Source organism: Cupressus sempervirens, chromosome 9 (assembly GCF_028749045.1).
Source record: "Cupressus sempervirens isolate cs-2001-9-10 chromosome 9, ASM2874904v1, whole genome shotgun sequence".
Classification (NCBI taxonomy): Eukaryota; Viridiplantae; Streptophyta; class Pinopsida; order Cupressales; family Cupressaceae; genus Cupressus; species Cupressus sempervirens.
Window position 1 is genome coordinate 8,724,077 of NC_143126.1, and position 72,089 is coordinate 8,796,165.

The 72,089-nt window shown below is 34.2% G+C and overlaps 1 protein-coding gene and 1 pseudogene across 1 annotated transcript; one reads left to right on the forward strand and one right to left on the reverse strand.

Annotated features, from left to right (window-relative positions):
* Positions 1-25,036: 25,036 nt before the first annotated feature.
* LOC149537363 (phospholipase A1-Igamma2, chloroplastic pseudogene) lies at positions 25,037-26,440 on the forward strand (annotated as a pseudogene).
* A 6,314-nt stretch (positions 26,441-32,754) lies between these two features.
* On the reverse strand, positions 32,755-36,025 carry LOC149537364 (phospholipase A1-Igamma2, chloroplastic-like). Its single transcript, XM_089800417.1, has 3 exons — positions 35,847-36,025; positions 33,524-33,610; positions 32,755-33,424 (listed from the first exon to the last, which is right to left on the reverse strand). Exons 1-3 carry the CDS (start codon positions 36,023-36,025, stop codon positions 32,755-32,757), a joined length of 936 nt encoding a protein of 311 aa, XP_089656543.1.
* Between the last annotated feature and the right edge of the window lie 36,064 nt (positions 36,026-72,089).

Below are 72,089 nucleotides of genomic sequence, written 5' to 3' on the forward strand. Positions count from 1 at the left end.
CATTAACTGCTTCAACTACCACTAACAGTTCCTATACACTTAGATAACATGATGTTTGACAAACAGAAAACATGGGTTAACATACCATTGCGCATTCTCCTACATCATATGCCATAGGTACAAAAAATGTTCCATGGGCATAAAGCTTATGAACATTCATGTAGTGATGGACCCTCAATCTTGAACTTTCCAATTCTGTAGCACTAATGCAAGAAGCCTCATCAGCTGTATGGCTCTTCCAATGAACTAGATATTCTTTTCCCTGAGTTTCCCTTGCTATGCGCAAATCAATAATTTTCTCAATGCCTTCTTTCCTTTTCTCTAGCAATTGATGTATCTATTTTGATGCATTTGACGAATTGGAAAGTGAATCATGTCCTCTATGTGACTCACCTTCATAATAATTTTATAGATCTGTTACGTTGAATATTGCTGAAATGTCTATCCCAATTGGAAGTTCAATTTCATAAGCATTTGTTGAAAATTTTTGAATAACCTTACATGTGCCAATATTCTTAATTTTCCACTTATTATATGACATAGGGTACGCTGGGAGTAACTAAGGCCAATCGTCACACTCAACTACCCAAATCACCATGCATGAGTTAACACAACATAAGAAAACACAAAAAGGAATAGCACCATAAAGAGAGAACAATATTCTCAAATTATTCATAAAAATATCATTATACATGCCCAGCTATAAGGCCTTCTAGGTTACAGCCAGATACAAAATACATTCAAATCCAAGATCAAGCTTCAAATTCACACTTTCCAGTTCTACTCTTCAATCTTCTCTAAAAATTTCTCTAGCTCTAAGCCTAAACACTCTATTTATACTAGCCAAAATGGCTTATAGATCATTCTAGAACATAGAGAAGCCACAAGTTGGCTCTTAGAAAATATTAAATACCCATCATGAAAATAAACCTAACATTAAATACTTGAAGAGCCACAAGTCAGCCTGCATCAGGAATTAAATGTCCAAAAATTGATGTCCAAGAAAAATCATGATATCTCCTAGATAAAATTCAATTAGAACTCATACTTCAACTTGTGGATAGTATTTTAGGTCCTCTACAACTGCTTAAATGCATAAAGGCTGATTCACTAAATATATTTATGCATCCATTCTAAAAAACAAGCATAGAAAACTATCACATAGAACTGCCAGAAATTGATATTCTGGGAGAATATCCATATCTCCCAACTTAGGAGGAATTAAGAAATGTGCCTTTGATAAAAGGAATTAATCTAGTCCCTCTTAAATTTCTAAAGAGTGAATCCTTCATTCATTATGAAAAATTATTTACACAGTGTACAACAGGCACCCAAAAACCAGAAAAACATAGTTTCAACAACAAGGTAAAATTTGAAAACATGTAGGATAGTAGTGGAACCCAGGATGCTCCTACATCAAACAACTAGGGTTAGAATCAATAATTCTCCTAAATCATTGAGATGTCACAACCTGAGCTAAATCCAACTCAGATTGAGAAATCTATGAAGCATCTTCTATAGGTTTGTTCTTCCACTTCACTAGATATTCATAATAATCTTTTCCCCTTTTGCTCTTACCAACTCTCTGATCCAATACATGTTCAACTTCTTCAATCTTCTTCTTAGGATAGTCCTCTGATACAATAACTTTATCATCTAACTCATGATACCATATAAATTAGCAACATTGAATATAAGAGATATATCCATATCATCAGGTAACTCAATTTCATAATCATTTCCATTGTCAAACTTATTCAAGATCTTACAAGGTCCAAACTTCTTCATCTTTAATTTGTTGTATGTTCCAATCAAAAATCTTTGTTTCTTCAAATGAACCATCACCTCATCACCAACTTGAAAATCATGATGTCTCTTAGACTAATCAGCATTCTCCTTATACTTCTAATTACTTTGTTCTATCCTCAACTTCACTTCCTTATGTAAAGATTTTATAAAATTAGCAAATTCTTCTCCTGCATCACTTCTCTTTACTTCACTAGCAATATCTCTCAAATATGATACCCCTCTAGGCTTCATTCTCATAACAATCTCAAAAGGTGTCTTCCCTATACTCCTATTCATAGAATTATTATATGAAAATTCAGCTTGTGCCAATACCATCTCCCAATTACTTGGATTATTCCCAATTAAACATTTTAGCAAACTACCCAAGCTTCTATTCACAACTTATGTCTATCAATCTATCTGTAGATAGAATCTAGAACTAAACTTCAACTCAGTACCCATCTTCTTCCAAAAAGTCTTCCAAAAATAACCAACAAACTTATTGTCTATATCAAAAATAATACTTATTGGTAATCCATGGAATCTCACAATCTCTTTACAAAAAAGTTCAAGAACAAGCTTAGCATCTAATGTCTTCTTATATGGTATGAAATGAGTCATCTTAGAAAATCTATCCACTACAACAAATATGGAATCATACCCCTTCACTATCTTAGATAATCCAAGAATAAAATCCATACTAATGTCAGTCCAAGGTTTCTGAAGAATAGTAATAGGTGTATACAAACTAGTATTTTGACTCACTCCTTTTGCAACTTGACAAACTCCACAACTCTTTAAAAAAAATTTAATATCCTTATACATTTGTTGTGATGTCCCCACTCCAACATATAATTTAAATAATAAATAAGAATTAAAGTAATATTAATAATATTAAAGTAATAATATTTTATAAGTAATAATATCACATTATAATAACAATATGGAAGTATGAAATTAATTAAATGATAATCTAATATAATTATAAATAAATAATAATATTATGATATTATAATAATTAAGATATGAAAACACTATTAATACAAAATATTATAATATATATAGTTAATATATTATTAAAATAATATAAATTATAATATAGCAATTACAATAGTATATATAATGATATAAATTAAATTAGCTAAGTTTATTAATGTAAATATATAATTAATTATATTATCATTAATATGATTAATGTTAATGGAAGGACATGACTATTTGAAATTTACATACATATATATATTTATATAATATCAAATATTGAGATGGGTATCATATCAAATTATTAACAAATTTTATATAGATAGGAGGATTATGAGGTTCATATAGAAGAAACAAAGGGAAAATATATGCGCAATCGGAATTAAAACCCTAATGTCCTGATTGGGGACATTACAAGTGGTATCAAAGCATGGTCCTGCCAGCCTAAAAGAAAAGAGATAGAAGAATCACACTCAATATTTAATTCTCACAATAATGATAGAATATCATGTACTAAAGGATTAAAGAATTGACTCACAAATTCATGATAGACTAAAGTTACAATTGAGGGATTCAAGAAAGAGAAAAAGAAAACACAAGGGTGATCCTCTTATTTATGAAAAGAAAATTCCTTCAAGATGAGATATACTTGCAATGATGGGACGGTGAAATGAAGCTCAACATCTTGCAATATAACCAGTTCTTATGTTGGAATCTTCGACACAATAGATCAAGCAATAAAAAAAACTTATTCTATACTTTAGGCCAGCTTAGAGCATCCAAATCTATACTTGGTTCTGTAATCATTGCATTGTATGGAAAATATCAGAATGAAATAATAATTACAGAAAAATTATATGTTTTTCTTAGATATTCTTAGACGGTTTGCTTATCCATATCGATACCAAGACAACATTCAATAATACCATCCAACTGATATAACTTGTGAGTATATGTATATAATCTATTAAAGGGACTTAAATGCCCATAAATCTTTGTTTTACCTCAGTCAGACAGAAGAAAGTAAAAAACTTGTCATTATGCATAGTAAGTTAAAAATGAAGATTATTACATTTTGGTTCAAATATACAATTAGGAGAAGATTGGTTATTCGGGGCTCACCTCATGCTTGTTTGTGTAAGAATGAGTTGAATATTGAACATGTATATAGGCAGGAGGATTTCTCATTGGCTTGACCCATTATTTTTGTCATCAACTTGGTATTATCTGGTAATAATGTAGAAAAGACAAATTAAAGTCATTTTTGTATAACTACATCCCTAGGCGGACTGTTCCTATGAAGATGCAAAGAACAATTTCCTTATTGGTTGGATCTACTCAATGAACAGAACAGGCTATAGAAGATATGATAAAACAATATGCGTCATCATTGATCCGAACACACTGTGTAAGAACGCCCACCATAGAGGACAAATTGATCGAGCAGGAAAAGTGCAAATTGTGAGAAATACAAATTAAGAAAATTTAAATTTCAACTACAACCCTAACCCTAAAAAGTTTGCTCGGCACTCACAACTGCCGAGTGCCAGTTTTTCTCAGCACGTGAATGTGCCAAGTGGCAGGTTGCTTGGCACAGGAAGGTGCCGAGTGCCAAAAATTACTCGGCACTTGCTCGACACTTGAAGGTGTCGAGTGACAGGCAACAAGTACTGAGTGAACTCGGCACAAAGAGGAGCTCGACACTTGCACAGGAAATGCTTGGCACCAATGGATGCCGAGTGAGCTCGGCTCCAACTGAGAAAGAAGATGCTGAGTTATCTATTTCAAACTCAAGATATATAACTTAGAAAATATTTCAACATGAATGCTTTCACCATTAAAACTGGAAAGCCAAAGCTTTAACCTTTAAACAAAACTTGTCAAATGCAATGAATAGAATATGAAGAACAATAGAAGTATGTTGCTTGCTTTTATTCAATCTTGCATTAAACTATTACAAAATTTGGGAGCATTCGGCTTCAACCAGAAAAAACCCTAAAAAGTTAAAACTTCAAACTTCAAACAGCTTTAAAACTTGCAGCTCTAATGGCTGCATACATGAATGCCTGGAGCAATCACTACTTCAACAGGATGAATCAAACAATAACAAACTTACAAGGTAACCAGCAATCAATCGCTTGCAACTGTAGGCACGAAACAAACAAACTTCCTTCTTCTTCTTCCAACGACTGATCTATTGTTCTTCTCTGCTTTATCTCTGCAACTTCTCTCTGATCTACTTGATCTGCAAACTCTCTACTGAATGAATGAATAACATTCCTTTTTTCACATTCCATTTTCCCTCTCAACGTTAAAATTTCAAAAAAATTACCTACCAAAATTAAATGCCTGTCAACCATGGATGCCTGCGGTGCTAATAGGGTAGATGGGTGTGGGGCTTGAGGACAAATAGCTGGCTCTTGATGTTAATTTCCAACACTTCCCCTTTTTCCTAAGATCCACAAACAAGGATCATTGCTGATCCATATCAACTACACCAAGACTCTGTCTTAGGTGCACAAAAGTTCCAATGCCTAATGACTTGGTGAAAATATCTGCTAGCTACTGCTCTGACTTGCAAAATTCCATCTTGATATCCCCATTCTCCACCAACTCTCTGCTGAAGTGATATCTGATCTCTATATGTTTGCTTCTCCCATGGAAGACTGGATTCTTGGACAATGCAATTGAAGAGATGTTGTCACAAAAAATTGTGGTTCCATCCTCTTGCCTTTCATTCAAATCTGTCAAGATCCTCCTTAGCCAAATTGCTTGACATGCTGCTGCATTTGCTACAATGTATTCAGCCTCTGCTATAGATTGAGCAACAATATGTTGCCTCTTGGATGCCCATGAAATTGCACTCGATCCCATATGAAACATGTATTCGAAAGTGCTCTTCCTATCATCTATACTTCTAGCCCAATCACTATCAGTATAGCCAACCAACCTGAAATCATCATTTGCAGTATATAAAATCCCAAATCTCTTGGTACCTTTCACATACCTTAGAATCCTCTTTCCCACTTGCCAATGGGAATCCTTTGGTGTTTCCATAAATTTGGAAATCGAACTTACTTCATGCATTAGGTCTGGTCGAGTTGCAGTCAAATACATTAGACTTCCAACGATACTCTTGTATAATGTTGGATCCACCCTCTTGCTAGAGTCTTCCTTGCTCAACTTCAGACCTACTGCTATTGGTGTGGGGGTTGCCTTACTATTCTGCATTTTTAATCTTTCCAAGATCTACCTTGCATACTTTTCTTGAGAGATGGAGATGCCATCATGCATTTTTTTTACTTCTATGCCTAGAAAGTATTTCAAGAGATCTAGGGCTGTCATTTCAAATTCACTTTTCATGACCTCTTGGAACTCACCAATTAGAGCCTTATCATTTCTATTAAAACTTAAGTCATCTACATACAAGAAAACAATCAATACATTACCATCTATTGCCTTCATGTAAAGAGTGGGTTCACCATTGCTTTTGCTAAAGCCATTGCTCATCAAATATGAGTCAATCCTACTGTACCATGCCCGTGGAGCTTGCTTGAGCCCATAAAGAGCTCTCTTGAACCTATATACTTTATTCTCTTCACCTGCAACTTCATTACCAGGTGGCTACTCCACATATACTTCTTCTTTCAATACACCATTTAGGAAGGCAAACTTCACATCCATTTGAAATACTTTCCACCTGTGCTGAGCTGCAATTGCTATGACAGCACGCACGATTTCCATTCTTGCAACCGGGGCATAGGTCTCATCATAATCTTTTCCATACTGTTGTTTGTAGCCCTTGACTACCAACCTTGCCTTATGCCTATCAATCTTGCCTTCAGCATTGCATTTGGTCTTATAGACCCATTTCACTCCAATCACTTGCTTCTTGGGAGGCAATTCAATTAGCTCCCATGTCTCATTCCTTTCTATGGCATCTATTTCCTTATCCATGGCATTACACCATTTCTTCTCCTTAAAAGCTTCCTCAAAATATATTGGATCACTATGAGAAAATAATGCAAAATTAACACTCTCATCATAATCTTCATACCTTTCATCTTGGTATAACTCCTTAAGACTCTTGGTCTTTCTTGGTAATAGGGAGGAGAGTGTGGGATTAGAATCTTCATTGTTGCTGCATTACCGACTTGGTCGGTCTTCACTGGTACTTGGCACTGACACTCGGTCATGCCTAGAGGAGCTCAGCAATGTTTGAACCTGCTTTCCTTTTCTTCTATTTGTTCCTTCTTCTTGCTATTCATCAGCATCTTCTTCACTCATAATTGGTACTTTATTGGAAGTGCTCGGTGACTCATCAATTTGTCCATACCAAGATTGATTTTCAAGAAATTCCACATCTCTTGAAAGCTTCATCTTGTTGTTCAATGGATCATATAATCTGTATGCCTTTGATTCTGGGTTGTACCCTATGAAAATGCATTTCACACCTTTGTCATCAAATTTTTGCCTTTGCTCTTTAGGCACATGTGCATATGCTACACATCCAAACACTCTTAGGTGTTCAACTGTCCATCTTATTCGTGACCAAGCTTCCATTGGAATTCTGTCATGGATTTCCTTTGTAGGAAACCTATTGATTAGGTAAATTTTTTTTGCCATAGCCTCTCTCCAAAATTCAGTTGGGAGACCTTTCTCTTTCATCATGCTTCTTGCCATTTCAACAATGGTCTTGTTCTTTCTTTCAGCCACTCCATTCTGCTGTGGTGTATAGCTGGCTGTGAGCTCTTTCCTAATGCCATGTTTCTTGCAAAAATTTACAAAAGAATTGGAGGTATACTCCCCTCCTCTATCTGATCTAAGGACCTTGATATAATGTCCACATTCTCTCTCAGCCTGAGCTTTAAATTATACAAATTTATCAAATTCTTCAGATTTATTCTTTAAGAAATACACCCATGTCCTATGACTGAAATCATCAATGAATGTCATAAAATAAGTACTCCCCCCAATGGAAGTAACTTGCATAGGGCTGACTAAGTCAGTATGCACTAACTCTAATGGATATCTAGCCCTCCTAGAATTTCCAAAATTAAAGGGAAGCCTATGTTGCTTACCCAAAATACAAGCCTCACATTTGTCACAAGAATTTCCTACACGTAGCAAACCTTCTACCATTCTTTTATTTGACAATAAATTTAAACCAGCATAGCCAAGATGACCATACCTGAGGTGCCATAGCCGTGAGGGGTCTTCAATCACACTCCTTAGAGCTAATTGTGTGGGAGGCACAACACTAACTTGAGATGAGAAACATGTCTCAATTCTCGAGGGAAACATTATGTTCTTTGTCATTTGAACTGTTGCAAGTAGGTTCTTGCTCCCATCCTTTTCTTGAATGACACACATGTCATTCTCCATCAGCACTTTGTATCCATTTTGAATGAGCTGACCAATGCTCATCAAATTTTGCTTCATACCAGAGGAAAAATACACATTTTGTATTTCCCTTTTCTCACCTTTCTTGGTGCAGACGATAATAGATCCTTTGCCCACAACTGGTAGGGTTCCATTGTTACCCATCTTAATTTCTAATTTGAAACTCCTGTCAATGAATGAAAACAAGGTTTCATTACCACTCATGTGGTTGCTACATCCACTATCAAGGTACCAAACCTTAGGGCTTCCTTCTTCACCAACATTACACATGATGAAGGCAGTGTTTTCACTTCCCATATTCACATCAGCCACACTTGCTTGTCCTGACTGATCTTTCTACTTCTTCCAGCATTCATTTGCGTAATACCCATATTTATGACAGTAGTAGCATTCTACATTACTCTTATTTGAGTTGTAGTTTTTCTTACCTCCTCTTGAAGTATTGTGTGAGCTACTTGCTCCATCTTCTCTTCCTGAGCTTTCTGTTGTAGCATTCCTTTATCCTCCATTTCCTCGGCCTCTACCTCTAGAGTTCCTGCCTAAGCCATTTCATCCTCTCCCCCTTCCTCTTGGATTTGACTAAGCCTTGAATGCTTGCTCTTGGGTAGAAGAAGATGTGGATCTACTGATCCTATACTCATGGGTTTGAAGAGAACCCATCAACTCATCCATTGTCAAAACAGTGAGGTCTTTTGCCTCTTCTATGTTCATGACCAAATGGTCATATTTATGAGGTAAACTCCTCAATATCTTTTCCACTATCCTCTACTCTTGATAGTCTTCTCCATTTGACTTCATTTGGTTAATCACATTTGGGGTCCTTGAACTGAAGTCTGCAACTGATTCATTTTCCTTCATCTGAAAGTTCTCAAACTCCCTCCTTATGTTCTGTAGCTTAACTATGTAGACTTTATCAATCCCCTTGAAGTTCATCTCAAGGATATCCCATGCTTCCTTTGCATAATTTGCTGCTGCAATCTTTGGAAAAATTGTCTCTTTCATTGCTGCTTCAATCAAGCTTAACGATTTTGCATCCTTCCTCCTTAACTCTTTCAAATGAGTCTTCTATGCATTTGTGAGGGCAACATATTGAGTTGGGTCTATTACATCATTGAACCCATTAACTACAAACTCCCACAAATCATTTGCAACCATAATGGTCTTCATCTTCTTTGCAAATGTATCATAATTCTGTCCATTAAATGATGGTGGGTGTTGCCATATTTTTCCTGCATCTCTTGCCATAATAAATATCCCAAGAAAAAAAATGCCCTAACTCACTGTGGATGTGGGGCCTCAAAGCTATGATACCATGTGAGAAATAAAAATTAAGAAAATTTAAATTTCAACTGCAACCCTAACCCTAAAAAGTTTGCTCGGTACGCACAATTGTCGAGTGCCAGTTTTGCTCGATATGTGAATGTGCCAAGTGGCAGGTTGCTCGGCACAGGAAGGTGCCAAGTGCCAGAAATTACTCGACACTTTCTCGGCACTTGAAGGTGCTGAGTGACAGGCAACAGGTGCCGACTGAACTCGACACAAAGAGGAGCTTGCCACTTGCACAGGAAATGCTCGGCACCAATGGATGCCGAGTGAGCTTGGCTCCAATTGAGAAAGAAGATGCCAAGTGTTTTATTTCAAACTCAAGAAATATAACTTTGGAAATATTTCAACGTGAATGCTTTCACCATTAAAACTAGAAAGCCAAAGCTTTAACCTTTCAACCAAACTTATCAAATGCAATGAATAGAAGATGAAGAACAATAGAAGTATGTTGCTTTCTTTCTATTCAATCTTGCATTAAACTATTACAAAATCTAGGAGCATTCCGCTTCAACCAGAAAAAACCCTAAAAAGTTAAAACTTCAAACTTCAAACAACTTTAAAACTTGCAGCTCTAATGGCGGCATACATGAATGCCTGGAGAAATCACTACTTCAACAGGACGAATCAAACAATAACAAACTTACAAGGTAACCAATAATCAATCATGTGCAACTGCAGGCACGAAACAAACAAACTTCCTTCTTCTTCCAATGACTGATCTATTGATCTTCTTTGCTCTGTCTCTGCAACTTCTCTTTGATTTTCTTGATCTGCAAACTCTCTACTGAATGAATGAATAACATTCCTTTTGTCACATTCCATTTTCCCTCTCAATATTCAAATTTCAAAAAACTTACGTACCAAAATTAAATGCCTGCTGACCATGGATGCCTGCAATGCTGATAGGGTAGATGGGTGTGGGTCTCGAGGACAAACAGCTGGCTCTTGATGTTAATTTCCAACACAAATGGCATATAATCAACATTTACATAATTCAAATTTAGAGATGGTTATATATGAGAAGAGGAAAGTAACTAAAATTAGGATATAAAGGGATCATCATACTTAAGGATCTGTGATGTTTTTATATTCATATATCAAAATCAAACAATAGCTGAAGAATTCAGAATTGAGGCGAAGTCTTCCCCATTTGTGCAGTGGATCGATGTCTTTCATGGGGGGAAATAATGATCAATATGAGCCAATGAGAGAAAAAGCTCGGAGTAGACTTAAATAGACCCCCCTCATTTGATTGCATTGCCTTGCTTTGCATTTATAGTGAGGATGATCATGACGCCCACACACGCTCTCCTGCCATTTTCTACTTGTAAAGGTTTGTCCAAACAAGCAATTGGGATTCACATAATCCTCTCTATGAAACTAAAAATTATGTAGTGGATACCAAGTGGATGATTCAGTTGATATAAGTCATGCCAGTTATATAAAGCTTTGACAATAATGTGAGAAGATTAGAGTCGAATTGAGGAATAAATAGATGAGGTGGAATTGGGAGAAAAAATTAAGTAATGGATACATAAAATGTATAGAAGAAAATATCACATTTTCATTTTAAAACCATGTGACTCAAGAGCTTTGATTAATCAGATTGACTCTGCATGTGCATGGTTCGATACATGATAGAATCTAGGGTTTAAATACATGCACAAAGCAAAAATTAAGTGGTAAATATGTTTGAGGGTATTATTAGGTGGTTTATACCTAGAGATAACTAAGGCCTAACATTTTTTACAAAGTATGGTCATTGTTATTTTAGCACATTTATATTATTAATCATACTACTTTTTTTCAGCATGCCAATTTGAAAGTGAATGGCATCGGTGGTATAAGAGGAATACCAGAGGCAAAATTGTATGTGATATTCACAGCCAAGAGTCCTATACCAGAATAGACAATAGACATAGTCAGAAAGATACAAAGAATATACAACACATTTTTCTAAATGAAGACAAGTTCTATTTCTTAAATTATTTTACATTGAATATAAATATCTTTACTTCAAAGATATTGTAATTCTTATTTTAAGTCAAAATTACTATTAAATTATTTTCAATTTTATTTGACAACATTATATAAACTATCACTAATATAAATTTTGCAAATAATATTGTGCAGATCTTGATTGGAAGGACTCATCTTGCACTTGAATTTGAAGGACGACAAGATCCAATCTTAAGGCATTTGATTCTCTAAGATAGTAAAATATTGAACTAGAGAAGATATAAAGTGGTGAATCAAATTACCTCCTAAGTAGACCACCTTGATGGATGTCATTGGCTTCCATCAAGGCCAAGAGGGCCAAAGTTCTGCTCTTGGACTTAGGTAGGATATTTAAGGAGAATAAGATTACCTCCTAAGCAGACCACCTTGATGGATGTCACTGGTTACCATCAAGGCCAAGAGGGCCAAAGTTCTGCTCTTGGGCTTAGGCATGAAAAATGAGATTACCATCTAAGTAGACCACCTTGATGGATGTCAATGACTGCCATCAAGGCTAGGAGGGCCAAAGTTCCACCTCTGGGCTTAGATTGATTAAAGACTTGACATCATGTCAACTCTATTCAATTGAGAATTTTTCAAGTAGGCCACCTTGATGGATGTCAATGGCTGCCACCAAGGCCAAGAGGGCCAAATTTTTGCTCTTGGGCTTGGTAGGATATTGGTTCAGGACTAATTTATCATGACTTATATTTTCTTTGAAGCTATTATATACATGTACATGCTAATAATTGTTTGTGTTGCAGAATCTATGATCGAAAAGCATATTGGGAAGTATATTTCATAAATTATTCTCTTTGCTCTACTTCATTGTGAAAAATAATATATGATGTGTTTGCATCATGTTTGCTCCGTGTCTTCATTTGTCTGCATCGTGTCTACTTTGTGTCTGCTTTGTGTTTTTATTCATATTTCATAAATATCTGTTGTCTTTTGAATGCAAATATGTTTTGTTGTGTATGAAAGATTTTTCTTGAGGCAAGCGAATTCGAGAGGGGAGGACTGTGATGTCCCCACTCCAACATATAATTTAAATAATAAATAAGAATTAAAGTAATATTAATAATAATATTAAAGTAATAATATTTTATAAGTAATAATATCACATTATAATAACAATATGGAAGTATGAAATTAATTAAATGATAATCTAATATAATTATAAATAAATAATAATATTATGATATTATAATAATTAAGATATGAAAACACTATTAATACAAAGTATTATAATATATATAGTTAATATATTATTAAAATAATATATATTATAATATAGCAATTACAATAGTATATATAATGATATTAATTAAATTAGCTAAGTTTATTAATGTAAATATATCATTAAATATATTATCATTAATATGATTAATGTTAATGGAAGGACATGACTATTTGAAATGTACATACATATATTTATTTATATAATATCAAATATTGAGATGGGTATCATATCAAATTATTATCAAATTTTATACAGATAGGAGGATTATGAGGTTCATATAGAAGAAACAAAGGGAAAATATATGTGCAATCAGAATTAAAACCCTAATGTCTTGATTGGGGACATTACATTTGTGTCCAATGATACTTCTCTTTCAGCAAACTTAATGTCTTATCAATTCCAAAATGTCTAGCCAATCCACCACTATTATTTTCCTTAATCATATTCAACCTCATAGAACTTTTAGAAGTACACAATTGAATACCTTTGAACAACATACTTTTTTGAATGAAATACTCATCATACTTACTTATGTAATTTGTCAAATTTGGTACTCTACACTATCTCTGCACCTTAGAAAAATTAGTATCAGTATCATACAACTCTTTTATTTCATCAAAACCAAGAACTTCAACCTTTATTTCATTCAACAAAGAACATTTTCTACTCAATGCATTGGCAACTCTGTCAGTAACTCCACTCTTGTGTTTAATCACAAATGTAAAATTTTACAAATACTCAACCCACTTCATATGTCTTTGATTCAATTTATGCTGACTTCCCAAGTATTGTAAAGCTTTATGATCAATATACATCAAAAATTCCTTAGGAATCAAATAATGTCTCCACTTCTTCAATGCTTGTACAATAGCATAAAACTCTTGATCATACACATAATAATTCCTTTTAGCATCATTCAAATTCTCACTAAAGAAAAAAATAGGTTTACCTTCTTGACTTAATATAACTCCTATTGCATTACCACTTGCATCACATTCAACTTCAAATACTTTTCTGAAATCAAGCAAAGCCAATATAGGTAATTCAACAACCTTTTTTTGTAAAGTCTCAAAACTCTTATCAGCTCCATGTCTCCACTTGAATTCCTTTTTATATCCCTTCATTGTCTCAGTTATATCATTACAAACAAAACTAAAATTCTTTATAAACTTTCTGTAAAAACTAGCCAAACCATGAAATGATCTTACCTCACCCACATTCTTAGGTGTAGGCCATTTCAAAATTGCTTTAACCTTTTCAGGATCCATCTTCAATCCATCAACTAAAATCACAAATCCCAAATACAAAATCTCCTTTTTCATAAAAGATCACTTTTTAAGATTAATCGGCAACTTTTCCTCCTTCAATCTCTACAATACTTGTATAATATGCTCAAGATGTTCTTCCTTAATCTTACTGAATATCAAAATGCCATCCAAATAATCAATCACAAACTTACCCAAGAATCTTTTTAGAACTTCATTCATCATCCTCATGAAAGTACTAGGTACATTAGTGAAACCAAAATGCATAACCAACTATTCATACAAGCCATCTTTTGTCTTGAAAGCAATTTTGCATTCATCACCTTCTCTAATTCTAATATGATGATAGCCACTCTTCAAATCAATCTTGGTAAAATACTTTGCTTCACTTAAAAAATCCATTATGTCATCCATCCTCAGCATAGAAAACTTATATTTGACTATGATTTTATTAATAGCTCTGGAATTAGTACACATTCTCCATTCTCCATTATTTTTAGGTGCTAATGTAGCAGGTATAGCACATGGACACAAAATTTCTTTGATTAATCCCTTTTGTAGCAATTCATGCACTTGTCTATTAAGTTCTTCATTCTCCATAGGTGTCAATCTATATGATACTTTGTTTGGAAAACTAGCTCCAAGAATAAGATCCATATAATGACTTACGCTTCTTACTAGAGGTAAACCATCAGGAATATCCTCAGCAACAATATCTTTATACTCATTTAGTAATTCTACAATTTTTTCTAGTATGATGCTTCCACTATCTATTGTCACTTTGTCATTACCAAGTTCTAATGCTTGGTCATTACTACCAACACTAGGTCCTCTAGGAACTATAGCGAAACAAACTTGATTCTTCTTTACTTCCTTTTCAAATTTCTTTCCATTAACAATGCCAACTTTTATTGTAGTACAACTGACCTCATCTGGACTTTCAATCAAAGGTAGCAATATTTGTTTCTTCCTATTTACCCAAAGAGTATATTGATTCAATCTTCCATCATGCACAACATACCTATCATATTGCCAAGGTCTACTGAACAAAATATGACAGCAATCCATGGGCATAATATCACAGAAAACTTCATCAAAGTAATGTCCAAATTTGAACTTCACAATACATTGTGCACTTACCAATATCTTATGCTTATCTTTGATCCATGAAACATGATAAGGTTTGGGATGTTCCAGCCTCTATAACTGTAACTTCGTAAATAGCTCTTCTAATGCAAAATTTGTTGAACTTCCACTATCAATGATCACCTTGTAGTATTTTCCATCCATCTTACATTTGGTCTTCAAAAGACTTCTTCTAAGGATAGGTTCCTCATTGCTTCCCTTATTACATAAGGTTCTTCTCACCATTTGATTTTCTCCAGCCTTAGGTCCACTTGGTAAACTCTTAATGTCTCCTTGAATCACAACATTTCTATTATTCTACCCACTTTCAAAAGATCTACATTGAAAAGATCTATGCCCTTCTTTGCCACATCTGAAACAATTACCATGAAAACTACCTCTAGAATAAGAATTATCTCTTCCTTGGTAAGATTTAGTACCTCCTTGGTATAAACTACCACCTTTCCACTCAGTCTTGTCTTTGTCATCATTCTTCCATACAAATTTTCATTTATCATGCATAGAATTGTCAAATCTGCCACCTTCTCTGTAAGATCCATCTTTACCTCTTTTTCTTTTTTCATGCTTCTTTGTCAAGATCTCTTTAGCTTTTAGGGCACATTGATATACTTCTTCCACACTTTCCAACTTCACAAAACTTATTTTATCTTGAATTCTAGATCTTAATCCATTTATGTACCTTGCAATTTTCTCAACATCATCATTCACATGTCTAGATCTGATGTCCCATCTATAGAATTCCTTAGTATACTCTTTCAAATTAATGTCCTCTTGTTTAAAATTTTGTATCTTTCTCAACAAGCTAACTTGGTAATCAGTAGGAAGGAATTTGTTCTTTACCTTTTTCACCATCTTCAGCCAAGTTCTAATCTTCTCCTTTCCTCTCCTTTTTCTATCAGTTTTAAAATGCTCCCACCATAGTGAAACATGACCTTTCAACCTAGTAATTGTAATCTTCACCTTCTTATTATTAGGAGTGTTTTCATACTCAAATAATTTCTCCATATCTAAGATCCAATCTAACACAACATTGGTATCCAATTTTTCATCATAAGGAACAACTTCTACAGAAGGTTTCAAATATGCCCTAGATAACACTCTCAACAATCTTTCCTCATCTTGATCTTCTTTAGGTTCTAGATTATGGTTTGGTGCTACTACTTCATCATCAGTTACATCATCAAGATGTGTTCCTCTCCACTAGGCTGTCTCTACAACATCTAATATGGCTACAATTTGTCTCAATTGATCCCATATAGCATTATTTACATTTCCTCTACCACGAACCTTCTTTAAAAATCAGATTCCTACAAGATCATAACCCTTTGTAGGTTATAGGTCAAAGTTGTAGATATGCAACCCTACAACCAATATCTAAAATAGGGTTCTATATGATTCAATCACCACAAGGATGAACCTCAAGCTCTAGATAAAAATTAAAAAATAGTCTACAACTGGTACCCAAAAATTTAAAAAACAAAATTTCCACAATAAGGTAAAAACTAAAAACATGCAAGATAGTAGTGCAACCCAAGATGCTCCTGCATCATTATAGGTCGCCTCTGGAAAACTTTCTTTATGCAAGCGTGCCATAACAAACTCTAGAACTTCAAATTCTTTTAATTTTCTATGTTTGTTAGCATCTTCCTTGTGTTTCAACTTTGTGGAATCTATCAAACATTTCTAGGGGATCAAATATGCTAGCTCAATTGGATTTTGAAAACTATTTGTTAAGGGTAACTTGCAACTCATTATTGAGGTGGATAAAGGACAAAATAAAGTTAATTGGAAGGTTACCAAATAATCAATGATGCCCACACCTTAATAACAAGATTTATGGAATTGGCCATTCAACATACTTATCATGAAGGCAACTAGATTACTGATGTGCTTGCAATGATTGATCATAAGATGGATGTCACATGTAATGGGGTTAATACTAATGGCCTGCTAGCTAATATCTAGGCCCTAGTTTTGGAAAAATAAATTAACTTTTATGGGACTAAGCATTAATTATTATTTTTGCATCATCATTGGGATAATCAGTACTATGGGTGGTCTTTTAAAAGATAACACGAGCCAAACCAATTCCCATAATTTTAGAAAGACGACAATGGGCCTTGAAAATGATGATCAATGCTTTAAAGAGTTTTTGCATAAAAAGGAGTGTCATCTTAGCTTTGTTTTTGTGGGATCATGTTAGATATGAGAGGATGAGAGTTTTAAATAATAATAGTATGATCACCATTGGTAAGAGAATATGTGGTTGGCATCAAAGGGTGTGTACTTGGAGTCATAATGATTTTTGGCAATTTGAGCCTGCTATTCACAATTTTTCTTAGCAAATTATTATTTTTTTGTCTACCATTTGAGCTTCTTTATTCCCAAGTTTCTCTCTACAATTTCTCTAGCCATTTTCAGACTACTCTATGGAGAAAGGGTGGTTATGTTAGGTTCTACTTACGATTTCATTGATAATTAGAAGAAAATGAATTTATGGGTCAGAATCATGTGGACATTGAATCAAATACCATTGAACAATAAAATAAGATACATTGACCTACCTAAAAGAGGGAAATCTTCTTCCTTATATATCCAATGCATTGAAGGATATGACAAGACCATGTCTATGCACTTTGTCAAGGCATAGAATAATTGAAGGGTGATTATGAATGGGATCTCATTTTAAATCAATGAAGATGTCATTGCGAAAGTAGGAGGTCTTTCCTTACAAGGTTGAAGGTGGAGAAATCAAACTAGGGTCTCAAGTGAAGCCACCCTTAACCAATTCTTGTGCCTTGATGAGAGCCCATATCGTGACCATGGTAGTTTTGTGAGAATGGCCTTACCAAATCCCTAGAAAGAGGTATACCATTTCATTTTACATTAAATCATTCTGGAGGGTAGGTTTTATATTTATTAATATTACCATTTCCCTATCCAAAACCATCTTTGTAATCTTGACTTCATTTCATTCCATTTCCTTCTTTTGCATTCTATGGAAGATAATATCCTTAAATTTAGTAGAAAGATGAAGTTGGGTAAACCCAATAGTATGTCTTTTATTAGGATTTTATGTTTGAACTCTATAGATTCTAAAAATTCCCATCCTCCCCAACCTATTAATATCTAGGTTGTGTTACCTAACTTAGTTATCTCCACCTTGACCCCTCAAGTCTCTATCAAGGTTGTGTCTACTATGGAAACTAAATGCCCTAGGACCTCCTTGCCACAACTTCTCCAAAAAAAAAAAAATGGAGAAGGAAATTTAGATTGTTGATTCTCATGTGGGGGGAGGGGGGGAAGGAGGTCCCTTAGGAATGAGAAGAAGGAGATATAAAAGAATCCCAAGACCAAGAATGACTATGGTGTTAGTTCAGATTCCAGTAGAAGTGGGAATAACAAACCACCTCAGACAAGGTAAGAAATGAATATCAATAGAAAACATATATTGAGGATGATAATGAAGGCACTACTAGTGATGACTCAGGTTGGCTTAGCCCTATACTTAGCCACTTAAGCCTTATATAGTCCCGTGCTTCAAATACTCTCAAGAATTGTACTTTGATAAACCCAAGACATTGGAAAACAAGGGAGATACTATCACCTCCCCTCCCCATCATCCTGGAATTTATAGGAAGAGTCAAGATATTGACCCCCAATTGATTTACATAGGAGAAACCTAGTCCCATAAGGTGGAGCTTATTACTCTAGAGAGGAGTTTAAGAAGCTTGATGAGAGATGCTAGATTATGGAGTAGAGGCTTGATGATGTTAGTATGTTTGCAATTTGGGATGTGCATTGAGAGGCTTCAACTATTCACTTGGTGCATGCTAAAAAGGAAGGTCTAACTACTATGGTGGAGGTGGATACCACTAGCTCCCTTTATTGATTATTAACTAATGATTGGCTTCAACTATTGCTAGAAAAGCTAGAGAGAAAGCAGAAAAGAAAAGAGAGCTAGCTCTCTATTGATAATATTAAGATTTTCTTATGTTTTATATTTCAGCACTTGACCCATCTAGGCTTTGTTGATGGTTCTTTTCAGCACTATTTTCTAATTACTATTTCTGTATATATTATGATTATTATCTTAGTTAGCACTATTAGATTTTGGAATACTCTAGTTTGAGGGTTTCCAAAATTGAGAAGGGGGGTAGGATAACTATTTACTGTTCCTGACTATTAGCCATTTCTCTACATGTATATCTAGTTTAGCCCTCATTTTTGTCTTCTTGTTAATTTCAAAAAATATCTAATTTTGTACCTAAATTGACATAAATAATTATTTTAGCAATTCAAATAATTCAACATGATTATATGGTGGACCTCTATTTGGATTAGTGATTAATAAAAAATATGAATGATTGATAAAAAGTAGTCACCACTTTACTAGAAAGTGATGGAATGTATAGTTTTTTATCATATGTTGACAAGAATGCTTATATTAATGGAAGGTCCTTCTCAAGTGAGATAACTTAGACTAGCAAAGTTTAGCCATACTCTCAAAGACGAATATGATTGATGGACTATCGTAGATAAGGGTAAATATGAACTTCCATAGATAAAGTTAAACACAAAGACCTATTTGATGGATGCATGGTTGGTAAAGATCATAGAGACTCTTTTGAAAGGTCTAGATGTTAGAGGGAAAGATAACTCTTGGATTTTTTCATAGTTATTTAAAAACTTAGTTTTTAATTTCAATTTGTGGGTCAAAGAATCAACTTGAAAAGTTAATTCCTGAATTCTTTTATAGTTATTTAAAAACTTACCATTTTTTTTTCAATTTGTGGGTTGAAGAATCAACTTGAAAAGTTATCATTGAATGAAGATGGGAATGACAAATCTATTAAATATTAAAATGATATTGATTATTAATAGATTTAGGTTGAAGAAAGGTTACAAGAAAGTTCAAAATGTTGTACAAGCATTTATGTTTTTATATTAAAATAAATTGTTGCTAAACAAAGTTTGATTGTTTGAGTCAATTGGACTTATTGTCAATTATGATAGATGCATTGAAAGATGTCATGAGTCCTCTTTATGTTAGAAAAAGAAAGATAAAACTTTGTTATCTCTTAAGAGTGGTAGCTCTTCAACAATATATACTATGGAAGACATTAGACCCAAATAGATTTAGTTGAATTAAAATTATTTTAAAAAAAAATCCTAAGAGTCAGCCATTAGAGTGCACTATTTAAGATATTTTTGATGTATTGAAATAGAAGCCAAAAAAGGGGAGTTGACCCCATTGTACAACAAGCTGGAGACCACCGAGAAGTTACCCCCCACTGTCTTAACTTTTAATCCCCTAGTATTAACTTTCAAAACATTAGTATCCACTTTACTACCCTTAAAATTAATACTATGCCAAAAAATGGTCTAGCAGCCTATATTACAAATGCTACTACTAATGCGATTACCCATAATAACTAAAAATGCCACCAAGTGTAGAGAGTTCATAGTTAAACATAACATTAAATAATATAAAGGAAAATAATGCATAGGGGCTAACTTTGCTCCTCCTCCAGGTCCTCCCCCTTCTTTTCTTCAAGTTCCTCCATGGCTGGTTTCTCAGCCTCATCTTTGATAGGTTTCTCTGGTATGGTCTTGAGCCAATCGTCCACCAAGAAGCTATATAGGGAGTGGACATTATCACTCTCATTTCCCTCATCCTTCTTGTCCTTTCTCACCTACAACAAATAAAGAGTGGTGGTCGCAGAGTGCATGACTTTAGTGGAGATCTCCATTGGGGTTTGAACCTTTCTGCATAGGGCTTCCTAGTTGCTGGATAGGTTATGCATCAAATTCTCCAATTTGTCCAACTAGGTTTTTCTCTAATCCTACCCATGGCTATGATGCCCCTTCTTCCTCTTGCTCTTAGTTGCATCCTTTCTTGGGGAAGTAATATCTTCCCCCAAACTTTTACCCAAGGAAGGGATAGCTTCTAGGGTATTCAAAATGTGAGATGGGCTATGAACCTCATTTCCCCCTGGACCAAGTTACATGATCTTCCTCTTTCTTTTGGTGGACCTCCTTTCACTTTACATCAACTCCGAGCTCATCTCCTACTTGTGGGTGTCTTAAAATTTTCCATTTTAAGCCTTTTATTGGACCTCCTTGTAGTTTTGTTACTTTGCCCAATATTTGTATTAGAGTCAATAATGCTTATGTTTTTCCTATTACCCAAGTGTTTATTGTCCACCTTCTACAAGGTAGAACCAGGGCTAGGGTCTGTAGAGACCTCGAAAGTTACGATGGCAATAGGCTTATCTAGAATAGGTAGGTTGAGGGCAAGCTAGAATTTATAAATTTTGAACATGAAGGCTTGGTATAGGATATAAAAGGGTCTACCTTCTTCTTTCTTTCTCCTAACCTTAAATACACTCTCCCCCATTGAATGAAAAAATGAGGTGCATGAAGGAAATCAGGTCCTAGTTCCTAAAATGGTTTAGAATAGGAAAATGGTAATAATACAACACCTAGTGTTGTTCTTCAAGAGTTATATAGTGCATGATGGTATAGAAGACAATGTCCCAGAGTTTGTGCAAGTCCACCCTACTAAATCCATCCCTCATGCGAATAGGTTCCTCCTTAGAATGGTAATTTTTTCTCATACTCGCTTCATTATAAACCATAGGCTTCTTGCACCAACACTTTCCCTTGAGAGACAACTGACCTACCATTACAACAAGTTCCTCTATTATTTTGAACACCACCCCTTCAATAGTCACCTTCCTATTATTCTAGGTATTGATAATTTGCAAGGATACATGTTCATCATACCCTTCAATGCCCTCCATGAACAAAAAAAATCCACCTTTACAAAGATAAACCTATGCTGCCTCACTCTTCCTGATGTAGTCTTCAATCTAGTCTAGTTTAATGTGGTCACTAGACTAATCTCCTCACCAAGTTCAACACTAAATCCTTGGTATTATCTAACATCCCATTGTTGTAGAATTGAAAGCTAGGGTTGTTTAAAGGTATAATGTTAACAATGAATCTAAAAAAGAAATTGATTCTCATCATAAAATTACAAGGAATCAGATTTTCCAATCCCCATCTGGCTTGAACACATGTGAGTTGTACCTTTCCCATAGAAGTTAACTGTTATGAGCTATGTATTGATCGAAGCGTAAGGGAATTTCCATTATTATTGTATATAACTCCTATCTTTGCTAGATTTTTTGTTCTAACTAAATCAGCAAGGATTGTCCAAATTAACATATATACCAAATCCTTCCAAATCTTGAATTTATGATTTTTCACTCTTGGATTATCCCACTCATTAAAATTCACATCAATATGCCATTTTTTGTACTTCATTGCATTGCACTAGAACATGTTCTCTTTCCACCATCACTTGTGTGGATGCTAGGGTTTGGCAGACATCATCCAATTCATTTATTCTTTGGAAATTAAGACCCACTTTGGCTACGTCATTCACAACATTTTTTCCTTCTTGATATATGTGCTCCACGTGGACTTCAAGTAGCCCATCCAATAGGTTGCAGATTTCCTCAGTTGCAACTTTTATCTTCTAGTTATACCTACCAGCTTTGTCCTTTGTATCATTAATAATCAACATCGAATGTCCCTCAACTACTAGTTTATTAATAATTTTGGCTCGCACTATCCTCATTCCCCATAGTAGGGCCAAGGCTTCCGCTTAATTGTTTGTTTCCCCCCACCCCCAATGTTCCTAGCATATGCAACTACCACCTTTCCTGTATTATCCTGAATAACGCCTCGAGACGCCATCCTCCCAACAATGGCCAATCAATCAAAGTTAAGTTTTAACCAATCTTCGAGGGTATGCTAGGGGGGAAGGGGGAGTGTGCCAAACCATTTTGTATCTAGTATTGTCTTTAAAGTTGTTGAATCTTTTCACCTTCAGACCTAGGTCCCTAGAATTAACCCATCTCATGTCTCTGTCTCTTAGGGGGTTTGGAAGGGGTTTCCACTTCCAAATATCACTACTTTCTTTCAAGATCTTGATCACTTGTTGTGTCACCACCTCGCTAGAAGGAACCTTGTCCTTAAAAATGTGATTTGTCTACTCCTTCCATATTTGCCACACCACATAAGGGGGTGACTCTCTAGAATGATTTGAGGTATGGGTGGTTAGAGGGACCATTTCAACAAACAAACTAATGAATTTTCTCATTGAAGCACCACTCAGTCTCCCACAAGGAGATAACCTCCCTCTAAACCTCCATAGCAAAGAGACAATGTATGAGGAGGTGTTGTATGAATTCTACTGCATTATAACACAACACACAACAATTAGCAAACTGGAATCCTCTTTTTTGCAGATTATCAGTGGTGAGGATGGCCCTGTGTTGAGCCATCCACCAAAAGAAATTTATCTGTGGTAGGATCCAGGGGTGCCAAACTTTCTTCCATTCCTTTGGGGCTTCATCACCATCGAGACAACAAGCATAAATAGATTTAATAGTGAACTCTCCAGAGGGGGTAAGTTTCCATATCAAAGAATCCTCCAATGGGACAGAGGAGATATGATATTTCTGTAACATCTCCTGAAGTTCTTTAAGCAGCCTTGTTCCCAGATTATCCTGATTGTAAAGTTTTTTCCATTTGTGCTCAAGGTCAATATAGTTGCAAACCAGAGTACTATGGACCCTGGTAGAGGACTCTCTTAGAGGTTGGAACTTGGAACTCTATTTAAGATATTCACTTGAGAGCTAAAGATGAGTAAATAGGTACTTTGACTTGTATAAGAAATTCGCTATCTAGATCTATAAGACTTGATGGATGTAAATTTTGTAAAATAAGCTTGGAAGAGTATGATTTGGCCAGATTGGGTTAAGACTTGATGGATGGAAATTTTGCACAATAAGCTGGGAAGAGTATGATTTGGCCAGATTGAGTTACCTTGTAGTAACAGGATCACATTAAGTCGTCATGGTTCAGTTTACAAAGCTTTAAAATTATAATGTGTGTCTTAGCATAAAGAAAGAATGTTGTAAAATGCTGCCTGAGCCTCGCTGGTATGCACTGTTTTTGGTGACATCAATTAGTAGTTCTATTAGAAGACCGTCTTTTCAATTATAATTTTCACGTTTATCTACCAATTCGAAGAATACATGATAAATACGTGGTCAAAACAAGTGAAAATTCAGAGTATCAATTTGAATAATGCATGATAAATGTATGGGCAAAATCGTTCTCTACATAAAGAGGCCGTGCTGCCGAGTTGTTATGTTTGTCATGTAGAGGAGGGGCACTGTGAACTAGATGTTGATTGAATAAAATGATAAATTATTATGTCGGTTAGAACATTCTGTTTGTGTTTATTCTCTTTGCCCTAGCTGAGTCCAAAATCTGCTACAGTATTTTGCTTTTATATAATCCTGATACAAAATGTGTACCCATCTCGTATAGATTTTACATTGAACTTAGAATGAATCTGAAATGTTATTTCTTTATTCACCAAAAGAAGGTTACAGTCCATTAGCTTCGTGCTGTAGCTTGCAGATTTTCACCCTATATTGCTTTGAATAGAATAGTAAACTAATAATTCTACAATACTCTTGGTAGATAAGCAGCGTGTTTGACTCTGGTCATTGGCAATGGCGGCTGTGAAGTCTAGAGGAGCTTCAGTTTGAAGACTACCTTAAAGAATGGTCGTTTTGAATGGCAGGCTGTGTTGACATATTGTTACATATACTCATCACTCTATAGTGTATTTCCATCATTTGGTTATTCATGATTACAATCTATAAATATCCAAATGACAAGATACCAACATAAACGAGATTTCTTTTTCGTTTCATAAGGTTTATGGTTCAAGGACCTACTCCATTTCCCTTCAAGAAACTTGAATTGTTTGGTATATTGTACGTTGTGTAAAACATCAATGGCGATATCTGATTTAGCTATTGGCCACGACCCTCTAATTGCTGATCAGCGAGTGCAAGGAGATAGAAGGCACACAAATCAAGCTCAGATTGGAGATATTTGGAGATCTATTCAGGGTGTTAATGATTGGAATGGCATGCTTGACCCCATTAATGCACTTCTGAAAGAAGAGATACTCAGGTATGGTGATTTTGCACAAGAGTGCTATGATTCATTTGACAACAATTATTCTTCCAAATACTATGGGAACTCTAAACGCAGCAGAAGTTCGCTGGGGCGTAGATTGGAATATCTTGGATGTGGGCGTGGGTATGAAGTGACCAGATATATTTACGCCAACACCGCAGTCTTAAATTCCTTTTTCAAGCCTAAATCTGCGGATACCGGTGCTTGGATGGGATATATTGCTGTTTGCACAGATCCAATGGAGATAAAGAGATTAGGAAGACGAGATATAGTGGTTGCATGGAGAGGAACTGAAACATGTCAAGAATGGATGCAAAATCTGAGAGATATATTAGTTCCTGTCACCTTATCTCAGCGAACTGAATGTTCCTGCTTACAAACAACTTTAAAACCAGGTGTTCGGATAGAGAAGGGATTTTTAAGCTGTTATACCTCCGTCTATGTAGATTCTATTGGAGGGAAGCAGAGTGCAAAAGATATTGTAGTGGAGGAAATCAGAAGGTTGTTGAATGAGTACAAAGATGAAGAAGATGTCAGCATAACATTCACTGGACACAGTTTGGGAGCTGCACTGGCCACTACAAGTGCATATGCTATAAAACAAATTGTAATGGAAGAAAACCCTAGAAAATCAGTACATGTCACAGTCTTTGCCTTTGCTTCACCACGTGTAGGGAACCTTGCATTTTCCCAACATGTAGAAGAAATTGGGGTTAAAGTGTTAAGGTTGGTGAATAAATGGGACCTTGTTCCCAAAGTTCCAGGAGTTTTTATCAATGAGAACATGGGCCAGCTGACTCGATTTCTACAATGGCTACCATGGACATATGTTCATGTTGGAGTCTCCATTACTTTGGATAGTTGCAGATCTCCATTGCTGAAGAAATCATGCAATCCAGCAAGCTACCACAATTTAGAGGTTTATCTTCATTTGATTGATGGGTTTCAAGGGAATAACAAGCTGCCTTACAAAGCATCCGGAAGAGATCCAGCTCTTGTGAATAAGTACTCTGACTTGCTCATCGAACAGCTTAAAATCCCTCCGAACTGGTGGAAAAGAAGGAAATTAAATGAGGTGGTAAAGCGCATAGATGGATTGCTGGTATGCTCTCCTACAACTCCTACTCCTCCCCTCCTCATGTGCACCAGCGATTCCAATCCACTTTCAGGTAATGTGGATTCAAATTATAATAGTGAGATTCTCGTTCTTGCGTGAAATATTTATAGAATGTTCCATAGTAAGACATGCTATCGCTGCGTTATGTTTTCTGGAGTATAAAGGTCCACTATATAAATGTTAGCGTCTATAATTTTTAATACTGTGAGTCTGTATCTGAACCTCACATATATTACTACTATTGGTAGATTACTTATAAATCTGAATCTCAGAGTAGTGAAAATAGTCATTACAAAAGTTGATGTCTTTAAAACTACGTTCTCTATTTGTATGTCTATGTCTATGTATGTACATATTATCGAAGTGATAATTAATAACTCTTGTCTACTATTGAAATGTCTCTTAATTGTAATAATATTGCCATCCCTGCCCAAAGAATGTTTAATGTCTATCGATGTGATTAGAAACCTACTGGTCTTCACCATATTTCCAAAGAATGTACTGCTACTTCAATAATACTTTTTAAAATTCTCGTTGAAAGAATCTGCTTACTACAAGCCAGTGTTATGATCGCCATATCTTCTTTTGACTCATGATGGCATAAATGAACAAAAACATGATGCAAGTGAATAGTTTTCCCTATTGAATATTTTTTATTAGAATCTCGTGTTTTTATTTATTTTTATGGAACAAAGCTTAGATATAGATAAGAATCTAAAAACTTTTTCGGAATTTGTTTATTATTATATGAAAAAGGATTATTCCAAGACAAAACATAAGATTAACATAGATGTATGAAATTGGGTGAAAGAATGTAAGAATTTGTAAAATTTAATAATTTATTAATAGAATATTAATAATTTATTATTGTTGTTATTATTATTATGATTTTTTTTTGATAGGTAATGGGTTGAAACTTACAAATTATTTATTGTTTATTATTATTTGTTAAAATTAATTTTTATTATGTGTTAAGTTCGAGTAGATTTGAATAGACCTCTCTTTTGAGAAGCTCAGAATTTATCCGTGTGCTATAGGCTCTTGCCTATTATTATTATTATTATTATTTCTTGGATTCTAAGTTATAGTTTATTTTCAATGTCTTTTTGTATGAAAAGATGTTTGACTTAAAATAGGGCATCCATTTACTATAGAGCATACCATAATTTCAATAAAATTTTAAAGGTTTAATAAGGAATGAAATAAACTCATTAACTTTATTTTACTTCATATAAGACATGTTAAATAAAATTAAATTCTAAATAATATTTAATTCATAAAAACTCTTTATTTTCTTTTGTCCTTGGAGATTTTTTTTACCTATATGACCAATATGTTGGTATTACAAAATATTTTATATGTATGAGAATATGTTTCCAAAATATGAGCATGCTTACCTACCAAGAAATTTGAATATAAAATGTTGATTCATGACTCCTCTTTTGACTACTTTCAATGTTAAATGGGAAGGTTGTCTAGTTCTTAATATGAGAAAAGAGAAAATAGTCATGTGTACATATCCATTTAAACAGAGCATAGATGACTACACTTACAAAATGATAGGTCCTTTAACCATAGTGCACCATCATGTGATTAAAATAACTTACAATCCTTAATTGATTAAGATAACAATAAAAAGCATGTTCAATGTCAAAATAAGGATATAGAATACACCTAATTATTCCTCATCTAATAAATAATTGAGTAATTAAATGAGAATATTTCACAAGATACATCTCTCCATCATAATATTTCTATATTTTTAATACCAATATTTTTGTGAGGTTATGTAAATTTTTTTTTCCTAATATAATAAGTCATGCAACATTTTAATTTTTTCATATTAATCTAATAGCCATAAAAAGATAATAAAATTGATTTGAAATAGTGAAAAGATGTATAATAGTTTTAGTTCTATATCCTAGAGACAATGTATTACATCATGCTTTTCTAAATTTCTTTTGGTAGGAAATATTTCTAATGATTAAAAAAACTTCAGCTAGAGATAAGGCCTTCATTGTTTTTGTTTTTATCATAGGAGAAATTTTGTGACTACATCTAACATATAATTTATACAAAGTTAAGGCCACAATCAATGATTTTAATTCTCTTTTGAGTAGATAAAGGATTTTGTCTTTTGAGTAGATCAAGGATTCCCTAGTGTTAATTAAGGTGTTCCATACTTCATAAAAAATACCTTGCACAAATCGATGGGTCGCTATTTTTAGTGCTTTCAAGAAAAAAATTAATCCAATTTGAGTCTATCTTTTAAAAGTCCATTTGGTATTTTGGGGATGATTGTATTGTTTAGAGTGTAATTGACACTATTTTTTATCCATTTGATTGGATAATGATAATAAATCTATATGTGACTTTATTTATACTAGATTTTATGTCTTGACATAATTTTCTACTACTTACCAAATAGTATGAAATTATATTCAATGTTTAACATGTAATTGGAAAGTTCCACTAGGATTCCTTTTAATTTTACAACCTTCATAGAAGGAGAATTTTCTTTTCTCAAGGAATATGCAATAAAATATGAACTCAAATGAGGGTATTACACATTGTAAAGAGACCTCAATTTCACAAGAAACTTTGATTTTTGATAAAGATAAGAATCCACTAAGAATAATTTATGATGGAAAATAGTCATATTTTAAGGTAAAGAGAAAAAAAAAAAGATGTTATAGGTGTGGTTTTGATTCCACTAAAAGATCAATCTCTCCATGTTGGATAGAACCACAAGACTTATAGAATCCATAGAAGGAAGTTATTCCCTTTGCATGAATCCCAATGGGAGAATTGACCACTTTGCCAATAATCCCCCCTTAACATTACCTAAAGTGACTCAAACTTTTCACATAGATCTAATATCACTTGTTGCAAGTGTGTTTAGCATTGTATCAAATTATCAACCTTTCGATGATTGATGCAACCACTATAATTAGAATCCACAAGAGTTGGTTAGTCCCTTGTTATGAATCACAACAGGATAGCTAACCATTTTGGCAACAAATGTCTTTGATACTCTTTTTGAGTTTCTTCCTAAAATTGAAAAGGACTTTCTTTCATGTCTCCTTACTATTTGTAGGCCTAAGTGCTTCTTGCGATAAGCTTCATATTTCTTAAAATTCTTCATTTTTTTGTTGTTTTCTATTTATTCAAATATTTCCTATATTGTGTACACTAATCAAACTATGTTCTGTATTTACATATTTTTATCTACACCAAGTTTTTAATCCTTTTTTTTGTTTGTTTGTGATAATAATATCCTATAGTTTTAGATTTTTTAAAAAAGTAATTGACAAAAGTTATATCTACTAGTCTTCCATGACTACCTATTAAAGTCATTTTTTATTTTAAATAAGCACTTCATTCTAATCTAATTTGAAATGTATCTTTCATATGGTATCTAAGTGTCTATGACTCTAAGTTTTTCATATGGAGGTAATATATTGAAGTGAATTCAATGAATATTGTAGTGAAGAAAACTATTGTCCCATTTTTTTCTCTCATAAGTGATCTCTCATAGTCAGTGTAGTGGATGGACTATTTTTTCCATATAGTTTTTTGTGATGTGAAGCACATCAAAATATTCTTATTGTGCTAAATTAATGCATTGGAATATAGATATGCGAAATGCAATGACTTCCAAACATGCAAAATCACATAAAAATCAATATTTGATGGTACAGAAGAAATCAATAGCAAGAAAGAGTGTTGGATTTTGTGTGTTGAAACTATCTTATAATGCTGAATGAACTATATTTATTATTACTACTAGCCTTAGTTTTTTTGTATTTTAATCACTTTCATTGATTGGAGATCGTTCAAACACTATTGTCTTCTTTTCTGAGCCATGTGTGTGCATAACATGTCATCATAGATTACAGTCTATTTTTATTTGTACTTCATGTTGTATTCTTGTAATTTTTCCTCCTTGTGTTGAGAAATTTGGAAGATGAGAACATTGAAGGAGAGGAAAGATAGAGGTTTGATAAGTTTTTTTATTCAACATTTATTCACTTTTTTAAGTTTGTTGCTACAATACATTGGAGATATAATAATTTGGTTCTATAAATTTTATTTTGTCAATGACAATCATTCATTTGGAGTAATAAGTCATTATGCATAAATTTATTAATACTTTCAATTTTGAAGGAAATGAGTTTTCTACATGGAAGATTAAATTACACTTGTTTTAAATTGAGAAAGACTTATGGGAGATTGTGAATAGAATTGTTCGAAAACCACAACATACAACTTAAACATGATAAGGGATAAATAAACATTGTAGGGACAAGATATTGATTAGATTTTGTTAATCGGATCAAATCTACATTATATTGATTTTTCAAAGATATGAAAATAAATATGGGATTGCCCAAATACCTTATTTGATTCATAGGAATCTAGTGCAAATATATACATATATATATATATATATATATATATATATATATATATATATGTATGTATGTATGTATATAAAGAATAAATTTTTTGGGTTGAATATATAAGTAATTTCATGTTTGCTTCTTAACCGACCTCCAAGTGTGAACTCTAAAATTGATGATGATGATGATGATGCCAACACAATTTTACTAAAATAGTATGACTTCCAACTTTGATCATAATTTTTCACTTGGAGAAAAATTAATCCTATGTTAGAAACTATAATTTGATCTCTAATTGAGGAGGAATTAGAGCTAATAAGAGTAATCAAATTTATGAGGAATTTATTTTTATTTATGAAAAGGAATTTAACATTTCCACTAGAAGAGAATTTAAATTATATTATTATAAGAAAAATTGGCATATGAAGATGAATTGCATTAAATAGACTAAATACATCATTGATGGTAAGTTGAAAAAAATTATATCTTTTACTATAACTAAAGGTGAAGCATAAATTTTTGGATTCTTGATATATGTAAATGACTCATTTGATGATGAAACTCCACCACACAATGCAAGAGTTGATGAAATATTTGTGCCTTATAAGATTTAATATTTTCTAGAAGTTGAGGCATGAGAGAACTTGTCATCTTCAGCTAGCTTATTTCTCAAAGTTCACTTATTACATGAGAAAAAATCTATTTGTCTCGATGAAATCTATTTGTCTGTATGAAATGTTAGGGCATGATAGATTAATTTTTGAAGACAAGATGAAGCTTGACTTATTTGTCTGTTTGAACAGAAGAGGAATCAAGATGCTTGGCATCATGACTTTCACTTCAAGGAGGAAGGGGGGTAGGATTATTTTGGTGATATTTCAACTACTTTAGGAGAGATTAGATACACTTGAAGGAGATGTGGATGTTCAAAGGAAAGACATCTCATGTGCAAGCATATTAGTGGTCATTGCTTCCATAACAATTGTGAAGGTGTTAGACATGCTTAAAAGATGTGAAATTCTAGAGGAAAGGTGTCTAATGTAAAGCATTGGAGGAGGCATTAGAGACATTCAAAGGGAAAACGGAATTTTAGAGGAAATGTATCTCATTATGCACAGGAGGTGAGAGCACTCATGTTGTAAAGACGACTTAAGTTTTTCTACCAAGAGAGCCACCAATGTGGTCAATTCAATCTTTCTTGAGCATGTGAGGAGGATTGGTAAGTATAGTTTATAAAACTATCTACAAGGTTGAGTTTAAAACCCTTCCAACTGTAACTCTTGGTCTAATTATTATAATGATGGCAGACATATTTGTGTATTATAATAATATCTTATAGTTTTAGGTTAGCCTTTTATCTATTTTAATAATTAACAACAATTATTTCCGTACTGCCTATTAAAGAAATCTTTCTATTTCAAATAAAATTGCATTATGATCCAATATAAATCTAGTTTGAGCTCTCTCTTTCAGTTATACTATCATTCAGGTCAGTATTTCCTAGACTTATAGTTTGGTTTTCGTTTGTGATGATAAGAAGACCACCTCATTCTTATAAAATAAAATCTACATACGGAATAATTGAAGGAAAATTATAATAGCTACAAAGGTATATAATAAACGAGAGGAGGAGGTCGTCAATACACAAAGAAAGTGAAAAAACATCTGATGAGTCAACAAGATATCTTCAACCAAAAGCATTGTTACATGCATATGTGTCCTATTACAAATGGATTGTAATGGTAAGGAACCAGAGTGAGTCCCACTAAACCACATTAATGAAATATAGTGCAGTATATTAATAGAAACGAACATGTCAACCTTTTCTAATGTAGCACAAAACAAACGCATTTTAGATCATCTAACGTTATTGCGTCAAAAACCAGTAGATCAAAGAAAGTTGCATTTGAACAATAAATTCTCGTGCCATTTCAATAACAGTCTGTGGGCATTTACTTATTCATATTATTTTCAAAAGAATTACACTTATATAAGGTAGCCATAGAAATTTTAGGACATTCCAAGAATTCTACAATTACAATTTGATGATGAATAAACTGGTTGTGAATTGCAATTACTATTGCGCATAAAGAGGAGACGAGGAGTTGGGGGAACACGAGTTGTAGGAGAGTATACCAACAACCCATCTATCCTCCTCACGATCTCGTTATTCCTGCTTCCCCACCAGTTACAATGGATCTTAAGCCTTTCAATCAACAAGTCCGAGTACTTATTCACCAGAGCTGGATCTCTTCCACATGGTTTGAATGGCAGCTTGTTGTTCCCTTCAAACCCATCAAGCAAGTGGAGATAGACCTCTAAATTGTGGGAACTTGCTGGATTATACAATTTCTTCAGCAACGGAGAGCTGTTACTGTCCAAAGTGATGGGGACTCCAATATGAACATATGCCCATGGAAGCCAATGAAGGAATCTGGTAAGCCATCCCATGTTCTCGTTGATGAACATTCCTGAAACTTTGGGAACAAAGTCCCATTTATTCACCACACGCAACACTTTAATGTCAATCTCCTCCAAATGTTGGGAAAATGCCAGGTTTACTACACGCGGAGAGGCAAAGGCTAAAACTGTGACATGTACTGATTTCCTATAATAATTTTCTTTCATAAGAGTCTGTTCGATATCATATGCATTTAGAGTTGCTAAGGCAGCTCCCAAACTATGCTTAGTCAATGTTTTTGAAGCATTAGATAGTAATAAAAAAGACGGGGGGCTAGTTCCTAAGTGCAATAAAGAATGAAGGTCAGCCGGAGCTTACCTCCCAGTCAACGAACTGATACCAACTTTAAACTTCAAAAAACACATAATGTCCATAACCAAATTAATAGTACTATCAGTCCTTAAACTAATATGCAGAAAAGACTAAGAAATAAACCAGCAAAACTTAAACACATCGCTGCTATTAGTCCCAATAAATGATAAAAGGATAAAACGTAAAACCCTATAGGGTACCGAGTTCGTAGTCATGAGTAGCATAACAAAAGAAATAAACACCAGACCTAGGGCTAGCCACCCTCCTTCTGTCTATGGTCATCTTTCTTCTTTTCCTTAGGTGCACCCTTATTCATGTCCTCCCCCTCCACCTTGACCAGCTTGTCCAAGATAGTCTTTAGCTAGTCCTCAACCAGAAACCTATAAATGGATTGGGTTGTCTCACTTTCCTTGCCTAGCTCCTTCTCCTCTTTATCAACTTGCAAAAAGTAAAGGGTGGTGGTTGCAGAATGCATGACTTTGGTGAAAAAATCCACCAAAGTATCCAATTTCTAGCAAATACTAGTTTGATTGTCTACTAGGTCCCTCATAGACTACTCAAGCATACCCACTCTAGCCTTACTGTGGCTCTGTCCATGGCTATACCTATCTTTCTTCCCCCCACCTTTAGGAGTTTCTCTCCTGGAGGATGTGATGTCCTTTCCCTCGCCTCTAGCTAGGGTAGCTTCAAGGGTGTTAGAGATATGAGAAGGGCTAAGAGGGCTAGGGAGAGGCTTGGAGTCTTGGGACGGTTTCTTCTTTTTTGTATGTTTAATATCACTTTCGGTAGGTTTAGAGTTGGAATCATGCTTTAGGGGACTTAATTTTTTTCCAACTGGAGGCATTTATTGGATCGCCTAGCACTCTTGGTACTCTTCCTAGTGTCTAAATTTGACTCAATGAGGCTAATTTTAACCTTAGGACCTAAGGTTTACTTGATATTCTTGTGGCTAGGGCTAGGCCCAAGGTCCAAAGAGACTTTGGGGGTGATAGAGGCCAGAGGGTTAACTAAGAGTGGTGGGTTTTGTGTGAGATGTTGGGTATACAGTTTGTTCATGAGCCCTTGATGGATGAGGTAGAAGGTTTTACCCTCCTCATGTTTCCTCTTAGCCTTATGTATACAATCTTCCAACAAATGCAACAAAAGAAAGAGGAAGAAAATGTGGTCCAAGTTTTTGAATTGAATAAGAATGGGGAAGTGGTAATAATAGAGTACCTAGAAGTGATCCTTAGGGGTGATATACTGCATAATCACATAGCAGATAATGTCCAAAGGTTTAGGAAGGGCTTTCCTTGAAAACCCACCATGCATTCATGCTAACTCCTCCTTGAATTTGAAGAATTTTGATAGACTGGTTTCCCCATGAACCTTCGCCTACCTCTGCCAGTTCTTTCCTTCCATGGTAAACTTTTCAACCCTCACAATGGTTTCCTCCAAGATTTCAAATCTCATCCCATTGACAGTCACCTTTCCATCCTTCTAAGAATGGAAAACGTGCATAAAGACATTCTCATTGTGCTTTGTCATCCCTTCCATTAATGGTACGAGGCCACCCTCCTACAAGTAAACCATCGCCACTTCGCTGTTATGGATGCAATCCTCCACACCCATTGGTTCAATTTGATCACTACTACCCATGCCATCACCTAGATCAACCATCAAGTCTTCAGAGTTTTCCAACATAGCCTTGTTGCAAGTTTGGCAATTACAAAATATAAAATAAAAAGCCTCAAATATTAAAATGAAAAGGCAGTGCATAGCCATCATAATTCACAATATTTCCCATCCTTAGTGACACATGTTAGCACTCTTTCTCCATTCATAAATGGCCTTCGCTAGTTGTAGTTAGTGTAGGAATTTAACAACTTGTCTTTTTTATCATTAACTGACAGTTTTTTACATCTTGACAAATCCACCCTCTGCGTCTTTTTTGGAAATACTTAAATCTCACAGCAATCGAATCATTAATGTTTATCATCGTATAATCTTTCCAAATGATCCCTTTTTGAAAAGCCATGTCATCACACCCATGTGGACAAATGAAGGCCTACCACCTATTGCAATGATTCATATGGTATTATTGTAAGTATGCTCCCTTTCTATCATAACTTGTGTTAATGATGGTCACAATTCGATGTCCTTCCATTCAACTAATTGCATGACACTATGGCCAAATTTGGCTAGCTCATTCACCACACCATTCCCTTCACTATATATGCGATCCACATGCATCTTATGGTATTCTTTCATCAACCTTTGGATTTCATCTATTATAAATTTAATTGACTAGTTGCTCTAGATCTTTCCCTTCATAGTTTTAGTAATTAACATCGAGTTCCCCTCAATGGAAAGCTTATTAAAATCACGAGCTCTTGCAATTCTCAGTCCGCATAGAAGCACCAAGGCTTTTTCTTTATTGTTTGAGTCTCCTCTACAGTTTCCAGTATAGGAGACCACCATATTTCCCATATTGTTGTGAAGGATACCTCCTACCGCAATGCTACCCATCATGGCCAAGCCATCAAAATTTAGCTTGTTCTAGGACTTAGGGGGAGGGTACCACACCATCTTCTTTCTAGCCATGACTTTGAAATTGTCAAATTTTGACACTATTGAGACAACATTCCAAGTCGATGTCCATTTCATATCAAAGTTTTCATGGGGGTTTTGGGGGAGGGGGTGGTGGGGTGGAGTGGGGGGGGGGGGGGAGTTGGGGGCTTTCAATGCCAAATCCTACTGTATTCTTTTAGTAGCTTGATAAGCTGTTGGGCCACCCCCAAGCTAGTAGTGCCTTGTTCCCTAAAAATATTATTCTTCCTCTCCTTCCATATTTTCCATGAAACATATAGGGGGGTAATCAACCATAAATTTTTGAGGTATGAATAAGCAAATGACATGTCCCAATGAATAAATTACTTCAAACCACTATCCATACACCACTAGACTTCCCATAAGGCAAGGAATTCACTCCAAACATTTGTGGAAAAAGGGTAGTGGATAAGCAAGTGTGGAATAGATTTAGCATCATGGAGACATAAAATACAATAGTTAGCAAGTCAAAACCCTCTTCTCTGGAGGTTAGCAACATCGAGGATGGACCCATGCAAAACTATCCACCAAAAGAAGTTTATCTTTGGTAGAATTCAAGGGTGCCAAGCATTTTTCCAATTAGCCTAGGCCACCTCCCCCTAATACAACTGAGATAAGCTGACTTAAATATGAGCTCACTCGAGGGTGTGAGCTTCCACACTATGGCATCCTCCATTAGGGTGAGGGGAATCCAATAATTCTAAAGAAGGTCATGTAGCTCCTGAGCAAGGCCCAACTCCATAGGCTCCAAGGTTTTGAATTTGATACATTGTCTATTAGGGGTGATAAGGCTTCAAGTATGAGAGCCATACAATCTTTTGCACATATCACATAGACGTAAGAACTTAGTATGCATGAGGGGGTTGTCTTGAATCCATTGATCTTCCAAGAAGTCAATAGAGTTACCATTCCCTATGATCCAATGACACCACATTTTCAAGATCTTTCGAGTGTTAACCACATTGTTCTAGATCTTGGAACCCTAGGGGTGAGCATGTACCCAAAGGAATTGATGGAAATAAGATCCTCCAAGGTATTTAGCCATCACAATGTTACATGAAGTACCTTAAGAGTTCATGAATTTCCAGCCAATTTTCGTTAGGAGGGCCATATTTAATTGTCCTATTCTTCTAATATTCAATCCTCTTAGAGCTTTTAGATGACAAAACTTCTCCCAGCTAACCAAACTCATTCTAGACTTCTCTTTAGTACTAGACCATAAAAAATCATGCTAGATTTTCTCAAGAATGTCTCTAAATCTTCCTAGAATTTTAAAAATGGAGAGGAAATACACTATGATGCCATGTAAGGAGGCAAAGAGAAGCTAGGGTTTCCCCGCATTACACAAGATTTTACCTTTCTGGCCCGCCATCTTTCTATGAAAGCATTCAACTAGGCCATTCCAAAATTCATTGGGGACTTCCTTTATTGTAGGCGAGAGACCTAGATAAGTGTCCAAGAGAGATGTGTCCTTGCAAACTAGAATATCAGTCACATTTTCCCTCAAACTAGCAATAGTATTAAAGAAATACACTTTTCTTTTCGGGTAATTTATGTATTGACCAGAGACCAATGCATACTGGTTCAGAGTGTCTTTCCATTCTTTGGCTCCATGGATGGAAGAGATACATAATAAGAAAGTATCATCTACAAACTATTGGATAACTTGTGGGGGGCACTATGAAGTAGGTTTAATACCCTTAATTCTACTAGAGTTAGTCAAAGAAACTAAATTTCTGCTTAAAACTTCCACCATAATAATAGAGAGGTAAGGAGATAAAGGGTCACCTTGATGAAGACCTTGGGAGGAAGAGAAGAATTTACTAGGAGCTCCATTAATAAACACTGATAATGTAATAGAGATAACTATAAATTTTTTATAATTTTGTTAACATTCTTATTAAAGAAAAGTTTGGTAAGAATAACACAGAGGAATTGTCTTCTAAATTTATCATAGGCTTTGGAAATATCTTGTTTAAGGGCCATAACTAGGTTCTTGGACCTTTCCATTGAGTGAATCACCTCATGGGTAGTAATAACTGCATCAAGAATTTTCCTCCCTAACACAAAACCATTCTGATAGGGGTCAATGAACTTGTCCAAAAGGGGCTTGATACAATTCACCATAACCTTAGCAAGAATCTTATAAATAATATTACTCAGGCTAATGGGTCTAAAATCCTCTATCCTCCTAGGGTCCTCATTCTTAGGGATGAGAACAATGAAGGTCTAATTGAGTTCCTTTAGCAGTTTACCTATTCTGATAAAGTCACAAGCAATATGGATCATGTCATACTTTACAATGTCCCAGAATTCCTGGAAGAAAGTATGAGGATAACCCATTGGGATTGCTATCTTTATATTGATTCACTCAAAAAATAGCCATTCTAACTTTCTCCTCTTTGACCTTGCTCATCATGTCCTCATTCATCTAGTCAATGATCACCAGTTGAAATGACATCACGATATCACTTTGTAAGTTACTCTTAACCTGGGCAGCTGGGGGTTTGTACATTTCCTAGAAAAAAGGAATTGGTTTTATCCTCTATTTTTTACACTTAGTAACTTCTTGGTCATTATCATCTAGCAACAAGTTAATAGTGTTTCTCTTTTTTCTTCTCAAGGTCAATCTATGGAAGAACCCTATTTTTTCGTCTCCCTCTTCCAACCATAGAACACTAGATCTCTTTTTCCAAAAGACTTCCTCCCGATTTAGGATGGTTTTCCATTTTTCTCTACACTTCCTCTCCTCGTATTGCTGCTCAACCCATGCATTGGTTATTGCAAGTTGATTTTGGAGAGCTTCCAACTTATTTTCAGTAGCCTTCTTTTCTTTGGATATGTTCCCAAGTTAGGACATTCTCTATTCTTTGACCTCCTTTCAAATTCTGTAAAGTTTTCTAGCAATACAGAAGCTAGTCATGCCTTCCACCAGGTCCTTCCACCACCATGCAATACAATCTCTAAAATCTGTATGCGAGTGCCACATGATCTCATACCTTAAAGTCCTTTGTTTGGTTGTGCTTGGTATTCAAGAAAGAACCAATATAGAATGATCTGAAATGGTCCTTAGATTCACCTTTAAGAAGGTGTGCTAGAGAATGTCTCATCTAAAAGAGATGAGGGTCCTGTCAAGCCTAACCTGAACCAAGTTTTTCCCCAATCTCTTGTTAGACCAAATGAAGGTAGAACCCTAGAGATCAACACCAATCAGATTGTTTCTTCACAAGAAATCCTCAACCTGCATACTATCCAAAAAACCCTCCAATCCCCTCATTTTCTCTGAAGGGTAAAGTGGGGTGTTAAATTCTCCCATGCACAAAATATTTTCTTGTCTCATGGAATTAGCCACATTGGCAGCCTCATCTAAGAGAACAATCCTACCATTTCAAGTGTTGGGGGCATAGAAATTAAATACAGTCTAGCTACCAGTTGGGGTGGTGCAACTTGTGACAACAAAATGGGTGTTGATGGAGATAACCACACCCATCGCCCGTCAAGATTCCACATTGTAGAAATGCCACTAGAAGCTCTATTAGCATTACTATAAGTATAATTAGTACCTGGCCAAATGTGATTAGCCACTCTAGACTTAGAGAAAAATTGCTCAGTCATTTTCACTTCCTGCAAAATAATCATTTCAGTATTAAGTTCAATGATCTTTTGTTTGATTTCATACTATTTCCTAGGGATATTCAACCCTCTAACATTCTAGGATATAATATTCATCTTGTATGATTTTGGATTTCCTTCAGGGTTTTTTGTTTCCCCTATGCTATATCCTTTTCTATTTTCTTTTGGCAGATGTTCTTGATCAGAGGTCTCCCAATCCTTGTGGTTGATCCAATATCAGCCCTATTCCTTTCCTTGGGATTTCTCTTCAAGACCATCCATTTAGTGTGATTGCTAAGAAAATCTAGGCTTGGGCCCTCAGAGGTGGGAGAAACAACTTCAAAAATACCTAGTAGGGATATCACAAGGGTTTCATTTTTGAGTGGTGAGCCAACCCCCAAGTCAAGGGGTAGGCTACAAGAGTTCACAACTCCATCAACTACCATTTCTTTGTCCAACACACCTCCACCTAGATGCTACATTTATAGGATCTGCATGTCAACAATCTCCCTCATTCCTAAATAACAACTTCCATTCCAATCACTCACGCTCCCCTCACCCTATACATCATCCATAGGGGTTATGATTTTCTCTTTAATTCTTAGGGTTCCTTTTAGATTTTGAGGATTCTCCATGTGAGTTCTAGTCAAACAAACTAGTTCTGTGTTTTCATGGGTTTTGGATATGGTAGTGATTACAACTGTTTTTGAACTTTCAACCACCTCCATGCCTAGAGAGGAGACTTTACTCTTAAGTTTTTCATTCTTTGAGCCATCTACAAATAGATGGCCAAAGCTATTACATTTCTAACAAAAGGGAGCAACATTCTCATAAACTAACAGTTGTGACCAAGTATTCCATTTAGACTTTAGGTCCACTATGTTTGGCAGGGGTTTTTCATACCCACATTCACACAAATCCTAGTGAAGCCCAATTTAATCATTGAACTAGTCATCAAGTCCATCTTTATGAATGGTACAAAGGATCTACTGATCCATCTAAAAACACATTCATCAAAGAATTTCAAAGGGAGCATAGGAAAATGTATCCAGACTGGGGTGGATCTATAAAGATCACACTCAAGGTTAAATCTTGGTTTCCAACTTACCAACAATAAGTGGTGTTTGCCAAATTACCATGATCCTGCCATGATCAAATCTTGATCTTTTTCAGCCATGAAACTAAAGAAGAAGAGGGCTCCAGCCATCATAGAAATGAAAATTGGACACTCTAATTTCCACTTCAATGAGCATCATTTTCTAGACATATCCACCATAGGTTAGAAGGAGACAAACTTTCTAACAAGGCTCAGGGTAAAACCCAAGGAAATTGAGTCCACAACAAAGTTGAGTAGTGAAATTAGAGGTCTAGTGGGTCCTGACAAGAACATGGGTTTTGCACCAAAATCCATAGGAGTCTTGGATCGAACAACAGCCCCCAGCTAGTTTTACTTTGGAGATGTCGTTAAAGTGGCTGCCATTATGGGACCACCCAGGGGTTTTGGGACTAAAATATACACAGACATTAGGAACAACATCAGGTTCCATCAGAACAGGGGTGTCATCCTAAAAAATAATACAACCATTCTAGGATTTCGCAACCAGTTCCAAATCCAGACAAATGGGGGCCAATTTTGGGGGGGGGGGGGTAAAAGTGGAGGGGGAATCCATATATTCCAAGAATGAGAGGGCATGGAAGTGGGAAGAAGGCTGAGGGTGACAAAGTTGTAGGGAAAAAAAGTTGCAGAGCGACCAAAAAATAGTTAAGTTGCTAAGTTCATTGGTCAATGAATGTTATGCTCACATTTTCTTCATCTTTGTATTCATTCAACAACCTTGTTAATTCCCTCATGACAATATCTCTTGCACTAAGTCTACCTCTCACAGAGTCTACATGTATAGAGTTATAACAACCCAAAAATCCCTTTTGTATTTGAAACACGTTTGTAATTTAGGACACTGGGTACTTTGAGATAGGGTGCCAGGAACCAATGCAACCAATCTCTTTATTGTTAGATTTATTACATTAATTAGGTTAGTTTGTGTTTAGATTAGATAAATAGAATTAGTTCAATATATAGTTTCTAGGAAGTTATTCCCATAAGCAATTGTTGTAAGGGAAAAGAAGACTATATAAAGATGCTCAGACATCAATGTAAATAATAACTCAATATCATTTTCAGTGTGAATTTAGTTTGTATTTGAATTTCTCTAGAAAATCTAAAACAATAATATCAGCATTTTATATTTTAGCTGTTTCATTTGGTAGCAGAGCCATCTCATATCATGAAAGGTGTGTGATCCTCTAAAGTTATGGATGTGTGCAAGGGTGAAGATATTAGTTGATGAGAAGCACATAGCATAGCTTTTTGCATCGTAACCAAATTCCTTTGCTGTAGGTGAAATATATAATCATCTACATTACCTTGCTAACTTTTTGGTCTGTAATTGGGCTAGGTTTGTAGAAGATTGATATAAATATTTCCCTTCTAGTCAATGATGTGAATGAATGTCGTGTGCATTTTCTTAGCATGGTGTAAACAAGTAACTATAAGAGACATTCACACAGCATGCTATGCAAATCAAAACAAATATTAAAGCATGCGTGATGAGTTCTATGATATGAAGGTGTGTAACAATAGTTAAATGGAAGAGAGACGATGGTTATAGAGGAGATAGTCCCATGTAAACTTGATCTTGTTTTTCTTATTCATTGGGTATTTTCACAAGCTATATTTAATGATTGTGTTCTTGCACTGAGTATTGAAGGCCCATTATTGAAGAAAGGATGATGGAAGAAAATACCTAAAGTTTTCCTCTATGTGCATAGTTATCTTGTTCAGTGGCTCCAAATGTTTTTTTCTTCAAAGTGGAGATGTACAAATGAATTGATTTTAGCAGGCCCAAGATCTTATAGATGGGAAGTTGAAGAAAAATGCAACCTTTGTTGTAGTTGAATAATAACAAATAAGTAAATAGGAGGCTGGAGGTCATGGAGGTTGGAGGATTTTTAACATCTCAAGCTAGCTTCTCGCTCAAAGATGATTATTGCATGGGAATTAAATATTTGTGTCCCTATAAAGTCGGGGCTTGGAAAACTCATCCCTAATGATAAGAGGGGACATGATAGACTGGTGTCCCTAGAGAAAAGAGGGGGCTTGGCTGCATGATTGTCCTTCTATGGAGTGAAAGAGGGCAGGATTTGAAGAATGGCATTAGAGACACTAGGAGGAGATGTTGACTTTCGGAGGAAAGATGCCCATATGAAGAAATGTTAGTGATAATTGTTTCTACGACACTTGAGAAGGTGTTAGATACACTTGGAGGAGATGTGGACTTTCGGAGGAAAGGCATCTCATGTGTAGTACCAAATAAGGCATCAGGGACACTCCATAGAGATGTGAAATTTTAGAGGTTCTATGTCTCGTTGTGTAAGGGAGGTGGAAACAATGTTATTATGAGGTCAACTTTAGAATATGTAGTCTAAAGTTGGGATATGAAGGCAACTTCAGGATTAGGATTTGCAATCTGAAGTTGCAGACTACTTTCAAAGATTGGTGAAGGAGCTTCATCAAAGTTTCCAAAGGAATAATATTGGTAAAGGCTTTTTATTTTTATTGGATTAATGTAATAAGGGGGAATGTTGGACTTATTACATTAATTAGGTTAGTTTCTAATAAGTGAGAATGTTAGATTTTTGAATTACTGTAATAAGGGGGGAATGTTATATTTATTATATTAATTAGGTTAGTTTGTGTTTAGATTAGATAAATAAAATTAGTTCAATATATAGTTGCTGGGAAGTTATTCCTGTAAGCATCTTGTAAGCCAATTGTTGGAAGGGAAAATAAGACTATATAAAGTTGCTCAGACATCAATGTAAATAATAATTCAATATAATTTTCAGTATGAATTTAGTTTGTATATGAATTTATCCACAAAATATGAAACAATAATATTAGCATTTTATATTTTAGCTCTTTCATTTATTTCCTTTGCATCTATGCAAACAACAATATATCCCATCCAAGGACCCAATTCATCATATTTTGGCTTGCAAAAGGAATTCAAGATGGCAGTGTTGCATAAATATATCTGGTACCTTCATACCCACGCCCAATTCTGAGCAATTCCTATCTACACCCGAGAGAACTTCTATTGTGTTTGGAGTACCCGTAGTACTTGGAATCTAATAAGTGTTGTCAAATGAATCATAGTACTACTATGCAACTCTGCTTTGAGATTTGTAATTTTCACCTGATCCTTTTGCTTTCTTTGTTGTTAGATGCCCACTGACGATAGTTAATAACTAAGATATTGCCATTGAATTTGTTGGAATATTAAATGCAGATGGTCATTTCTCCCTGGAGCCAAATGCCCACCTACCACTTGACAACCTATAGAATAGATAGAAAACATTAATATAGGTAGGTGATATTTTCAAATTTAGAAATGGGGGGAAATTTTTTTTGCAAGTATAACAAAAGGAATGATTAGTTTTATTCGACCTAGTAGAAAGAGAAGAAGAGTAGATCAGAAGTTGCAAAGAAGGAAAAAGAGAGAAGTGATCAGCAGATCCAGTCATCAGAGTGCAGAGAAAAGGAAGTTCGTTTCATGCTTGCAGTTGCACGTGTTTCTTCTCTAGTCATTCTGTAAGTTTATTATTTGTTTGATTTGTCCTATTGAAGCAGTGATTGCTCCAGGAATTATTGTATGTAGCCATTAGAGCTGCAAGTTTGAAGTTTAAAGTTTGAAGTTTTATCAGTTTAAAGTTTAAGGTTATTTTAGGGTTTTCTGGTTGAAGTTGAATTCTCCCAAATCTTGTATTAGTTTGAATCAAAGTTAAATAGAAGCAAGCATGCACACTTGAATATATTGCTCTTTCCTTGTTCATTACATTTGTGAAGTTTATTGTTGAGCATTTGAAGTTTTGAGTCTCTGGTTTTAATGGTGAACATATTCAAATCATAAGCCTACACTCTGTATTTTTTTTGGTAGAAGTCATTCTCTACAGTGGCTATCGAGTACACTCAGTACCTTCTTCTACTAAGCTCCATTCTCTTGTGGCTACCAAGTACACTCAGTGCCTTCTTCTATCGAGCTCCATTCTCCTGTGGCTACTGAGTACACTCGGTGCCTTCTTCTACCAAGTTCACTTGTTAATCACTTTTCCTATCGAGTTCACTCGATAATCACTCTTCTACTGAGTTCACTCGGTAATCACTTTGGTTACCGAGTTGTGTGTTCTTCATTTACCAAGCTCACTCGGTAAACTCTCCTGCCACTCAGTTTATTAATTGCCAAGCAATTTTTGGGTACTCAGTAATAGTTTGTGCTGAGTAAATTTTAGAGTTGTGAGTTTCAATTTTATTTTGATTTATATTTCTCACATGGTATCAGAGCTTTGAGGCCCCACATCCAAAGTGAGTTAGAGCATTTGTTTTCTTGGGATATTTATCATGGTAGGAGATGCAGGAAAGATATGGCAGAAACCACCATCATTTAATGGACAGAATTATGATACATGGGCAAAGAAGATAAAAACCATTATGGTTGCAAATGATTTGTGGGATTTTGTAGTTAATGAGTTCAATGATGTGACAAACCTAGTTCAGTATGCTACCCTCACAAATGCATAGAAGACTCATTTGAAAGGTTCAAGGAGAAAGAATGTAAAGGCATTAAGTCTTATTGAAGCAGAAATGACACAAATTGTTTTCCCAAAGATTGCAGTAGTAAATTATGCAAAGGAAGCATGGGATATCCTTGAGACAAACTTCAAGGGGACTGATAAAGTTCGTACTGTAAAGCTATAGAGTATAAGGAGGGAGTTTGAGAACGGTGAAATGAGGGGAAATGAATCAGTTGCAGATTTTAGTTCAAGGACCTCCAATGTGATTAACTAGTTGAAGTCAAATGGAGAAGACTATCAAGAGCAGAGGATAATGGAGAAGATATTGAGGAGTTTATCTCATAAATATGACAATTTGGTCATGACCATAGAAGAGGCAAAAGAACTCACTTTTTTGACTATGGATGAGTTAATGGGTACACTTCAAACCCATGAGCATAGGATCAACAGATCTACATCTTCTTCTACCCAAGAGCAAGCATTCAAGGCTCAGTCAAATCTAAGAAGAAGGGGGAGAGGAAGAAATGGCTCAAGCAAAAACTCCAGAGGTAGAGGCCGAGGTAATGGAGGACAAAGAAATGCTGCAGCAGAAAGCTCAGGAAGAGCAGATGGAGCAAGTAGCTCACAAAATACTTCAAGAGGAGGTAAGAAAAATTACAACTCAAATAGGAGTAATGTAGAATGCTACTACTGTCATAAATATGGGCATTATGCAAATGAATGTTGGAAGAAGTAGAATGATCAGTCTGGACAAGCAAATGTGGCTGATGTGAATATGAGAAGTGGACCTAATGCTGCTGCCTTCATCATGTGTAATGTTGGTGAAGAAGGAAGCCCTGAGGATTAGTACCTTTATAGTGGATGTAGCAACCACATGAGTGGTAATGAAACCTTGTTTTCATTCATTGACAAGAGTTTCAAATCAGAAATTAAGATGGGTAACAATGGAACCCTACCAGTTGTGGGCAAAGGATCTATTATGGTTCGAACCAAGAAAGGTGAGAAAAGGGAAAAAAAAAATGTGTATTTTTCCCCTGGTATGAAGCACAATTTGATGAGCATTGGTCAGCTCCTTCAAAATGGATACAAAGTGCTGATGGAGAATGACATGTGTGTCATTCAAGAAAAAGATGGGAGAAAGAACTTACTTGCAGTAGTTCAAATGACAAAGAACAAAATGTTTCCCTTGAGGATAGAGACATGTTTCTCATCTCAAGTTTTTGCTGCACCTCCCACACAATTAGCTCTAAGGAGTGTGATTGAAGACCCCTCATAGCTATGGCACCTTAGGTATGGTCATCTTGGCTATGCTGGTTTAAATTTATTGTCAAATAAAAGAATGGTAGAAGGTTTGCCACGAATAGGAAAATCATGTGACAAGTGTGAGGCTTGAATTTTGGGTAAGCAACATGGGCTTCCCTTTAATTTTGGAAATTCTAGGAGGGCTCGATATCCATTAGAGTTAGTGCATACCGACCTAGTCGATCCTATGCAAGTTATTTCTATTAGGGGGAGTACTTATTTTATGACATTCATTGATGGTTTCAGTCATAGGACATGGGTGTATTTCTTAAAGAATAAATTTGAAGCATTTGATAAATTTGTAGAATTTAAAGCCCAGGTTGAAAGAGAATGTGGACACTATATGAAGGTCCTCAGATCAGATAGAGAAGGGGAGTATACCTCCAATTCTTTTGTAAATATTTGCAGGAAACATGGCATTAGGAAAGAGCTCACAGCCAGCTATACACCACAACATAATGGAGTGGTTGAAAGAAAGAACAGGACCATTGTTGAAATGGCAAGGAGAATGATGAAAGAGAAAGGTCTCCCAACTGAATTTTGGAGAGAGGTTGTGGCAACAATAGTTTACCTAATTAATAGGTGTCCTACAAAGGCAATCTGTGATAGAATTCCAATGGAAGCTTGGTCACGAATAAGATGGACAGTTGAACACTTAAGGGTGTTTAGATGTGTAGCATATGCACATGTGCCTAAAGAGCAAAGCCAAAAATTTGATGACAAAGGTGTGAAATGCATTTTCACAGGGTATAGCCAAGAATCAAAGGCATACAGATTGTATGACCCATTGAATAACAAGATGATGCTTTCAAGAGATGTGGAATTTCTTTAAAATTAGTCTTGGTACGGTTCAATTGATGATTCATCGCGCACTTCAGGTAAAGTGCCAATTATAAGTGAAGAGGATGCTGATGAACGACAACAAGAAGGAGCAAATAGAAGAAAAGGCAAGTAACCTCAATCATTATCGAGCTCCTCTAGGCATGACCGAGTGTCAGGGCCAAGTAGCAGCAGTGAGGATTCCAATCCCACAATCTCCTCCCTCTTACCAAGAAAGACAAATAGTCTTAGGGAGATATACCAAGATGAAATATATGAAGATTATGATGAGAGTGTTAATTTTGCATTATTTTCTCATAGTGATCCAATATATTTTGAAGAATCTATTAAGGAGAAGAAATGGTGTAAGGCCATGGATGGGGAAATATATGCTATACAAAGAAATGAGACATGGGAGCTAATTCATTTGCCTCCCAAGAAGCAAGTGATTGGAGTGAAATGGGTCTACAAGACCAAATGAAATGCTGGAGGTAAGATTGATAGACATAAGGCAAGGCTGGTAGTTAAGGGCTACAATTAGCAGTATGGTAGAGATTATGATGAGACCTATGCCCTAGTTGCTAGAATGGAAACCGTGCGTGCTGTCATAGCAATTGCAGCTCAACACAAGTGGAAGGTATTTCAAATGGATGTGAAGTCCACCTTCCTAAATGGTGTATTGAAAGAAGAAGTATATGTGGAGCAGCCACTTGGTTATGAAGTTATAGGTGAAGAGAATAAAGTATATAGATTGAAGAGAGCTCTTTATCGGCTCAAGCAAGCTCCACGGGCATGGTATAGTAGGATTGACTCATATTTGATGAGCAATGGCTTTAGCAAAAGCAATGGTGAGCCCACTCTCTACATGAAGGTAGAAAATGGTAATGTGTTGATTGTTTTTTTGTATGTAGATGATTTGATTTTTACTGGTAATGACAAGGATCTAATTGGTGAGTTAGAGACCATGAAAAATGAATTTGAAATGACATACCTAGGTCTCTTGAAGTACTTTCTAGGCATAGAAGTAAAACAAATGCATGATGGCATCTTCATCTCTCAAGAAAAGTATGCAGGGCAGATCTTAGAGAGATTCAAAATGTAGAATAGTAAGGCAGCCCCCACACCAACAACAGTAGGTTTGAAGTTGAGCAAGGAAGACTCTAGCAAGAGAGTGGATCCAACACTATACAAGAGTATGGTTGAAAGTTTGATGTATTTGACTGCAACTCAGCCAGACCTAATGCATACAGTAAGTCTAATTTCTCAATTTATGGAAACACCAAAGGATTCCCATTGGCAAGTGGGAAAAAGGATCCTAAGGTATCTGAAAGGTACCAAGGGATTTGGAATTTTGTATACTACAAATGATGATTTTAAGTTGGTGGGTTGTACTGATAGTGATTGGGCTGGAAGTATAGATGATAGGAAGAGCACTTCCAGATATATGTTCCATATGGGATCGGGTGCAATTTTATGGACATCCAAGAAGCAACCTATTGTTGCTCAATCTACAACAGAGGTTGAGTATATTGCAGAAAATGCAGCAGCATGTCAAGCAATTTGGCTAAGGAGGATCTTGATAGATTTGAATGAAAGGCAAGAGGATGGAACCACAATTTTTTGTGACAACATCTCTTCAGCTGCATTGTCCAAGAATCCAGTCTTCCATGGGAGAAGCAAGCATATTGAAATCAGATATCACTTCATCAGAGAGTTGGTGGAGAATGAGGATATCAAAATAGAATTTTGTAAGTCTGAGCAGCAACTAGCAGACATTTTTACTAAGCCATTAGGCATTGGAACTTTTGTACACCTAAGAGGGAGTCTTGGTGTAGTTGATTTTGATCAGCAGTGATCCTTGTTTATTTGGCTCAGGTCAAAGGGGGAGTGTTGGAATATTAAATGCAGATGGTCATTTCTCCCTGGAGTCAAATGACCACCTACCACCTGACAACCTATAGAACATATAGAAAACATTAATATAGATAGGTGATATTTTCAAATTCAAAAATGGGGGGAAATTTGTTTTGCAAGTATAACAAAAGGAATGATCAGTCTCATTCAACCCAGTAGAAAGAGAAGAAGAGCAGATCAAAAGTTGCAGAGAAGGAAAAAGAGAGAAGTGATCAGCAGATCCAGTCATCAGAGTGCAGAGAAAAGAAAGTTCATTTTGTGCCTGCAATTGCACGTGTTTCTTCTCTGGTCATTCTATAAGTTTATTATTTGTTTGATTCATCCTGTTGAAGTAGTGATTGCTCTAGGCATTATTGTATGAAGCCATTAGAGCTGCAAGTTTGAAGTTTAAAGTTTGAAGTTTTATTAGTTTAAAGTTTAGGGTTATTTTAGGGTTTTTTGGTTGAAGCCGAATGCTCCTAGATCTTGTATTAGTTTGAATCAAAGTTAAATAGAAGCAAGCAGGCACACTTGAATCTATTTCTCTTTCCTTGTTCATTGCATTCATGAAGTTTATTGTTGAGCATTTCAAGTTTTGAGTCTCTGGTTTTAATGGTGAACATATTCACATCATAAGCCTGCACTCTATATTGTTTTTGGTAGACGTCATTCTCTGTAGTGGCTACCGAGTACACTAGGTGCCTTCTTCTACTGAGCTCCATTCTCCTCTGGCTACCGAGTACACTTGGTGCCTTCTTCTACCGAGCTCCATTCTTCTGTGGCTACCTAGTACACTCAGTGCCTTCTTCTACCGAGTTCACTCGGTAATCACTTTGCCTATCGAGTTCACTTGTTAATCACTCTTCTACCAAGTTCACTTAGTAGTCACTTTTGTTACTGAGTTGTGTGTTCTTCATTTACTGAGCTCACTCGATAAACTCTCCTACCACTCGGTTTATTAAGTGCTGAGTAATTTTTGGGTACTCGGTAATAGTTTGTGCCGAGTAAATTTTAGAGTTGTGAGTTTGAATTTGATTTTGATTTATATTTCTCACAATTCTATGATGAGGGCTAATAATTTACAATTAAATTTTTGTGTTGGGACCTTTGCAATATGTGAGAAGAATGAAGCTTATGATCAGACCTTTGCGATATCAAACAAAAAGGAAACTTATGGATAGAAAAATGACCCTCTATTATTTATAGTTTCTAGTAATTTTTGAATTATAGAAATATGAGAGAGTGAGGAATATATAGTAACAATATGTGAGTCCACTCTACCATTCCAAATGACCATTCTTGACGATAGTCTTCAAAGTGCAGCTCCCAAGTCTTTAGCAGCTAGGGCAAAAAAGCTGATATTCATGTCAAACTAGCTGTATATGTTTTGTTCTATAGTAGGAGACAAAAATTAGTAAACTAGAACACAGAGCCGATGGATCAAAAGATTTCTGGTGTGAAAACATGAAAGAATTGGGGATATATTCTCTCTCATATCAATGAACAATCTAGTTGGATTTATTATTTTAGGAGATGACTAGTATACATTTTGTATTGATTGTTTGTTTTCTGAATTCAACTATGTGATCAATTTGTAGTTTTAATATTCTGGACCACATTCTATGATCTATCATCAGAATGCAAGAAAATACAAGAGAAGAAAGGAGAAAAAGATGGATCATGAAGCGTGATCCAAAATTTTGATGATAAAAATTAGTTGTACAATTGAATCCAGAAAAGAAGAAATAATACTAATTAATTGAAGAAATATTATAACACTAATTTTGCACTAAATTGATATGAGAAATTAAATATTTTAATAGTCAATTACATATTTTTGGTTTGATGTAAAGCCTTAAAAATAAATGAAAATTGAAATATTGCTATATAGCTCATGTAATGCTACCAAGGGCATGAAAACAACCATAGCGTGATTGCTCCATCAGCCATTGAACTATTGTAAATTTTTTCTTTTTTTGAATTAAATAATGACAAGTTTCAATTTGGAGGTAAATAACATGTTAATCAATGATACCATGATCTTGTTGAAAAATTGGCAACATGGTAAGGGAGAGTGACTAGGATGTATGTCTTAAGGATAATTGTGTGAGTTGTAGCTTGAATGTACACTATAGGTACCTCTCTAAAAGACTTGCATAAATAGGAGACATCTATACTAAGAGGAGAAGTAGGAGCAATCATATAAGAAAATCTTCAACTAATGCTCATTAAATTTTAGCACTTGGAATGCTTCTAGAACAAAATTATAAACTTCAACATAAATGCAAAACATAACATTAGAGCATATTTTTATGGTGTCAAACTTGTAGTCTGGTGTTAGTGAATAGATTGTCCTTCCAGGAAATGTGTGCAAATCTAACCTTGAATGCCCAAATGAAAGGACAAACTAACACCAACAGTTGGGGAGGTTATCATGGGGTTGATAACCTTCCTCTGAATTTTTATCGGCTACAGCTCCCCATAAAAGATGTTCAATGAATTAAATGTGGGTTCTTTTACCAAAAAGCATGAAAGGATATCAAACATCTACTCGTAAATACAATGTAGATGTGCAAACCTAAATGACTACAAGAAAATGTATAACAAATGACACAAAGTCCATTTGCATGCAGCATTACAAAGAGAATAAAGCCTGAGAAAGTAAAGAATCAGAGCTTTAAAGACACTTTGAAATCAAATATATTCAGAAATTCATGACATAAATGCATTTAGAGAAAATTGAAAGTCATACAAAGATAACGTTCAGTGGAAAGAAAATTGCCCAAATTCAAAGTTCTGGTATGCAACTATCTCTCGAGTCTCCCTCCTCTAAAAATGAAGAAACAACAAAGTTCTCATTAAATTATGCATCTAAATCACCAATTGAAAGAGAAATTTGAATCCTCTTCCCTTGCATACATTCAAAATCAAAATATTCCTTATTTTTCCAACACACAGTTTAGAAATTTAAACAAAACATTGCTCTTTCTTTGTCAGCAAATACAAAAAATAAAACTTCCAATAAGCTCTTATGTTCTGCAGCCCAAAGTCTTCAGTCTAGAAAAGAAAGTGAAACCCTCTACACCTATTTTGTTGGCTTATTTATTGTTTGATTTCCTTTGTGACCTTTTAGTTACATAGCTGAATCTTGAAAAGACTTTTGAATTCTCCCTTCCTCTTTTTTAATATTTCACTCTTCTATCGACACCATCTTTTAGATAACAAGGTATGATGTGTTTTTATCATTCTTGATTCTCAAATAAAGGCATTTCTTTAAAGTCTATAACTACTTTCTATATGGTATCCCTTAAAGTAGACCTTTATTATTTTTTGCACTTATGTTTTAAAAATATGTGTTGTATGAAAAATATAAATTAAAGCTCCACATGTATATACGTCTTTGATCTGTTTCACTCCATTTTCTTATTTAAACTTGATGAATCTCACATCTTTATTTCTCAGCCAGTCACCACGTGGCCTCTATGATATACTCATGCTGACAGGTGGCCTTTGCTGGTGATGATGTTCTGTCATGATTTTGTAACTGCCATTGACAGTTTTGATAGCATCCTACTCAATTGGTTGTAACTCATTAACCAGGAATAATTTTGAAGATCACTTCAGTTAGGTCATGTGTAACTTGCCTCTAAAAAACATATCTAAGATTGAGCTTGATCCAACAGTTTAGTTGGAAGTTATGGTCCCCACACTGAGACCCAATTTGGTTGTTTGCATTCTGTAATTACTATGGCTGAGCCGATAGAGTTGCAAACAGTGATGTATATCTCATAATTTTGGACACATTTTGGAAATCGCTCTACTCAAAAGATAGAAAACTAGGATTGAAAACACATATCCAAGATTGAGCTCAATCCAACATTTGAATTGTGAGATATGACCTTTGAAATATGACTATTTGTTTTGTCATCAGAGAATCTGTGTTTGCAGGTTATATCTTGCATGGTGTTTCGGGTTTGTTGTCATGGGAGCACTAATGCTTGTCTTTATTAATGCTTGCAGACATAGGCTCTGATGCACATTCCATCTAATAGTTTTTTTTCATTTCCATTGATTATAGAAGCCAGTGCATTGAGAAGAATTGGCTATCGGGTTCTTTACATAGTTAAGGATGTGCTGAATAGCAGTGCTGAGGATCTAAAACTCTACAAAACTTTGTCACCTTTCTTGCAACCACAATACGCACTTTTGCTTCATCATCCATGAATTATTCACAAGTAGCAAGCCTCTTCATTGGTGGAATAAACCAATCGAGAAAATCACCCTCCTTCATCTGAGAACTAATTCAGCACAGTGGTTCAACAGGTTTGTTTCTCACATATGCTTCCTTTACTATACAAAGACTTTCCAAAGGAGGTAGCCAAACATGAGCATGCTGGACTCCACCAATATATGGTATAAAAACTCTCGATTCTTCAACCATTATAAGAAAAACATCATCATCAACGTCATTGTTTTCACTCAAAAATGATATTAATTCCTTCCTTGTCCTCTCTTCACCAAGAGCACGAGAAATTGTTGAAAGCCTTCATGTGGAGTTCAATCATAACTGAAAGTCTTCATTTTTTATCAATGTCCCTTGCTGACATTTCATGTACTAACTGTAGTGGAGCTTCTCAAAACAGGTTATTGAACCTCTAAATTTCTATACTGGATCATTGAACTTGACAACTTTGAGCCTAGACTTGAATCTGCATGTTGAACCAACAAACCACCTTGGACCTCTGAACCATCAAACCACTTTGAACTACTTCGAACTTCAGTTCGAAGTGGTTCAAAGACTTTGAATTTGAAGTTTTACTTCGATTGTATTGAACCTATAGAATGGGTTATTTGAACTATTGAACCATTTCGAACTACTTTGAACTAAGGTTCAAAGTGGTTCAAAAACAAAAACTCCAAGTTTTAAAACCATGCTCATACTGGTTACTAACATTTGGGAAGCTCTAAATGAAAAGTCTCATTTAACCCTTGAGGAATGAATACTAAGATAGAATTCCTCCTTAGCTATAGCCTATTAGTGATGTAACATTGGACAGTTTTAACTTAATAGGTACTTCATTTTTACTTTGTGCTAGGAAAAGAGTTATGGTCCATATATTTTTTCAATGTGGATCATTAAAGATAAACAAATAACTCTTGAACAAAGCTATAATATTCTTAATCTAACTTTCAAGCACCATAAGACATGCCCTATGCTCATAATAACATTTTCTATAAGTACACTTCCAAACCCTTGATTAAGAAAATATTTTTTTCTAATATACATTAGTATAAGTGTCTATCTATCAGATTTCAATATAGAAATAAAAATTTTCTTAGAACACAAATATTTATATTGCAAGAACCATATTCTAATATGTATCAAGAATATTCACTCATGATAACTATTAAAAAAAAAAAGGTTTTGGGGCCAAAGTTATCCATATAAGAAGCCATGACATGATAATATATTATTTATATACATAAGATTATGTGTAAACATATCTATTATAGGTTTAGTGTACATAGGAAAATTAATATTCTTATGATTACCTTAAAATACATCCATATTCTTGTATGTTTGTATGTTGATTTTGATTTCCACTCAATACCATGACTCACCCTAGTAACTCCTAATTAAAACTTATAACTCATGACTCTCCCTAGTAATTCTTAATTAAAATTTAAGGCTCTTTCCTAAAATATTCATTTATTACATTACCAACTCTATCTAAAAGTGACTAAATATATATATAGATGAAATGCAATTAGTTTTAACAGTCAAGTGAAATGAGATCAACTGCAAGAGGATATCTAGATTTTTTAGAAGTGAAGAAGGACCAAAAAATCTATTTGATGAGGCTAGATTTAATGGGAATAAATTCATAAAGTAGACATCAAGAAAAGTGAGTCAATTGGTGACTTATAATTTCATAAATTATTTACTATAGTAGTTCCATTCTCTATGTGACCTAATCACTTTATTTTTATCATTATGTTGGTTCAATTTAGAACTATTTATGTTGTTAGTTATCCATTAAATCAATGTTTTTCATCTACCTAAATTCTTATCAAATGGAAAGTCAAGACTAGGTCTTAAGTTAAGGACATTAATACTTGTTTCTCTCTTTCAAAGGTACAGTATAGGTGGACCCTTGTTGATAATACCCTTGTCTCAATAAAATAGTTTCAAACCTAAGGTGTTGTAGATATCAACCTTTATCATTTGTGTTGTGGTCTCAATATTGTCACATTAACTCCATTTTTTCACCTATACTTATAATAAGATCCTATATAATAACATCTTTATCCCTCATACTTTGTGTATTAGGAAAGTATAGGGGATGACTCATACTCAAGAAAAGATCTATATGGCAAGGGTAAAGCAATAGCTACATAGAAGAAAGTTGATTTTGGATCAAGGGATGTTTATAAAAATTGACTTATTCATTCTACAAGTAGATAATATCACTCTTCCATAAAATTGAAGCTCTACAACCTATATCGTGCAACCTTTTCTCTTCCCTTTACTACTCATCCCCTCCACATTTGAAAGGGTGCTACGTAGATCTTTGGCTTGTCATTACCTCTAATGGGGACTCTCATGCTTTTGGACCTTCCCTAGATACTAACAAATAATTGACTTTGGGGGTTGATACAGGGCTTTTAGATGATTTGGTATTTCTACAAAGTACTAGTTCCAAAGGTATCTAGGAGAAGAATGAGAATGTTGCAATCCTAAAACTAAACTAGAAAAGTGTGTTGGTGGGACAATCTAGTCCTAGTGTCCCACCTTGGGATCTTACAATGGTATCCCATGGAGATAATGGTCTCAAGAACCTCCTTTCCGATTGTGCTATGGATAATATTTCTCATGGTCTTTCTCTGAGTTTAGTTGCTACATTTTTGTCCTCTAGGCCAATTATTGAGATGGTCAAGATATGCATCTCAACAAAATAGAAACTCAAAGGATCATTCAAGATAGCCACTATGGTGAGTGATCTCTTTTTATTCAATTTTTTTGTTGAGGAGGACCAAATCCATGTTTTAGTGGGAACATGGAATTATGGTAAGTTTCTTCATTAGTAATGTAACAAGATTTCATACATTTGTCTCTATAGTCTGTGTTTCTCCTATTGTCTCAGTCATCTTGTTTTCCCTTATACTTTCTCTCCTTTCTTTCATCCTTATCTTCTGGTTGGAATTCTTTAGAATAACTGAGAGGGGGTGAATCAATTATCCAAGGTCTAGATGTAGAAATAAAACTTTTCATAGCTTAGTGAATCCATATCCATAAAACAATTTCATCATGCATGCATCCATAAGCTATGGAATTACACAAATTTATAGGTTACTATCAAATCATTTTGTTTTAATGTAAAAATTAAACAAAATATATATAATAACACATTTGACACAATGATTTAACATGGAAACCCAATTTCGGAAAAACCACAAGTAACATGCTACTCATTCTCACTCTTCTAAAGATGAAAGACCACCACTATCAAAGGTTACAATGCACACTATTAAATGTGACCTAGTTAAAGGATTTTAGTCACCCTATTAGGAGTGATCCTTGTTAGAGGACTTTAGATCATTCGCTTGCAATGTCACTTGGTTAAAAGATTTACAAATGATTGTTAGGTTAACCTTAATCCAAAGGATTTACCCTAGACTGATATAAGGATTAGAAGGTAACATTAAGGCTTGATCTGATAACAACTTACAACTCCATTTGCAAATTATAGATCTTTGTTTTAGTCCTTCTATCTTCTTGGCTTTCATACACTTTAGGTTTGATAGCTTCACCCTTCAAGCATCCATACACTTAAGCCTTCTTACTTTTCCTTCCAATACAATCTCTTCTCTTAGGTCATTGAATGAAGAAATACCCTAGACTCCTTGCCTTCTTTAGATTCTCACACATGAAAAACCTTACTTCTAACCAGCCATCTCTATAAATAGAGAATTAAGGTATTTTTTCATTCATCCTCCATCATCCATTTTAGGGCTAGGTTAAATTAGATAGTATTCTTGAATGAATCTACCCCTTATTTCATTTCATTCCCTTCTAGAAAATTCTCCTTCAATTCTCTTTCAATTCACCTCAAAATAGTTCATCTTGAATTCTATGCCACTAGTTCATCAATCTTATCTTCCAAATGGTTCACACAATCCAAGAAATCAAACTTTTTAGCTTAGATTCATCAAATTCTCTATCTTTCTCATAATGTAAACACTCAACATTAACAAGCTTTTGATGCTTGGCACATATTGCATTTCTTGGAATTCACTATAAAATTATTGGGCACAAACTAAAGTTTACTAGTACTCTGCATCAACTAAAATTTACTTAGCATTAACTATTTCACTCGACCTACACTGAAATTGACTTTTCTCAGCTTCAACTAATTTTCTACTTGGCTTGCACTAACTTTTCCCTGCTCCTACTGTCCACTCATTCAAGCTTAGTAGACAAACTCTATTTAACTTTTTCTTCTAAACTTAATCAGTCTATCCAACTTTTGCATCCTTAGGTAGATTATCAATGCACTATAATATCTCTATCATAACTAAGTGTTGTACTCCTTTTCTTATCATAACTCAACCTTTCCTCTAGATGTTATTGTTACCTCATTTGATCAAATCCTCTTCATTAATCAAATAAATGATAGTACTTAACTCATATAACCAATTTTCTTACCAGCAGATAACAGGTTTGACATTAGTGACAAAATAATGATTGGAACACATTTATCATAATTATATCAATATGTTTCCAACAATATCCCTCTTTGGCATTGATGCCAAACCAAACTGACCAAACTTAATCTGTAAGACCAAAAAATTACCAAAAAGAAAATAATTCCTTATATTTAAATCTCTCTCTCTCTCTCTCTCTCTCTCTCTCTCTCTCTCTCTCTCTCTCTCTCTCTCTCTCTCTCTCTCTCTCTCACACACACACACACACACACACACACACACAGCAACTCTCATCTTCTGAATAGGTTACAAAATTATGTTCTGATCAATAGACAATCAACTCATCCTTATGACTCCCTCTTGATCACTTCTTATATCTCCCTCAAAATTATCTCCTTCTTACTAGGTAGATGTAATCAGTAGGTTCACTTTCTCTTTCAGTAGTTAGAATTTCTCCCTCATACTGTGTGTTAGGATTTCTCCCTCTCTTTTTTCAGTTCCTTTATGTGCTTTCAACAATGTATCCTTCTTTGATAAAATATCTATCTCCCTCATAGAATTTCTCCCTTCAATATTGCTCAAGTTCCTATCTAGTTTCCTTGTATATCTCCCTCTTTGGCAATAATGCCAAAGACGTGTCATCTTTATATGCAGATATGAATATTTTTCAGTTTCTTCCTCTACCACCTTTCTTATGACTAATTTATAGTTCTAGCTCTTTGATTACTTTAGGTAGCTCCTAAAGTAATATCCACTACATCAATGTGTAACATATGTCAATCAACTTGTTTAATGCAAGGCACTCGTCGTACTTCTTAGATAGCCTTTGATAGGGGTATCACCCCTAGTTTATCTCTTAGATACTCATAAGAATCCTTAGAAAATTATTTTGTGAACATATCAGCAATTTGTTTTTTAGTGTTGACATATTCCATCTTCACCTCTATATCTTGAACTAATTATCTTAAGTAATGATACTTGATTGAAATGTGCTTAGTCTTTGTATGCATCACAAGTTTAGTGATTTCCTCCTTCATACCTTTGACTAGTTGTTTGATTCATACAATGTTTGTACAATTGACTATAGTAGCAACATATTTAGCTTCAATAGTAGATTGAGAAATGTAGTTTTGTTTCTTGCTAGCCCATGTAACTAGTCTCCTTCCTAAGAAAAAGGCTCCTTGACTGGTGCTCTTTCTGTCATCAATATTTCTAACCTAATCAACATCAGTATAGGCTTTCAATTCAAAATTCACATTCTTCTTATAGTATAGACCATAGTCCTTTGTTTCTTTTAGATATCTCATTATTCTCTTTAGTGTCATCAAGTGAATCTCCCTAGGATTAGAAAAAAAATTTCAACTATGCCTATAAATAATGCAATATTAGGTCTATTATGTACTACATATTGTACTTTACAAATCATAGACTGGCATAATGTTTAATTCACCTCAGTTGAATCATCATTCTTTGATAATTTATGTCTTGTCACCATAGGTGTACTTACTGGCTTGAAAACTTCCAATCCAAAAGTTGTTAGTATCTACTTAACATACTTTGACTAAGTGATGTATATACCATATTTCATCTGATGTACTTGCAAACCCACAAAGAATATGATCTCTCCAAAAATAGACATCTCAAATTCTTTCTTCATTTCATTTGCAAAAGCATTACATAAAGTATCTTGACCTCCAAATATGATATTATCAACAAAAATTTCAGATAACAAAATACCTTTTCCTTTTTTGTCTTCAAGTATAGATTTTTGTTATCATTAGTCCTTTCAAATCCAATATTCACAAGACAATTGTGTAGTATGTCATACCATGCTCTTGGTGCTTACTTCAAACTGTATAAAGTTTTGTGTAGTCTACATACCATATTTTTGTTGTGAGCATCAACAAATCCTTCTAGCTATTCTATATAAATGTCTTCCTCCAATATACCATTTAGAAATGTAGACTTAACATTCATTTGATAAACTTTGAAACCTTTTTATGTAGAGTAAGCAAGTGGAGTTTTTACTCCTTCCAATCTTGCAATAGGACTGAATGTCTCTCCATAATCTATCCCTTCTTCTTGTGCATATCCTTTACAAACTAATCTTTCCTTGTTCCTTGTAACGTCACTATTTTCATCTAACTTGTTTTTGTATACTCACTTGGTACCAATTACATTTTTGTCTTCTAGTCTACGAACTAGAGTCCATGTCTTATTTTTCTCAATTTGTTCAATCTCTTCTTCCATGACTTTACTCTAGTCCACATCTTCTAAGGAATCTTTTACTATTTTGGGTTCTTTCACGCTCAAAAAACATATATCATTTCTGAACTTGTTCCTTTTCATCAGTCTAGCATCTTTATCTCCACTGATTTGTTTAGTAGGGTGATGTCTCTTGACATAATTAGACAATCTTGGTTCAACTTTGGCTTCTACATTTGGTCTATCAACATCTGAATCACTATGTACCTCTCTATCAGGTAGTTCAACATCTCTTTCATGTACACTAATCTTAGAATCAGAATGTGCCTCAACTTCATTCTATAACTTGGCACTTGAATGTAGCTCAATTCCTAAATGTAACTTGACATTCATAGTATGTGACTCGACACTCACTGAAACTTGTTGTTAGTTTGCAACTTGATTTACAACATCTTCATCAGTAGGCATACCTTCATAAAAGTATACAAATGATCTATATTCTTCTGGTTCCTTCATAGGTTTAACCTCATATACTTCTATATACTCATCAAATTTGACATTTACACTTTCCATAACTTTTTCAATGTTAGTATTTAAACACTTATAAGATTTACTTCTTGTGGAATAAACAAGAAATATACCTTCTTCACTTATTGCATCTAGTTTACCATTCCTGATATCTTTGAGAATATAGCATTTTCTTTCAAATACCTTAAAATATTTTACATTGGGTGAGTATCCATACCATAGTTCAAAAGGTGTTGAATGAGTACCTTTTTTGACTTGAACACGATTCAAGGCATAGACAGATGTACTAATAACTACTCTCCACTATTTCAAAGCAGCATTTTCCTCCATCATGAGTGTCCTAGCACAGTCCATTATAGACCTATTCCTCTTTTCAACAATTCCATTTTGTAGAGGGGTTCTAGGAGCATATATCTATCTTTTGACTCCTTTGTCATTACAAAACATCTCAAACTCATTCAATGTAAATTCTCCTCCTCTATCAGATCTCAAACATTTTAGAATTTTACCTATTTCTTTCTCAACTCTTGTTAAGTACCACTTAAAAATTTTTAAGGCATTAGATTTCTATTTTAGAAACATAACAGTCATCATTCTAGAATAATCATCAAAAAGCAATGTAATGTACTTATGTCCTTTGTAGCTTTGCACTCCAATTGGTCCACACAAGTCAGTATGAAAAATCTCTAATATTCCTTTAGAGGTATAAGTCTTGCTCTAAAAACTTGACTTTGTCATTTTGTCCAACTAACATTGTTTGCACATTATATTGTTAGAGTTCTTCAACTTTGGCAAACCTTTGACTCTTCTCATGTTACTAATACTAACTAGGTTATCAAAACTAACATGGCATAACCTCTTGTGCCATAGCCACACATCATCAAATTCTACAACTAAACAAGTAGCATCCTCTACATTAAGGTAGAATATATTACCTCTAGTTTGATCACCTTTTCAAATTATTTTTCCACAGTATAATATATCTTAGCAATTTTCTTCTCAAAATCAACCTTATATCTCAAATTATTTAGTTGTGACACACTCAATAGATTATAGTTAAGTCATTCAACATAGTAAGCATTACCACATAAAATATTTTCTGTGAGTTTGATTGAACCTTTTCTTTTTATCAGACATGGTGCATCATTACCAAACCTAACACTATTTCCATCATAATAATTCAAGTTAATGAACTTACTTTTATCTCTAGTCATGTGATGTGAACACCCACTATCAATGGTCCATCTATCATTCTTGTTCATATAAGACACTAGTGTAGTTGCCTCATCCTCATCGCATTCATCCTTCATTACAACATACACCACTTGATCATCATGATCTTTAGATCCATCTTTTTTTTCCTTTTCAGCAATGTAGCAAGACTTATTTCCTTTGTCTTTGTATTTTTTTCACTCTTCATCTCTTTTATTTTTGTATTTGTGACCACCTCTATAATTCTTTTTCTCTAGACATATAGAAAGAATATGACCAACCTCTTTACAATTGAAACGCATGATAGGTAACTTACCTTTAAACTTGTCTTTACCTCTATGAAATCTCCTTGCTAATAGTGCTTCAAGTTGATATACATCTTCCTCATCTGTATCACTGTCACTGGACACATATTTTTCCCTTTTCTTCTTCTTCTCATTAGGTTCCTTTAATGACATCTTAGCTTTGAAAGAAGATTCAATATTTTTAGGTTTTTAATTATCAAAGTTAGATAGCTCAAAAGTAGTGAGCCTACCTACCAAACCTTAAAGACTTAGAGTATTCCCTAGTATACATCTCAATTCTTGTATTGTAGAAACTCTAATAACATATATAGGCAATAACATTCTCAAGAATTTTCTTAGTAAATTATCATCATATATTGTGCTAGTGGCTCCTCTTATTGCATTAACAACATCTTTTATCTTGAGAAATACTGAGCAATATTTTCACCTTCTTGCATTCTCATATCATCGAACTTACCTCTAAGACTCTCAGCTTGAGCTCATAGAACATTCTTGTTAGCTCCATAGATAGTGTGTAGACCATCTCACATTTTCTTTGCACTATCAAGAATTTTGACATCATCAAAGTCATTATAGCTTAGGGTAGAGGCAATCTCCAACATTGCCTAGTTGTGTTCTTTCTTCTTTTTCAAATCTTCAACATTTAGGGCTTCAACAAGATCAATATGCTCAATAGTAATGGTAGATTATGCATAATATCCATGTCCTCCAATGTGTAGCTTCATCAAACTTTTCCATGCAAGAAAATTATCTCTATTAAGCTTGGGTACTTCTTTTTTTGACATCTTGATCTTTGTGCTTCTAGTACCTTCAAACTACTCCTCCAAAGTTGATGGATCTGATACTAGTTATTAGAATTCTATAGAACCGAGAGAGGGGTGGGTGAATAAGTTATCCAAGGTCTAGATGTAGAAATAAAACTTTTCATAGCTTGGTGAACCCATATCCATAAAAAAAATTCATCATGCATGCATCCATAAGATTAGGCGATCACACAAACTTGTAGGTTACTATCAAATCAATTTGCATAAATATAAACATGAAATATAATAGATTCAATAACACATTTTACACAATGATTTATAGTGGAAAGCCAATATGGGAAAAACCACCAGTAACATGGTACTCATTCTCACTCTTCTGAACTAATGCCCTATGAAAGGCCAACACTATTAAAAGTTACAATGCACACTGTTAAATGTGACCTAGTTAAAAGATTTCAATCACCTTATTAGAAGTGAGCCTTGTTAGAGGACCTTAGATCATTAATTTGGAATGTCACCTGATTAAAGGATTTAAAAATGACTGTTACATCAATGCTAATCCAAAGGATTTACCCTAGACATCAATACAATGATTAGAAGGTAATAGTAAGGATCGATCTGATAAAAAGTTACAATTCCATTTGTAGATTATAGATCTCTATTTTAGTCCTCCATTCTACTTGGTTTTCATACACTTTAGCTCTGATGGCTAGTTCACCCTTAAAGAATCCATACCCTTAAGCTTTCTTGCTTTTATTTTCAATGCAATCTCTTCTCGTAGGTCACTGAATGAAGCAATACCCTAGACTCCTTGTCTTCTTTAGGTTCTCACACATGTCAACCCTTTCTTCTAACCAACCATCTCTATAAATAGAGAATTAAGATATTTTTTCATTCATCCTCCATCATCCATTTTAGGGTTAGGTTAAATTAGGTAGGATTCTTGAATGAATCTATTTCATTGCATTCCCTTCTAGAAACTTCTCCTTCAATTCTCTTTGAATTCACATCAAAATGGTTCATCTTGAATTTTGTGCCACCAGCTCATCAATCTTATCTTCCATATCGTTCACACAATCCAAGAAATCAAACTTGTCAACTCAGATTCATCAAATTGATCTTCCTCATAATGATAATGCTAACACTTGGCATTAATTGGCTTCTAATGCTCAACACATACTGCATTGTCTCCACTATAAAATCACTTAGCACAAACTAAAGTTTATTGGTGCTTGACATCAACTATAGTTTTCTTGGCATCAACTATTTCATGTAGCTTACATTGAAATTAACTTTTCTCAGTGCCAACTAATTCTTTGCTCAGCTTGCACTAACTTTTCTCAACTCACATTGTCCACTCAGTCAAGCTTGGAAGACAAACTCTGCTTAATTGGTTCTTCTAAACTTAATCAGTGTATCCAACCTTTACAACCTTAAGTAGATTATCAATGCACTATAATATCATTGTCTTAACTGAGTCTTGTACTCCTTTTCATATCATAACTCAACCTTTCCTTTAGGTTCTATTGTTACCTCATTTGATCAAATCCTCTTCATCAATCACATAAATGATATTACTTAAGTCATATAAGAACTTGTCTTACTAGCACATAGTAGATTTGACATTAGTGACAAAATAATGATTGAAACACATTTTTCAAAATTATATCAATCTATTTTCAACACTTCTCTATCAAGGCATCGTACAAAAATATGACCAACTTTGTTACATGAAAGATATATTATAGGAAGTTTATCTTTGTATTTTCCTCTTGCTCTTGGATGTTTTCTAGCCATCAGTGTTGAAAGATCAACAAGTTCATCATCAGAAACATCACTATCACTTTTCACACATTTTTCTATTTCTTTCTTACTCAGAAGTAATTGTGATTTGAAATTAGATTCAATAGTGGTAGGAATGAAATTATTAAAATTTGACATCTCAAAAGTAGTAAGATTACTAATCAAACCTTCTAGAGTTAAGTTATTACAAGGAGTACATCTCATTCGTTTACTACAAAAACTCTAATAACGTAAATAGGAAGTAGAGTTATCAATACCTTGCTAATTATGGTCTCACCATAAATCTTTTCATTTTCTCCTCTTATAGCATTTACAACCTCTTTGTTCCACAATTTTGAACAATATTTTCACCTTCCATTATTCTCATTTCATCAAACTTGAATCTCAAGATCTTTGATTTTTCCCTTAATACATTCTTGTCTCCTCCATAGATGGTCTACATTGTGTCATAGATTTCTTTGGTAGTCTTGCAATATTTTATGTCATCAAACACAATATAGATTAGGGATAATGCAATCTCCAAGATAACATGGTTTGGTTTTTGCTTCGCCTTTAGTTGCCGAGCTGTCAGAGGAAGGATTTTATCTCCACATATGCATAATCCACAAAATGTATTGCAGCATCACCAATACCTACTAGATGTAGCCTCATCAAACTTTTTGATGTAGGGAAGTTATCTTTGTTCAACCTTGGAACTTCCTTCTTTTACATCTTGATATTTAGCTTCAAGTACCTTCAAAATTTTCTTTGCTTGTACCACCAACACTCTAATACCAATTTTTATAATATTTAGAATAATTGAGGAGGCGGGGAGGGGGGGGGAATGAATCAATTATCCAAGGTCCAAATTTACCTATTCAACAAAAAGAATACTTCAAATACTTTAGATCTTAACATCCATAAGCTTGGTCTCTATTGCAAACTTTCAGTAACATAAACCAGTAGCCCACTATCCTAGACGTGACAGAGTTGCAATATGTAAAACATTAACATTAAATAATTAGAAATAACATCCACAAAAGTTTGACACAAATTTAATGTGGATACCCAATTTGGATGAAACCATTAGTAACATGCCACCAATTTGTTTCATTCTTCTAAAGTGAGCTCTATTAGGATCCAACCTTGTTAAAGGTTACAAAACACACTACTAAATGTGACCTTTTTAAAGGATTTAATCACCCCATTAGGAGTGGTTCTATTAGAGGAATTTAGAACATTCCATTAGAATGCCACTGTGATTAAAGGATTTAGATATGACTATTAGGTCAACCTTGATTAAAGGATTTCAATACTAATACAATGGTTAGAAAGTAACAAGAGGTTTTGATCTGGAAAAACATAACTTAATTTGCAAATAAAAATTATAGTTTGGCTGAAATTTTTATCCACTAACTAGCCTTCATTGTCATCTTTGTCTCTGATCTGCTTGGCAACCCTTCAAACAATCACACTTCACCTCTTCACAACTCTTGTCTACCTCTTGCTTAATTTTTCCAATCAGTAGCATAAATAATTGCTCCAACCTCCTTACATTATCCCTTGTACATCCTTAAATAGACAATTCTAATCTTTTTCCACTTAAAAACCACCATAGATCTTAGGGTTTTAATCAGATTCAACACCTTCAATGAATGTGTCCACCTTGTTGATCCTTTCCTTTTTTAGAAACTTCTCATTGAAATTAATTTATTGATCACTTATCTTACCCTTTCCTTACATTAAATATTTAAATTAATTCATTCTTATCTTCAACATGCTTTAGATATTCCAATAAATCAACTTCTTTAGCTGTAAATCAAGATTTTCTCATAAACTGTCAAAATGTTGTCCCTTGGCCAACACTATGTTTTAATGCTCAATCATCACTGGGTTGCTTGATCACTACAAATGTTCTTTCCTAGCACATATACTAACACTCCATCAATAATGATGCTAGGTCAACCCTACTTATTCTCAGCTTATACTAGCACTCGGTCAACACTAACATCACTCGACAAGCATTTGCAAGTTCCTTAATCTTTTTCTCTTTTTCTTGTTCAAGACTATGCATTTGGTCAATTTTTGATCACTTCTTCAAGGCTTAAGTAAAACTTTCATATTCTCTTGTAGCATAATTTAAAAAATCACTTTATCTTGTTGAAGTCTAACTAATCAAGTGTTCATTGTAGTTTGTTCTCCATAACTCAACCTTTCCTCTAGGTGCTATTATTGTGACCATCTTCTCAGATCCTTTTCAATATTCATTTATATATGACACTTAAATCAAACAGAAAATTATTTTACCAATAAAGTTTGATATCAATGACAATATAACAATTATTCCAATTGTAGTTCCCAACACTATGGTCTTAATTAAAGTGTTCCATACTTCCTCTATAAAAATTTCCTTTCCACAAATAAATGGGTTGCTAGTTTGAATGCTTCCAAGAAAAAATATTATCCAAATGAGTCTATCTTCTAAGGTCCATTTAGTATTTTGGGGATCATTGTATTGTTTAGGGTGTAGTTGATGCTACTTTTTATCAATTTCATTGGATAATGCTAATACATCTATATGTGACTTTATTTATACTAGATTTTATGTGTTCACATAATTTTTATTACTTATAAAATAGTATGAAATTGTATTCAAAGTTTTTGGTGTAGTTTCTAGCTCCACCATGATCCCTTTCAATTTTATAGCATCCAAAGAGGGATAATTTTCTCCTCTAAATGAATATATGCAATAAAATAAGAACTCAAATGAGGGAATTACACATTGTAAAGAGATTTCAATGTCAAAAGAAAGTTCATTGTTTGATGAAGATAAGAATCCATTGAGAATAATTTCTTAGGGAAATGGATCATATTTAAGGTAAAGAGAAAAAATGTAAGCTGCTATAAGTGTGGTTTTCATTGCACCAAAAGATCAATCTCTCCATGTTGGATAGAACAAGAAGAGTTATTCTATAACTCTAGTTAAAAAATTATAGAAGATTTCCTATATTGTGTACCCTAGTAAAAATATTTTATGTCTTTACATATTTCCATCTAAACCAATTTTGATCATTTTTTTTGTTTTTTTATTAGAATAATATCCTATAGTTTTATGTTACTTTTTATTTTATATTAGTAATTGGCAACATTTATATCTATTGGTCTTCCATGACTCCCTATTAAAGTCCTCTTTTCGTTTTAAATAAGCATAGTATTCTAATCCAATACAAATCTACTTTGAAATTGATCTTTCATATGGTATTTGAGTGTCTATGACTCCAAGGTTGTGATATGGAGTTTATAAATTGAAGTGAATTCAAGGAATAATGTATTGGATAAAATTGGTGTCCCCTCTTTTCTCTTGTAAGTGATCTCTCATAGTCAGTGCATTGGATGGGCCAATGTTTTCCATTTAGTTTTTGGTGATGTGAAGCATTTAGAAATATACTTATTGTACTCAATTAATTCATTGGAAGATAGAGATGTGATGTGCAATAACTTCCAAACATGCAAAATCACATAAAAACCAATATTTTATAGTATAGAAGAAATCTATAGCAAGAAAAGAGTGTACGTTTTTGTGTGTTGAAACTATTTTAGAATGTTGGATGAACTAAATTTAATATTACTACCACCCAAGGTTAAATTTTTTGTACTTTAATGAATTTCATTTCTTGGAGATCATTCAAACACTACTTTGTTCTTCTTTGAGTCTTGTGTGTGAGCAACATTTTAGCATAGATTACTATCTATTTTTATTTGTTCTTCATGTTGTATTCTTGTGATTTTTCCTCCTTGTGTTGAGAAATTTGGAAGATGATAGGACCAAAGGAGAAAGAAGATAGAGGTTTGATAAGCTTTTTTAATTCAACATTTATTCAAATTTTTAAGTTTTCTACTGCAATACATTGAGGATATGATAATTTGGTTCTATAAATTTTATTTTATTAATGAAAATCATTCATTTGGAGTATTAAGCCATTATGGAGAAATTTAATAATATTTTCAATTTTAAAGGAAACGAATTTTGTACATGGAAGATTAGATTACAGTTGTTTTGAACCAAGAAAGATTTGTGGGAGAATGTGAAATTAATTGTTAGAAAACCACAAGATACGAATTAAATGACATAAGGGGTAGATAAAGATTATAGGGACAGATATTGATTGGATTTTGTTAATCAGATCGAATCTACATTATATTAATTTTTCAAATATATGAAAATAAATATAGGATGATCGTAATACCTTATTTGATTCATAGGAATCTAGTGCAAAAATATCAATAAAGAGTAACTATTTTGGTTGAAGATGAATAAATGTGATAATAGTGTTCGAGCTATAAGTACTTTTTCATTTGCTTCTTAACAAACCTCTAAGTGTGAACTCTAAAATTGATGGTGTTGATTGCAACACAATTTTACTAAAATGTCTTTTAATATAGATAGAAGACCCTACCAAATTGAACATATGCCCACAATTTTTTTTTGGAAATATTGATATTCAATTTTATGGGGACTTATACCAAGCTCAACTTGTATGCAATTCTTGGATATCTGAACACCCAATAATTAATAGTGAAAAAGTTCCATACACATTTTGGATTGATCATGTCGATATTCAAAAAGGTTGATGAAGAAATGCAACACCTCCAGACTCTAGCACAGTGGGATATCAAACATTGTCTTTCCTTAACATCACCAAAATACTTTATGCTATGCTTATTGAATACTGAAAGCTTCCCACTACATGCCCTTGACATAGCTCCCATGATCATGATCTCCATAAGGAAGTGTGTTATATCTGTAATAGACAAAGGACAAAATTCATGATCATCTTGACTACCTCAAACCCAGATTTAACTATTACTCTTCATTCTCTATTCATGGAATTCTAACATGTACTAAAAGGTCAACTATTGTGATTGAAAATAACGTTTTCATGACAAAAGATCTTGAATCTATCACTACAAATCTCTTTTGTCTAGAACATACTATACACATCACAAACTTGTACCTAAGACCTAATTCACCTATTCAAGAGCTATTAGATCTAATTATGATGATCAAAACCACACTACTACCTAATTCCAAATCTTAATTGTTAGAGACTTCAACATTAAATGCTACTATAAAAAAAAGCACAATAAATACTTTCCAAGTCCATGTGATACCATATTCTTATCGTAATCATCAAGAAACCAAAAACCCAAGTTGTCACTTTGGTGGATCACATCTAGGAACACAATATTGACCATAGCCTTTCCAAATTCACTATACTAGATATGTAATGGTCAAATGATCTAGCATTCTCCCTCTGACTTCCACTCTAGCACATACAACACTCATCATTTTACAACAAAGAAAGCTAGTTTACATAGTAGAATTCTCTTTGACAAGCTAATTATTTACCCTCATGTATTTCAAAAACCTTGCTAATATAACCTTGATAGCCCATCATTTTATGCCATACATGAAAAAATAAATTACAACATATATATTCCTTAGTTCTTTAGCTAACTTCTTCTACTACCAATGTCACATTAATGTATAAAACTTATTTTGTATTGGTGAAGATCAATATTGAGGCGAGAAGATTAATTTTGTCAATGTTGCCATTTCTCAAATAATGTTGAATTCTTGATAACATGCAAAATTTAAATTAGCTCTTTAGATGTTAATGACATATATATTCCTAACAAATCATAAAATTTCTACCAACCTTACTAGGATATACAGGGTCCTTTTGAAAATAGGGGTGTCATGGACATTTAAAAAAAAAAAATCAAAACCATTACCAATTATACTGATGATAAATGTTTTCCTTGTTACACTTAGAAAACATGTAACTTGCACATCCTACTACTTCAACTGTCATACAAATTTTACTAGTTTATCTCCTTGCTTTCATATGAGAATAGTACAAGTTTAACTAAATTGGACTTCTCTTACACACTACCTTATTTTCATATTAACAGTGCCTACTTCCTTGTTGAATTATGAACTTCTAATCTTGTTGTGGAATATTACACTATCAAATTATGACATAGATAGTATAAATGTCTTATTCAAAATGCAACAAATATAGTTTCCTTGATTCACTCTTTATACAATGTACAATAGCTTGTGTAATTTGTTATATACAACTTGTGTCACCCTTTTGTAAAGGAAAAGACTAACAAAAGTACAATTGTTCACCTTCAATGACATAAAATTGGTATTATTTTTTTGAATTTGAAAATGAAGTAAACTAATGAAATGTTTAGAAATGGATGAATTTTAGGATTATAATTTTTCATTATTATTTGGAATAAGAATTGATTTATTTTCCTATTTTTTAAAGACAAATTTTTAGTTGCTGAAAAATGCTGAAAATTAGGGGTCTAGTTCCCACCACAAAAATATATGGAAATAAACTTATTTCCCTTTGATCTCAGACTATGTTATAGATAATATATATAGCTAGAACAATAACAAACTAAAATAATCTTTATACCTATATTTTCTCTTTTATAATTATTCAAATTTCAACTTACCTGAGATCGATAGTTTTCATCTCCCACCACATTTTTCAAATCAAATCTATTCTAACTAGAAGAAAAATTAGACATTCTAGAAGAGGACTCTCTCCTTTAGAACATCATATAAGTTTTAGATTTTTTTGATATTATTTTTTTTTTCTTTCTCAAAATTGACATCTTTTCAAGTGTTAAAATATATATTTTTAGAATTTTTAAATTAGAATATATTATATCTAATTAAAACAGTATAAAACCTATATGAGAATATTCTTGACTCTGAGCTCTATAAAATGGTTTTTATATGTTATTAAAAAAATATCATAAAAAATAGTAAGAGTTATTGAAATGTCACTTTTTTGAAATAATTTAATCTCTTTAGTAATTGGATACAAACTAGTATAAAACATACATTGAATAGATATTTCAAATTAGAAAAGTGTGAGACCACATATAAATTAGCTATAATGAAATTATCTACATTGTATGTTTGAACAAAATTGAATTTTAGATAGAAATACTCAAATTTAGTTGTTCTGATAAGTCAACCTGAAAGGTGACATGACTTTGTACTTTTACCCATGTCAAAACACTTAGACCTTATAGAACCATGTTTTTAAGACACATTTCTTTTCTTATTCTCTCTTCACCATGTTCTTCTATTCCAAATCATGACTTCTAGCACAACAATAATGGATTCATCAAAAA

Coding starts and splice junctions, on each gene's coding strand:
- LOC149537364 (XM_089800417.1), bottom strand. CDS start 36,025: ATGGGTAGCATTGCGGTAGGAGGTATCCTTCACAACAATATGGGAAAT. Junction 33,611..35,846: donor TCCATTGAGGGGAACTCGAT/GTTAATTACTAA, acceptor TCTGCATATTAG/TTTAAGGACTGATAGTACTA. Junction 33,425..33,523: donor ATCAGTTCGTTGACTGGGAG/GTAAGCTCCGGC, acceptor GACTAAGCATAG/TTTGGGAGCTGCCTTAGCAA.